This window comes from Schistocerca gregaria, chromosome X, assembly GCF_023897955.1.
Source record: "Schistocerca gregaria isolate iqSchGreg1 chromosome X, iqSchGreg1.2, whole genome shotgun sequence".
Taxonomy (NCBI): domain Eukaryota; kingdom Metazoa; phylum Arthropoda; class Insecta; order Orthoptera; family Acrididae; genus Schistocerca; species Schistocerca gregaria.
The window spans coordinates 249,374,579-249,446,667 of NC_064931.1; the positions used below are offsets into that span (position 1 = coordinate 249,374,579).

At 42.2% G+C, this 72,089-nt stretch overlaps 1 protein-coding gene across 1 annotated transcript; it reads right to left on the minus strand.

The window, feature by feature from the left end:
• Positions 1-26,495: 26,495 nt before the first annotated feature.
• On the minus strand, positions 26,496-53,858 carry LOC126299426 (dynein light chain Tctex-type 5-B-like). Its single transcript, XM_049991325.1, has 3 exons — positions 53,779-53,858; positions 43,822-44,004; positions 26,496-26,832 (listed from the first exon to the last, which is right to left on the minus strand). Exons 2-3 carry the CDS (start codon positions 44,001-44,003, stop codon positions 26,667-26,669), a joined length of 348 nt encoding a protein of 115 aa, XP_049847282.1. The 5' UTR covers position 44,004; positions 53,779-53,858; the 3' UTR covers positions 26,496-26,666.
• Between the last annotated feature and the right edge of the window lie 18,231 nt (positions 53,859-72,089).

A 72,089-nucleotide genomic window follows, 5' to 3' on the forward strand; every position in this document is an offset into this window, starting at 1 on the left:
CATAAGTGTCGCACTAGTAGCGCCACTGTGAGGATGCAAATCAGATATGCTTTAAATACAAGCTCTAACGGTTGTGAGCGTTAGTTATCTTTTAGATTTGATGTGATGAGCTGATGTTAATCAAGAATGTCTTTGAGGTGACATAGAATGACCCCAGACAACCGCCATTTGCGACATCAGTGGTGTCAAGCAAGAGCTCTTTGGACGGCAGGGTGGAGGTCTGTTGAGTTTTCCAATGAAAGCTGGTTCTGCCTCAGTGCCAGTGATGGCGGTGTGTTGGTTACAAGGAGGCCATTCGATGTCCAGCAACCAACCTCTCTGCACGCTACACATACATTCAAACAGATCTGCTGTTCGTAATGCATTGAGTTCTTGGCACAGCCGACTCAGAAACATGGTGTTGCACTTGATGTGGCCTCGATACGCATGGCTGCAGGGGCATGGAGACTACGGAGAGTCTAGGCTTGCACACATGTGGTGTCATTGGGACTCAAACGCAGGTCCTAGAACTGTGATAGATAAGCCCGGTACTTTGGGAGGCAGTGTTCAGAGCTTAAAAGGGACACGCCATGGAGAAACACACCATGGAGATTGGCACAGGAGTCGATCTGGCCTCAACGCGGGACATGTTGGAGGCACAGAGATATGACAGCAGGTTCAGGAGCTGTGACAAACAAACATCTCACCTGCAGATGACATTACAACTGGTGAGGCTGCTCGCTGGAGATAGTGCCTGAGCAGGAGGCAGCAAATGGGACTAGGGCTGGCTACATCACGAGATGTGATGTCATGTTGTAGGATGGGCGTTTGAAATGGTCTCGGTAGTCAGTTTATGTGACGTAATCTGCTCGCTGCTGTGGTAGGGGTGGCCGGTGGTACTGTGTGGAGGGTGTACTGGTGAATGCCTGGGCAGGGTGGGAGTAGGCTGAGGTGCACGTGTATGTATGTACGTATTAAACCGAGGACTTAGAAACGACAGAGAGGCTACATTCCACCATAGCCCTCAGTGGTTCACAACCCCACAACAGGCCACAGCGCTCCACCCATCCCACTGCTGCCCCACACCGAACCCAGGGTTATTGTGCAGTTTGCCCCCCCCCCCCCCTGTTGACCCCTCTGCCCGCCCCATCCCCCCCCCCCCCCCCGTCCAGGAACATCTCATACCAGACAAGTGTAACCCCAAATGTTTGGGTAGTGGTAGAATAATTATCAGCACACGCATACGTGGAAATTGTGTTTGTGCAGCAACTGCTGACACAGTGTAACTGAACTGAGGGAGAATAGGGGAAACCAGCCTGCATTTGCCAAGGTAGATGGAAAATGGCCTTAAAATCGGCGCACAGGACCTCGACACTAATCTGCTGGGTAAATCCGTGCCAGGGACTGGCACGCCTTCCAACTCAGGAAGTAGCGTGTGGCTAGTTGGGCGAGCTGAGGTGCACATGGTTGCATGATGACAGCTGGTGGCATCCATGCATCACTGCTAGCTATGGGTGTGGACTCTGCCTGACAGCTTGTGTGGGAAGTGTCGTCCATTGAGAGGACACACCTGTAGAAACATCGCACCAAATCGTGCAGGAGGACCCTGGAAATGAGCACTAGTTCCAGTCATAGGCCACTGGAGGTCTTGTGATGGAAACTATCCAGCTGGTCCTCTGGGTTGAAGAAGGGAATGGCTGCTGGAGCAGTCAAGAGATAAACTGACTTGACTTAGTCAATTGAGATTTTAGTCAGCTTGCCGTAACATTCGATCTACAAAGTCTTCTCATCACGGGCAATAATGCAGTGTGGTCCCAAGTAGGACAGCCTAAGTACATCTATGCACAACATAATATTTGTGCAGTGCTATAAATCAGAATGAACAAATACTATGATGGCACTGTGCCACATCAGTGTGTGCAGTCGGAGGCTGACCAAGCTATTGTGGAGACATTCTGCCAGTGATGGGGTCGAAGCGTCGTGTCGTGGTGGTATCTTCTCCATGAATTCACTGGGGGTCACGAGAGATTGACCATAGATGAGGTCTGCAGGTGAAACACCAATCTCATACTTTGGTGTTACTCACAGGCTGACGAGTACATGCAGAAGTGTCTCCATCCAGGTGACGTTATGACACATAATGGATAATTTCAGTTTCTAATGGAACTGCTTGAACATGTCATTAGATGCTGGGTGGTGGCTGGTCATTCGATGTAGCTCCACACCACACAGTCTGTCAATGAGTGTAAACAGCACACTGTCGAAGGGGCAGCCACAGTCTGTTGTTATGTGACTGGGACAGCTGAAGCATATCAACAAGGTGTCGAAGGCAGTGGCGATAGTATCGGCGGTGATGTCCGCTATTGGCTCAGATAAGTGCATGAAATGGTCTACCACTGTCAGATACTGCTTGCCTTGGGACAGAGGAAGGATCCCCACAATGTCCATGTGTACATGTGCAAAGTAGCATATCATGTCAGGGAAGGCGTCGATGGGTGCATGGGTATGACTCCAAACTTTGGCACACTGCCATGCAGTGCAGGTGGATGCCCATTCCTGGCAATCTTTCCAGAGTCCTGGTCAGACAAAGCACACAGCCACGAGAATCACAGTGGTGTTTACACCAAGGTGTATTAGCCTGCAGATGCAGTCGAATGTGCAGCACCAGAATTTCTCTGGCAGAAATGAGGGATACACACCTGTAGAAACATTGCACCAAATCTTGCAGGAGGACCCTGGAAATGAGCACTAGTTCCAGTCATAGGCCACTGGAAGTGTTGTTATGGAAACTGTCCAGCTGGTCCTCACTCTCCTGTTCTTGGTCAAAGTCCTCAAAGTTCACAGGGGAGGAGAAAACAGCACAATCACAGGATAAGCATTTGATGATGATGATGTTGTCCACCCCAAAAATGTGGCGAATGTCTTGGTGCACTGTGACACATACTCGAGCCATTATAGATGACGCAGTGAACGTTCGATCTTGTTGCTCTGAAATGCGTGAGTTATCAGCTTGTGGTCAGTGAAAATATTGAAATGGTGGGCTTCTACCAGTGAATGGAAGTATTTCACCACCAGGTATACTGCAAGCAACTTGTGATCGCATGCACTGCATGAGTGCTGCCGCACTGATAACTTACAGGCAAAGAAACCAATTGGCTGCCGGCTGTCGCCAACTCATTGTTGCAACATAGCAGTCTAGCTGCTGTCGACAACTATGACTATTTATAAGGATGCCAGCCTCGCTGAGGCACTGAAAGATGGTCATCAGGTGGCTGCAATGGAGTTCGGGCGACTTCAAGAACATGAGGATGTTATTAAGGTATGTGAAACAGCCTGGAAAGCCTCGTAAAACGCTGTCCAGAAAATGCTGCCAGGTCTGGGCAGCATTTCGAAGGCCGAACGTCATATAAACGCTCTTGAAGGGGCCGAAGGAGGTGATGATCCCTGTTTTTTGGTTTTTGTATGTCTTCCAGTGCCATGGGGATCTGTATGCACACCTTCATGCAATCGAGCTTGCTGGATATAGTCAAGCCCCCCAATGGCGTAGCTAAAATCCAGCAGGTGCAGTACTGAGTAGCTGTCTCACACCATCCTTTAATTCAGTGCATGGTAGTCCCTACATTGGCACCACGAAATATCCTTTTTTGGTACTAACGTAAGGTGGAAGACCACAGACGGTCACATGACGCCTTATCTCAGCATGGCCTCCTACTCAGCCTATGCTACTGAAAGACTATCAAGTGTGAAGCAACATGGGCAGCAGGAGGTAGGAGGGCCGGGCATGGTAATAATATGGTGGAGTGCCATATGCTTGACTTCCCTCAATGCCCTTAAAGGGCGAATAAGCTCCAGGAATTCCTTGAGGATGTCTGTGTAGTTCAGGAGCACGCCATGGGTTGTATGCTAAAGAACACTGCCTTCTGTCACTGTCCCACTATCCTCAAACTCGTTGTGGAGTCGTTCACTTGGACGTTTGCAATATCAGCAAGCAGCCTATAGTGGCTGCAAAACTCTGCACCCAGGATCGGCTCATTGATGCTGGACACAGTGAGCCTCCATGTAGATGTGGAGTGCAGTCTGAGGTTCACATTCGGGTGATGAGTACTGTATGTTTTTATGACTGAATTGTTGATGCCATGAGACATGGAGTTTTGGCCTTCCTATGGTCTCTGAACATCATGTGCAGGGAAATGGATAAATTCGAACCACTGTCAAAAGCTACCTCACACCCCTGCCCTGTTCTACTACAAACAGACACTTTTATCCTGCACTGCAGCTCAGTGTGTTGAGGCCCAGTCGCAATTAGCATCTGGGTGTGAGCATAAAGAACAACACTTGGTTGCTTCTTTGCCAAAATGAGCATAGTACCAACAGTAACTGCTTAGAAGGGATTCCACTGTCAGCAGGGTACCATTAGAATGGCTGTTGCTGCATTTCCAATTGCACAGCCAGATCATCTGTTGCCAGATCTGCTGTTGCTGAGATGCGTCTTGCCTTCTGGCTGTGAGTGCATCAAGAGATCAACCTGCATGGTAAGACTTGCCATCTGGACAGCCAATTCCCACACTAGGTAATGTAGGTTGAAGTCTGAGGCAGTGGCACCATTGCCAGTGCATTGTATTCCTAATTGGCTAAGTTTGCAACAGTGTCCACATGCATATCTGTCTGCATGGCTATTACTGCTTGCACCTGTGAGTATTGGAACAATGTATGTAAGGGGACAAAGTGCCGTCATCCAAGATGGCGTCACAGACATACCCCCTGTGACGTCATCAAAGAGGGCGGATTTTGGCGGGAAGTTGGAATTTTGGTGGAAAGGTGGTCAACTGGGCTGCCTCCACTAACATAACCCCCCTCCCCCCAGAAAATGGCCCTAAGTTCAAATTCCAACATCATAATGCGTCACACATAGGAAAAATGGACTTATCTTTATTATTTAACCAATCTCAAGTATGTGTGTTCGCTACTGGGTCTGGACTCCAACTGACTTATTTCATATTGTCGCCACCAGAGAGCGCCAGTGTGACATCAGATCATGATGCGAGTACTGTTATTCAAGATGGCTGCACCCAGTGGGTTCACCTCAAGCTCCAGAGCCCAACTGACTTAGTTCATATTATGCCCACCAGAGAGCGCTACCATAAAGTCATGGGATTACACAAGATTGTCTGCTCTCTCTCACACGTGCGCATTATAACTGGACACGCACCATGCCACTCGCCCATGGGTGTTCGACTGCTTACGTCACACACCCTCAGCTGTCACCTCCATAGACACGTCAGACATAGTCTTCTGTGAATATGCTAACTAAAGTAGCATTCACATCATGCATCTAACCTATCAATTACCTCAGTAACTAAGTACTTAATTCCATTTCAATTTTAATCATATTCAATAATTCAATTTACAATTTCAATATTCAGTGATCAAATGAGAAGTTCCACATTTTCCCACTATCAGCGTGGTGTTCATCATGACCTAGCAACCCCCCCCCCCCCCCACTAGAATGACGCACTCCTATTGGCTACTGCATTAGTCACGTCATTTGAATTGGTATGGGTAAGAAAAGGTGTTCACTATACTTTCAACTACTTTTCAATGTCCAGATCGCCACTTCTTCCTAGGAACCGGCGCCGAGTTTGAATTCTGGCAGTAAAGAAAGGTCACTTGCGCTTTCGCCACCAACCTAAGAAAATTGTTGCAAACGAAACTCACCACCACTAACCTAAGAATCCAGGGCGCAACCTCTTCATAGGGGTTGCTGGTAAAAGGACTCAGCCCACACTAGGTTGATGGTGAGAGGAAGGAATGTATTTATTTGGGCGCAATTTATTTAGGGATGGAGTATATGCATCACAGAACACATGCTCCGACATTCCCTCAGCATACAGACCTGCAAACTGTTCCTACATAACTTATGCATAAAGCTCTACACACACGCTTGCTAATTGTAAACCATTAAAAATAACACATTGCACAAGCTACAAACATGCAAACCACTCATAAATAATGCAATACATTTACGTTTAGATAGCCAAACAACTCCTAAATTGTCAAAATAATAATCCATCTAAAACAGTATGCTTGCTAATCGTCAACTGTCTAAATGATACACCACTTTTTATTTAAACAATTAGAGGTAGCACCATCACCAAGTGTGTTCACCACTGAGTCCATAGCCCAACTGACTTAGTTCATATCGATGCCACTAGAGGACGCTGTAGTGACGTCAGGTGATGACACAAGTACTGTAATCTAAGATGGCGCCACTTAGTGGCTTCACCACGAGCTCCAGAGCTCAACTGGCTTAGTACATTTCGTCGCTGCCAGAGGACGCCTCCGTGACATCAGCTGAGGAAGCAAGTAGAGTTATCCATGATGGTGGCAAACTGTCTGTTCTCTGCCCGCATCTCGTGGTCGTGTGGTAGCGTTCTCGCTTCCCACGCCTGGGTTCCCAGGTTCGATTCCCGGTGGGGTCAGGGATTTTCTCTGCCTCATGATGGCTGGGTGTTGTGTGCTGTCCTTAGGTTAGTTTGGTTTAAGTAGTTCTAGGTTCTAGGGGACTGATGACCATAGATGTTAAGTCCCATAGTGCTCAGAGCCATTTATTTTTGTGTGTTCTCCATGAGGTCTAGAACTCATTACCACCAGCAGAGGACGCTGTCGTTCTTTTCGTGACGTAAACCAAAATGGTGAGGAAAAATGGTAGGAAACCTACTCAGCCTGCTCTGGGCTACTGGGGGAGAGTAAGGATTGAGTGCACTCTATTTTCAAACAACTTATTTAAGGATGGAGTATATCTATCACACTGATACAAAATATCCACCCGATATGCCTGGGGTCATGATGCACAGCTCGCGAAATAATGCTAGCAATGCGTGCAAGCACAGTCCACCGCCCCCTGTCCAGTAGAGTACACAGGAGGTAGCGATAAGTGACACATTCATCAGATGTCACTGTGCCAACATCGACACCTAGATGACTTGTAAATAGGAAGATGACCTTTTATAGCTCGTAATTTTTCTATGTTGGGGTGGTTATAGAATAACGAAGATAGCATGTTCGGGGTCTGTAGTACTTGTATTTAGTTTGGGATTGTACCACATTGCACGCATTTCCACTGAATGCTCAAAACACGGTACTGTTGCAGTAACTCACCTACATCTGTTTCTACACGGTTTGCAGAAGGTGATGATTATGTCTTTCTCTGACTTAAATTGGAACTAGCACTTGTGGAAAGCAATAGAAATGGGTGCGACTGCAACTTTCACCGGTGTTCGAGGATGCCGGCTTGGGGACTGTGACAGAGCGCACGGGACCTGCTGCGGCTGCCTCACTTCACGGAGGTTGTGGTGCGCGCGGCCCTAAATGGATGTCTGTGAATCCTTCGACAGCTGATGGCTGCGTTGACCATACGTGCAATCGCGTCATCGGTGTCTAGCGGATAGTAATTTCTCGTGTGTTATGTATGAATTGGAGTGCCACCACCTCATGCTTGTGGAAGACGAGCAGGGGCTGTACGCAGTTTGACATCTCATGAATGCGTCACTTATCACTCCCTCCTGTGTACTCTACTGGACAGGGGGCAGTGGACTGTGCTTGCGCACATTGATTGCATTATTCTTCGAGTGGCTCTGTGGGCCCTGCTATGCGCTATTTCGACAGTTTAAGAGTACTGAGTGTGTCTACACATCAGTGTGAAGAATTATTTAGGGGCAGTTTTCTATTGTGTTCTGAAATTACGAGTTGGTTGTGTGTCTGAGTTGTGCATCATGACCCCAGGCACATCAGGGCAGATCTTTTGTATCACTGTGATAGATATACTCTATCCTTAAATAAGCTGTTTGAAAATAAATAGAGTGCACTCAATCCTTACTCTCTCCAGCAGCCCAGAGCAGGCTGAGTCGGTTTCCCACCATTTTCCCTCAACATTTTGGTTTAAATCACGAAAAGGAGGACAGCGTCCTCTTCTTGTGGTACTGAGTACTAGACCGCATGGAGAACACACAGTTTGCCGCCATCATGGATAACTGTACTTGCCTCATCAGCTGGTGTGATGGAGGCGTCCTCTTGCGGCGACAAAATGTTATAAGACAGTTGGGGTCTGGAGCTGGTGGTGAAGCCACTAAGTGGTGCCATCTTACACTACAGTACTTGCATCATCACCTGATGTCATTACAGTGTCCTCTAGTGGCATCAGTATGAACTAAGTCAGTTGGGCTATGGACTCAGTGGCGAATACACTTGGTGGTGGTGCTACCTCTAATAGTTTAAACAAAAAGTGGTCCATGATTTAGACAATTGACGATTGGCAAGCACACTGTTTTAGATGGATTATTATTTTGACAATTTAGGAGTTGTTTGGCTATCTGGACGTAAATGTATTGCATTATTACGAGTGGTTTGCATGTCTGTAGGTTGTGCAATGCGTTATTTTTGATGGTTTACAATTAGCAAGTGTGTGTGTAGAGCTTTATACATGAGTTACGTAGCAACAGTTTGCAGGTCTGTATGTTGTGGGGCATGTCATAGCATGTGTTCTGTGATGCATATACTCCATCCCTAAATAAACTGCGCCAAAATAAATATGTTCCTTCCTCTCTCCATCAGCTTATTGTGGGCTGAGTCCTTTTACCAGCAACCCCTTTGAAGAGGTTGCGCCCTGGAGTCTTAGGTTAGTGGTGATGAGTTTCGTTTCCAACAATTTTCTTAGGTTGGAGGCGAAAGCGCAAGCGACCTTTCTTTACTGCCAGAATTCAAACTCGCCACCTCTTGCTAGGAAGAGGTGGCGGTCGGGACCTTGAAAAGTAGTTGAAAGTATAGTGAACACCTTTTCTTACCCATATCAATTCGAATGACGTGACTAATGATCACTGAATATTAAAATTGTAAATTGAATTATTGAATATGATTAAAATTGAAATGGAATTAAGTACTTAGGTTCTGAGGTAATTGATAGGTTAGATGCTACTTTAGTAAGCATATTTACAGAAGACTATGTCTGGCGCCTGCATGGAGGTGGCGCCCAAGGTTGTGTGACGTAATTGGTCAGTCACCCAAGGGCCAGTGGTGTGGTGCGTGTCCAGTTACACCGCGCATGCGCGATAGAGAGCAGACGGTCTTGTGTCATCACGCGACTTCACAGTAGCGCCCTGTGGTGGGCAAGACATGAACTAAGTCAGTTGGGCTCTGGAGCTTGAGGTGAACCCACTGGGTACAGCCACCTTGAGTAACGGTACTTTCATCATGAACTGACGTCACAGTGGCGCTCTCTGGTGGCGACAATATGAACTGTCAGTTGGAGTCCAGACCCAGTGGGGAACACACGTGCTTGAAATTGGTTATATGATAAAGACAAGACTATTTCTCATAGGTGTGACATATTATGATGTTGGACTTTGAACTTCCGGCCATTTTCGGGGGTGGGGGATGGGGGGTATGTTAGTGGAGGCAGCCCAACTGACCTCCTTGCCACCAAAATTCAAACTTCCCACCAAAATCCGCCGTCTTCATTGACGTCACTGGGGTATGTCCATGATGTCACGGCCACCATCTTGGATGACGGCACGGCCGCCATCTTGGATGTTGTCACTGCGGGGGTGTCTGATGTCATAGCCGCCATCTTCGATAACAGCACTTTGCATCATTATGTTCTGCATTCTGGCCTCATAGTTTTGATCGAGCTGGCTGATAACGCCCAAATGTGGCAAGCTCACAAAGTGATGTTGTTACATAGAAAAACTGCCTCCACTTACTAAACCAAATGAATGCGTTTCAGGGCCAAAAGGGGGCATCATAACCACCACACATCCTGTGCTACTCATTGCCTCAGAGATGGTGGGTGTCATTGGTGTGGCGCTGTTTTGCTCATACAAGTTTTTATGAACTGGCTCCAGGTGAGGTGGATCCATTATTGTGGTCCATGTCTGTAGCTCATTCCCTAGGAGCTGTCTGCGTGCCAACAGCTCTTCTATTGCCTTTTCTAGTTCCCATGACTACATGTTTTGCTTACAAAGCCCTCACACACACAAGGGGAAAGCACACACTAAGGGTAATGTGACACACCTGTATAAAACATACACACAAAAAGAATAAATTTTCAATGTTCAAGTCCATGACCACATGTTTTGCTTACAAATCATGTTGAGGTCACCAGTGAAGCGAGAAATGAGTGGTTTTTATTACTTTCAAGTCCAGCGCGTGGTGAACTACACTATGTGATCAAAAAACACACAATCTTCATATTAGGTGCATTGTGCTGCCACCTACTGCCAAGTACTCCATATCAGCGACCTCAGTAGTCAGACATTGTGAGAGAGCATACAGGGGCGCTCCACAGAACTTATGGACTTCGAACATGGTCAGATGACTGGGTGTAATTTGTGTCATACATCTGTACATGAGATTTCCACACTCCTGAACATCCCTAGGTCCACTGTTTCCGATGTGATAGTCAAGTGGAAACGTGAAGGGACACCTACAGCACTAAAGCGTACAGGCCAACCTTGTCTGTTCACTGACAGAGACTGCCGACAGTTGAAGAGAGTCGTAATGTGTAATAGGCAGAAATCTATCCAGACCATCACAAAGAAATTGCAAACTGCATCAGGATCCACTGCAAGTACTATGACAGTTAGGCAGCAGGTGATAAAACTTGGATTTCATGGTCGAGCGGCTGCTCATAAGCAACACATCACGCTGGTTTATGCCAAGTGACGCCTAGCTTGTTGTAAGGAAGTGAGAAAACGTTGTGTGGAGTGACAAATCACGGTACACAATATGGCGACCTGATGGCAGGGTGTGGGTGTGGCGAATGCCTGGTGAACGTCATCTGCCAGCCTGTGTAGTGCCAACAGTAAAATTCGGAGGCGGTGGTGTTATGTTGTGCTCGTGTTTTTTATGGAGTGGGCATGCACCCCTTATTGTTTTGCGTGGAACTATTACAGCACAGGCCTACACTGATGTTTTATGCTCCTCTTTACTTACCACTGCTGAAGAGTGATTAGGGGATGGCGGCTACACCTTTGAACATGATCCAGCACCTGTTCATAATGCACAGTCTGTGGCAGAGTGGTTACATGACAATAACATTCCTGTAATGGAGTGGCCTGCACAGTCCTGACCTGAAGCCTATAGAACCCGTGGGAAGGTTTGGAACGCCTACTTCATGCCAGGCCTTACCAACCTACATCCACACCTCTCCTCAGTACAGCACTCCATGAAGAATGGGCTGCCATTCCCCAAGAGACCTTTCAGCACCTGACTGAACATATGCCTGCGATAATGGAAGCTATCATCAAGGCTAAGGGTGGACCAACACCATATTGAATTCCAGCATTACCAAGAGAGAGTGCCACGAACTTTTCAATAATTTTAAGTCAGCTGTCCAGAGACTTCTGATAACATAGTGTAGCTTTTACTCCTACACCTACGCACTAAGTTCAGGGTGTAGGCTCAGCTGACTGTAATTGATCAAACATGTGATTATATAATAATACATTTATTGACAACAGTTGGTACACTAAGAACGTTGCAGAGGTACTGTCTGAAATGTTCACACACCATGGTCGAATGACTGTGGTAAGTAGCTCAACCAGTGATGAGAGAGGGTGCACACTTCTCAGTGATTGAGTGCGTAGTATGGTCTCAGGGCTGTGGAGTGACAGAGGACGTTTGCCCGGCTGAATCCACATATTACCTCTCATCTCAGGGCCTGTTTAATTTATGGACATGATGGGATGGAGCAAATGATCAACACCTGTTCAAATTCACAAATGTGTTGGTGGGGAGCATGCATTGTACTTGACCCATGTGGTTCACATGTGACAGAATCTGCGATTGGAGTAAACGTCCACAATGCAAGGAGATCTAGCTCACATTGACTTTCACTTTTGTCTCTTTCGTGCCCTTGGGTACTGCACTGTTGCCAAAGGTTGCCCCAATGGTAAAAACTGTGCTCGCAGGTGAATACTGGTGTGCCACCATCCACGGGATTCTATGGAATGGCTGCCACACGTGTTTTCGAACAGGATAACAATCACCCACATACTGCTGTTGTAACCCAACATGCTCTACAGAGTGTCAACATGTTGCTTTGGCCTCCAATCAAGCACTTGTGGAGCATCAGCTGATGAAAAATCCAGCATCATCCACAAACAGCATAAACTGTCCCTGCATCCACCAAACAAGTGCAACACCTATGGAAATCCATACCTCAAACTCACATCTCCAACCTGTACAGCACAATGCATGCATGTTTGCATACTTGCATTCAACATTTTTGTGATTACAGCACAGTTATTAATGTACTAGCATTTCACATCTGCAATGGCTTGTGTTGCGCTTCCATTACCTTGTTATCTTGCAGTGTTTATCACCTAAATGTGATACCTAAAAAAATATATTTCTGAAATTTCATTACTCTATATTAGCTATTCTTTGCTGATGCGATTTTTTCTGTCACTATATAATCATCCTCAGTAAAACAGGTTCAAATGGCTCTGAGCACTATGCGACTTAACTTCTGAACTAATTAAACCTAACTAACCTAAGGACATCACACACATCCATGCCCGAGGCAGGATTCGAACCTGCGACCATAGTGGTCGCTCAGTTCCAGACTGTAGCGCCTAGAACTGCACGGCCACTCCAGCCAGCAGGAAAACAGGGCTCTTTCCATATAACAGACATATTTTTAGAGACAGTGACTTGGAAAAACACAAGGAGCTGGACATAAAACATGCAGACAATGAAGTAAATGTGAGTAACTTGTACCTGCCCCACTTCAGAAATCAGCAAGCCACATGAAGAGCCACTTGATGTAGTAAAATCAGCACATTTTGAATCTTCTAAGTAGCTAACATAGTCTCCATACAGGGAATGTTTAAAACAATTCAAAGAGATGAAATTTGTAGAAGAATCAAAGGAGACAGAAACAAAAGTTGTGTTGTGGAAAAAGAAAAACACAGGATAAAATCTTGCAGTCATAGTCTGATACAAATTTAAATGAGACCAATGCTCCAATTGTGCAATTTGAATGCATATTCTGCAGTGGTTGTTTCTCTGAAGACTGAGATAGGGAATGGGCACAATGGATGGAATACTATCCTTAGGGTTCTGAAAAATGTTTACTTGAAAAATAGCTTTTTTATGTCCAGATTGCACTTCTTTTGCATAATAAACACAGAAATTGTTGACAAGGCACTACGAAAGGGAATATTATTAGTTTTGGGTTTACCCATTTTTATACTGACTGATATTCGCCAGTTTAGGATCCGACAGATGTAACTACATTTTTGCCACTTTTGAGCTGTTAGTACCATAAGATACACGAAATCAAGACCTTTGTTATGATCAAACAAGAGTAACTCTATCTTATGTGGTCTCCATTTTAGTTGTCAACGTATCTACATTTTACAAAAAATAGTAAGAATCAGACAGACAGAAGAGCTGATCCGTTTTTTATTTACCACTGTAAAAAGTGTAGATTTGTGAAACGGAACAGCTCTTATGTTTCTCTGATCCTAACAGAACTGTTGGAAGTTGCTTTTCCTGCAACTTCTCTTTAGAAGCATTGTCACCATCACTCTGTGACAACAATGAACTGCTACTTCCTGGCAAGGAAGATAAATATTGTTTCTCATGTGATTGGGTTTACAAGCAAGTAGGAGCACTATTGAGTCCAGAGGAAGAAGGATGGTTCAAATGTGCCTGTCAGAAGGAACATAATTTCATGGAATCTTGTAAGTATTAGAACCTGTTTTAGTGTATATATTTTGGTAGTAAACACTATAATAATTATTATTATTTTTGTTATCACAGCTGTTGCCATTATTATTATTATTATTATTGTTTAAATTCATAGCTGAGAAAGAACGAGATGTGGAGAGGGTCAGGACAGTCATTGGTTCAGATACAGATGATGACCCTTCCTATGAACACTACAGATTCTGGTGAGTAGTCAACAATTACTAGACACTATAGCAGTTTCAGTTAATTTTCTGTTTTCTTCCTCTGAATACCTGTAATGTTATTGTTACAGACAGCAGTATTGAACATGGAACGTCGCTTGTAAAGAATGTCACAAAAAATGCTGAGGATGCAACTAGTGCACAAGTAAATCATCACCATCAGGAAGGAGAATTTTCAGGTGACAGTGCTGGTACTGAGAATAGTAATAAAAGAAAATGAAAGAGGGTAGCGGTTAAAGAGGAATGGAAAAGAAATCAAAGAAAAATCAATCGACAGCATGGTAGAGCATATATTTCTACTAAGTATTCGGAAGTTCCTGCAAGAAATGTGAAGCGAAAAGGTCGCTTTAAATGTCCACGGCAGTGCACCAGTAAATTTATTGAGCAAGACAGAAAAAATATCCATAGAGCCTACTGGGATCTTGGGTCAGTTGAGCTACAACGGCAGTACGTAAATAAGTTGTGAAAGAAGAAGAGAAACAAAGTATGAGGACACAATCGGATAACTCACAAAGGAAGAGGACCAAGAAATTCTATGTAATAAAGGGATGTGATGAGATTCAAGTGTGTATGCAGGTTTTTCTCAAGACATTTGACATTTCTGAAACCTTTGTGAGAAATACTATTAGAAAAAGAGATGAAGATCATGTAATTGAGAAAGAGCGAAGAGGATGCCATGAGCCAGGTATAAAGAGATCCGAAAAAAGTAAAGAGGCTATAAGGAAACACATTAAGAGTTTTCCTTCCCTTCCTTCTCATTACAAGAGGAAAGAGTGTATAGCAGATTATTTACTTGCTGATATGACTATTACGATAATGTACGAGTTATATCGGGAACAATGCAATGTGGAAGGAAAGACAATCGAGAAATTATGGCTGTATAGTGAGATATTCACAAAGGAATTTAATCCGAAATCCTACAGAAAGATATATGTGATAAATGTTTAATGTTTTGCACCTTTCAGTTGAGGAAAGACTTACAAGCTGTGCATTACATCCCTAAAATGAATGCAAAGGCAGTATTCTATAAAAGAAGGCTCTCCATGTACAACACAGTTCTTAGTGTAGGAGGAAACAAAACTGATTGCTAAATTTGGGAAAAGACAACAGCAAAAAGAGGGCCCATAAAGGTAGCTTCATGTCTGTGGGATTTTTTGAAAAAACATGCACAAGGAAAAGCAATAACCTTGTTTTCTGATACGTGTGAGGGTCAGAACAGCAATGCCAACATGAGCACTGTATGTTTGCATGCATTGAATGCACTGGACATTCCAACTATTGACCAGTGCTTTTTTGAGCCTGGACATGCACAAATGGAAGTAGACTCAGTGTATGTGAGCATCAAACAAAAAGGTAAACATGTGGATGTTTTTGAGCTTTTTTCCAAATTCACATATATTAAGTGTTAGATAGCATGAATTCAATAAATAAAATGTAATGTACAATGATTCCACATAGACTTCCAATTAACAGTCATATCAAATGTTGTAATTAAAGTGTAGTTTCGCATCAGGGATGAAGCTAGTATGAGATCCACCGACCACTGCATCAATTACCTGCCCCATCTAATTTGGTATGGGGGTGGTCAGCCTCTGAAAATATGTCTCATCATGCACAAGACTCTCCCATGTATCCAAAGCTATGTACGGAGATTGGTGTTGGCCAGTGTAAGTTAATATGAAGCTTCATTTTGGTCAACAAATTTTCAATGGAATTCAAGTCCAGTGATCAAACAGGCCAGTCAGTCAAGTTGATGTCAGATTATTGTGAAAACCACTGCTGAACAATTCGACTTGTGTGAACTGTAAGTGGTCCAGCTGGAACTGGATCACTTCATTGGGACAGCATATTCAAACCATCACACTGGCTGAGTGCCAGGACACTATCTCTCATGGCCTCTGTATGTTGAGATATCCTGACAATAAATGACTGTCATATACTCATCTGTGGTGCAGTGGTTATCATGTTTGGCATACCTTAGCTATATTCACGTTGTGCTTGCAACACATCAACAGTTAGCCTTCTGCTGCTGAGCAGTGTGTCAGCACTGCGCAAGTAGCAGCAAGTGGCTTACTTAGCGTTCATATAAGTGTAGTAGTAAAGTTGAAAATTTGTTTGAGTGTCCTTAGCGAACTTGTTTAGCTAAATCCATCAAATAATTGTGTAGTTTCGTAATCAGGAGGGGCAGATTTGCATTTTGATATATGTGATATGTAAAGTCACAGAGTCGTCTATCATTTGTTTATTTCTTTCAAATAGTCTTTGTACATTACTAACAGTACAATTAGCCTTCTGCTGCTGAGCAGTGTGTCAGCAGTGTGCAAGTAGCAGCATTACCGCATTTACTAGTCAGTCTTGTATTTTAATAACCATTTAAATTTTGTGACAAATTGTTTGTGCTCTCTGTAGATTAGTTCAGATGTTCTTTGCACAACAGTATTTAGCATGGATAGGGACTGCGACTGCTGTGTTTGGATGCGGGCTGAATTGGCATCCCTTCACTCCCAGCTTCAGGCAGTGTTGGCTTCGGTCACACAGCTTAAGGCTGTTGCCAGTAGGCATCACTGTGGGGGTCCGATCGGACTACAGCTGTGGCTGCCTGGGATACTGCCCACATTGAGGCTGACCATTTACCCGTGGTAGAGTGGGACGTTGTCTTGAGGTGTGGCAGGGGGTGAAAGACATTCCAGAGGGCTGAACGGAAGGCCTCTCCAGTTTGTCTGACAAACCTGTTTCAGGCTCTGTCTCCGACTGAAACTGATCTTCGGCCAGACATGGCTGCTTGTCCTGCTCCAGAGGTTGGCTCTCAGTCTGCAAGATCCGGACGGTCGCAGAGGGTGGGCTTACTGGTAGTTGGGAGCTCCATCGTCAGGCGCGTAATGGGGCCACTTAGGGATATGGCTGCAAGGGAAGGGAAGAAAACCAATGTTGTCAGCACCAATGATATGTGACGCTATGGATTGGAGGAAATCCTCTCTGGCTTCTGGCGGCTATCTGATATGGTGAAGACTGCCTGTCTCGCTAGTGGGATGAAAGCAGAACTCACCATCTGCAGCATCGTTGACAGGACTGAATGCGGACCTTTGGTACAGAGCCGAGTGGAGGATCTGAATCAGAGACTGAGCCGGTTCTGTGACTGTGTGGGCTGCAGATTCCTTGACTTGCGACATAGGGTGGTAAGGTTTCAGGTTCTGCTGGATAGGTCAGGAGTCCACTACACACAGCAGGCAGCTACATAGGTAGCAGGGGTTGTGTGGCGTGGACTGGGCGTTTTTTTTTTTTAGGTTAGATGGCCTCGTGCAAGTACAGAAAAGGCAACAGCCTCAAAGGGTTTGGGGCAATGTCAGAACATGCGGGGACCAAGCAGCAATCGTTATTGTAATTGTAAACTGTCAAATCTGCGTTGGTAAAGTACCGGAACTTCAAACGCTGATAGAAAGCACTGAAGCTGAAATCGTTATAGGTATGGAAAGCTGGCTGAAGTCAGAGATAAATTCTGCTGAATTTTTTACAAAGGCACAGACGGTGCTTAGAAAGGATAGATTGCATGCAACTGGTGGTGGCGTGTTTGTCGCTGTTAGTAGTAGTTTATCCTGTAGTGAAATAGCAGTGAAATGTTCCTGTTAATTACACTCCTGGAAATGGAAAAAAGAACACATTGACACCGGTGTGTCAGACCCACCATACTTGCTCCGGACACTGCGAGAGGGCTGTACAAGCAATGATCACACGCACGGCACAGCGGACACCCCAGGAACCGCGGTGTTGGCCGTCGAATGGCGCTAGCTGCGCAGCATTTGTGCACCGTTGCCGTCAGTGTCAGCCAGTTTGCCGTGGCATACGGAGCTCCATCGCAGTCTTTAACACTGGTAGCATGCCGCGACAGCGTGGACGTGAACCGTATGTGCAGTTGACGGACTTTGAGCGAGGGCGTATACTGGGCATGCGGGAGGCCGGGTGGACGTACCGCCAAATTGCTCAACACGTGGGGCGTGAGGTCTCCACAGTACATCGATGTTGTCGCCAGTGGTCTGCGGAAGGTGCACGTGCCCGTCGACCTGGGACCGGACCGCAGCGACGCACGGATGCACGCCAAGACCGTAGGATCCTACGCAGTGCCGTAGGGGACCGCACTGCCACTTCCCAGCAAATTAGGGACACTGTTGCTCCTGGGGTATCGGCGAGGACCATTCGCAACCGTCTCCATGAAGCTGGGGTACGGTCCCGCACACCGTTAGGCCGTCTTCCACTCACGCCCCAACATCGTGCAGCCTGCCTCCAGTGGTGTCGCGACAGGCGTGAATGGAGGGACGAATGGAGACGTGTCGTCTTCAGCGATGAGAGTCGCTTCTGCCTTGGTGCCAATGATGGTCGTATGCGTGTTTGGCGCCGTGCAGGTGAGCGCCACAATCAGGACTGCATATGACCGAGGCACACAGGGCCAACACCCGGCATCATGGTGTGGGGAGCGATCTCCTACACTGGCCGTACACTCTGGTGATCATCGAGGGGACACTGAATAGTGCATGGTACATCCAAACCGTCATCGAACCCATCGTTCTACCATTCCTAGACCGGCAAGGGAACTTGCTGTTCCAACAGGACAATGCACGTCCGCATGTATCCCGTGCCACCCAACGTGCTCTAGAAGGTGTAAGTCAACTACCCTGGCCAGCAAGATCTCCGGATCTGTCCCCCATTGAGCATGTTTGGGACTGGATGAAGCGTCGTCTCACGCGGTCTGCACGTCCAGCACGAACGCTGGTCCAACTGAGGCGCCAGGTGGAAATGGCATGGCAAGCCGTTCCACAGGACTACATCCAGCATCTCTACGATCGTCTCCATGGGAGAATAGCAGCCTGCATTGCTGCGAAAGGTGGATATACACTGTACTAGTGCCGACATTGTGCATGGTCTGTTGCCTGTGTCTATGTGCCTGTGGTTCTGTCAGTGTGATCATGTGATGTATCTGACCTCAGAAATGTGTCAATAAAGTTTCCCCTTCCTGGGACAATGAATTCACGGTGTTCTTATTTCAATTTCCAGGAGTGTATTATGGGTGGAGGTTATAATCAACAACCAACCTAGTTTAATAATTATCTCCTTTTACCGACCTCACGTCTCAGCAGCATTAGTGGCAGAACTGAGAGAAAATCTGGAATACTATCCAAAAATTACCTTGAGCAATTAAACAGAGAACCGACTCATGGAAATAAAGCTAAATGATGTCAAAGTTAACATAAGGAGGGGCATGCATGAAGCGTTCAGTGAATTCGAAAGTAAAATTCTATGTACCGACTTGACAGAAAATCCTAGGAAGTTTTGGTCTTATGTTAAATCGGTAAGTGGATCGAAACAGCATATCCAGACACTCTGGGATGATAATGTCATTGAAACAGAGGATGTAAAGCTGAAATACTCAACATCTTTTTTCCAAAGCTGTTTCACAGAGGAAGACCGCACTGCAGTTACTTCTCTAAATCCTAGCACAAACAAAAAAAATGGCTGACATTGAAATAAGTGTCCAAGGAATAGGAAAGCAACTGAAATCACTCAGCAGAGGAAAGTCCACTGGACCTGACGGGATACAAATTCGATTCTACACAGAGTACGCGAAAGAGCTTACCCCCCTTCTAAAAGCCATGTACCGCAAGTCTCTAGAGGAACGGAAGGTTCCAAATGATTGTAAAATAGCCCAGGTAGTTCCAGATGTGCAAAACTATAGGCCTATATCTCTGACATCAATCTGTTGTAGAATTTTAGAACATGTTTTTTGCTCGCATATCATGTCATTTCTGGAAACCCAGAATCTACTCTGTAGGAATCAACATGGATTCAGAAACAGCAATCGTGTGAGACCCAACTCGCTTTATTTGTTCATGAGACCCAGAAAATATTAGATACAGGCTCACAGGTAGATGCCATTTTCCTTTACTTCCGGAAGGCGTTCGATAGAGTTCCACACTGTTGACTGATAAACAAAGTAAGAGCTTATGGAATATCAGACCAATTGTGTGGCTGGATTGAAGAGTTTTTAGCAAACAGAACACAGCATGTTGTTCTCAATGGAGAGATGTCCACAGACGTTAAAGTAACCTCTGTCGTGCCACAGGGGAGTTTATGGGACCATTGCTTTTCACACTATATATAAATGACCTAGTAGATAGTGTCGGAAGTTCCATGCGGCTTTTCGCGGATGATGCTGTAGTATACAGAGAAGTTTTAGCATTAGAAAATTGCAGCGAAATTCAGGAAGATCTGCAGCAGATAGACACTTGGTGCAGGGAGTGGCAACTGACCCTTAACAAAGACAAATGCAATGTATAGCAAATACATAGAAAGAAGGATTCTTTATTTTATGATATGATAGCGGAACAAACATTGGTAGCAGTTACTTCTGTAAAATATCTGGCAGTATGCGTACAGAACGATTTGAAGTGGAATGATCATATAAAATTAATTGTTGGTAAGGTGAGTGGCAGGATGAGATTCATTGGGAGAGTCCTTAGAAAATGTAGTCCATCAACAAAGGAGGTGGCTTACAAAACACTCGTTCAACCTATACTTGAGTATTGCTCATCAGTGTGGGATCCGTACCAGGTCAGGTTGACAGAAGAGATTAGAGAAGATCCAAAGAAGAGCGGCACATTTCATCACAGGGTTATTTGGTAAGCATGATAGTGTTATGGAGATGTTCAGCAAACTCAAGTGGCAGACTCTGCAAGAGAGGCTCTCTGCAGAGCAGTGTAGCTTGCTCACCAAGTTTTGAGAGGGTGTGTTTCTGGATGAGGTATCATATATATTGCTTCCCCCTACTTACACCTCCCAAGGAGATCACGAATGTAAAATTAGAGAGATTCGAGCACGCACAGAGGCTTTCCGGCAGTCATTCTTCCCACGAACCATACATGACTGGAACAGGAAAGGGAGGTAGTGACAGTGGCACATAAAGTGCCCTCCGCCACACACCATTGGGTGGCTTGCAGAGTATAAATGTACATGTAGATGTAGAGGTAGAATACAATGTAAAAAAAAACAGTTGGTATAGGAGTCGTGAAACTTAATTACTTCCATGGAAATCCTGATCTCAAATTTTGCTATGTGGCTGCTACATAATCATACATCTCTGCACTTATTTGTATATTCAAGACAAAGACATCTCTACATTTCAAACAGGTACAAGTAAGTTTATAGTGTATATACAGGGTGAACGTTAATAAAAATGACAAACCGCAGGGATGGATTCCTAACTGGAAATGGAGGAAGAAAGGTCCAATGAACATGTGTTTGGAATGGACAGTGTGCATACAATGAAAACAAATTGTCTGGGAACACAGTATACGAGGTGGAATCCAAAATTTTTGGGACTGGTGCTGCCATCTCGAAAGTAGGAGTAGAGTAGTAGATCTTTGCACCACTATTTGGCAAGAACTGCATATCTAATAAGTCAGTGTGCGGAGTGGCATTCAGCTGGGAGGCCGTGTTGCATGTTGTGGGGTTGGGTGGGGGGGGGGGGGGGGGGTTGTTTTGGGGGAAGAGACCAAACTGCGAGGTCATAGGTCTCATCGGATTAGGGTAGGACGGGGTGGGAAGTCAGCTGTGCCCTTCCAAAGGAACCATCCCGGTATTTGCTTGGAGCGATTTAGGGAAATCACGGAAAACCTAAATCAGGACGGCCGGACGCAGGATTGAACCGTCGTCCTCCCGAATGTGAGTCCACTGTGCTAACCACTGCGCCACCTCGCTGGGTCAACGTGTTGCATGTCCACAGTGATATCCGTAATACTCCACGTTTGGTGTGTGGCGATTTTACAAATGGATGTGCGAACAGAACAGCACTTGTATCAAATTCTGTGTGAATCTCAGTGCGATTTATGGTTATGACCCAGAGACAAAGCAACAATCATCCCAGTGTAAGAGCCTGGGCTCTCCAAGACCCTAAAAAGTAAGACAGATAAAGAGCAAAGTGCAGAGCATGATCATCGTTTTCTTTGGTACCAAGGGAATTGTGCAGAAAGAATTTGTCCCACCCAACCAAACAGTGAATTCCGCGTACTACCGTGACATTTTGTGACAGCCCTGTGACAGCCCGAACTTTAGCATCAAGGGAACTGGCTGCTGCATCATGACAATGTGCCTTGTCACACATCCTTGCTCACCAGGACCTTTTTGGCAAGAAATAACATGATGGTTGTACCCCACCCACTGTACTCATCAGTTTGATGCCCTAGAGAGGATTCAAGAATCATCACTGGCAGTGATAAACACCCTCAAAGAACAGGACTTCCAGAAAATGTTTGACCAGTGGCAGAAGCACTGGGACTGGTGCACCATCAGTCCAAAGGTAAGATTTTCAACAGATGGCAGCACCAGTCCCAAAAATTTTGGATAGCACCTCGTAGAGCCGCATCACATCCCTGTCACAACAGATGTTCAAAGTGCCCTCCATGATATGCAATGGACACATTCACATATTACAACATGGATTGCCACTCTGTTTCACATGTTCTGGCCTCTCTTCAAATAGCGTCACTTGCCTTCAGCTTGTACTACAGTTCGTCTCAATATCCTGTAGAGTCCAGTCCTCCAAATCTGGTGTATGCACCAGCCACTGCCTCCCTCCTCATTTGTCTGTCTGAAAGGAACCATGATCACACAAACACCCAAAAAGGGCTCAAAATGTTGTGTGACATGGTTGGTGTCTGTGAGGCTACTTTATGGTAGAGCTGTGTTGCCTCTCAACTATTTCCATGTGCTTGGCCATATACAGACCCCATCTAAACTTGTTCCACATATGAATACTGGACCATTCTGCTGCTGACAGCACACTGCATCAACCACACAGCCTGAAACGCACAAGCAACACAAGGCACATGGTAAGGGGAACTTTCATTCATCAGTGCCATCTACCATGACAGTGATGCATTTCCAGATACATGTTCTTAGGATCTTTTTTTCCTCCAACTCCAGTCAGGAACCTGTCCCTGCAGTTTGTCAGTTTTACTAAAGTTCACCTTTTATAAAACAATATGTAGCAATTATCGGGAATTACAGGTCTATAAGTAAAATTGTTGAAATAAGAAGGGAACAAAAACAGTGCTAAAAGAGTATTACATGTCATAATGCTGCTGTTACTATTGCGTGTTACATTTTGTGCGTACATGAACAATCCAAGATTATAAAGGCATGCAAATAGTTTTGTTTTCTTGACTATGTAGCTGTGCTGAAGTCGCCAGATTTCAAGAGTATTTAAAGGACTCTAAGTCGTGAATATAAAGATAGCGGTATGTACAAAATTACTATTGTATTTGCCAATTTTTTGTTTTTTAACTGTAACATGTAGGTTAAACATTTAACACATTTGACTAAGTTAACTCATCCTACATTAGCAGTAAATGCTCTGTACATAATGTAGTCCAGTATGACCAAATAAAAATCAATCAATTATCAAAGATATATCCAAAAAAGATTCATAAGAAATTATAGCTCTCACTAAGTGATTTATACTAAGACAGACAGAAAAGCAATGCCATGCACTTAATCCCATTTTGTCAAAACTTTCATCAGAATTTGTAGATTATTTCACTGGACATTTGTGAACGATGTATGGATAACCACAAAAAACCTGTGCATGAATGCAAGTAGCATTAAGGTGAAATATAGGGAGGAATAGTCCAGAGAAGTCACAGTTAAGGACAAAGATGACATATTTAAGTCTGTGCTAATTTTGTTGTGTTAGAGAATTCATGTGATATGAACAGGAATTGTAAAGGAGCAAACTGGCATGATGCAGCAGAGTGACTACAGTATGCTGATGGTCACAGAGTCCTGATGAATTTAGAGATTCAGAAGGGGAATTGATGAAGGCTGGCAGATGCAACCTGAAACATCTAAAACTACATTTGGGATTTTCATCAAGAAGACTACACAGAGGTGATACTAATAACATGTTGTGGAACATTTATATTGGCAAGAAGGAGATGACTTGTGTACATTTGAAACAACCATGGCACAGAACAGAAACCTGTGCTACACCATGTCTAATTGAATAATTCTTATTACTTTTACTTCTACCTCCTTATTTCTGTAATTATTGCATGAACTGGAATGAATAACAACAAGAATAACTATGAAGGGACACGATGGTTTACTTCACACAAACAGTGTGTGACAGAACTTTTCTGCAGAGTCCTTAAAAGTAAGTATATAATTTGTAACAAATGACTCATCAGCCTTAGACAACCATTACCTCCATGCTTTAAAGTGGTGCTTATGTCATTAACATCAGTTACTAAAAAGAGAGAGAAAAAATAAGTGACTATAATCAGTAGAAATCATTAATCCACAAGAAGAGATTATCATTTCTGGAAATGTGACACAATCCATTTAAAATAATGGATACACTGGACTAAAAATAAGCTAACATGGCATCATAATGGATTAGCATTATTTCCAATAAGTGTTGTTGTGGATCATATAATATTCTAAGTAAAAAGCTGAGGCAATTAGAATAAATGTAATTTTAGTGAGGTAGTAGAAAAATAATAAGCTGGTTTAATGTTTGGAGTTGTTATAATAATGCATATGCCATAGAGACAGAAAAACACATTGCAGAAAATCAGTAGAGTAAGACATGTAAACTGGGGTAAAGAGACTGAAATGATTAAAATGCAGAAATATGAAGAAAAGTATCAACCAGTTTGTTCTACCTGCTGTTTGTAATGTTATAGCAAGATCAACTATAAAGCAAATGCAGTAGGTCTGATCTATGTTATGATTCAAGTAAGTGTTTTAGTTGTTAGGCATTTACAGATAAACTCAAAAATAATGTGCTAATGCAACATATCACAATAGTTGCCGAGTGCTTTTATTTATTTCAAGTGTTAATTACATTATACTGATTGACAATGCCAAATGTAGGCCTAGTCAAGCCAGGAACTATTCCTGATCACAGGACAAGGTACAGGAACTCTCAAGTGCTACATACAACATGCCACATTTTTTAGTGTAGTGATAGAGCATATTCAAAGATGCCTTCACATACAGGAGAGGCGTTTTCTGTTAAATTTACATTCAATGATAAGCACAAGAGATAAGTTGTAGTTCTGAAGGAACAGGGAACAAAATGAGCTTTCAAGGCATTAAAGTATTTTAAGACAGCAGTACACATGTCATAGAAGAAAGCAAATGAGATGATGGTGAGGGGAATTTTAATATTCTACTCCAGAGAGGAACGTAATGAGGACACTTCATGTAGGACACTTTATTTAAATAACATAAGAATTGACACATAATGGATGGGGAAATCATTTCTGATAAAGTGTTACTGTACAGTGGTACAGCCCAGCAGACTATTCCACATTTAATGGTTGTGCATCCAGCCACTGGCATGGGTTTTATAGTGAAAGTACAGCTTAGGATAATCCAGAAATGGGTTATACTAAATCAAGGTTAAATATATCTTTGGAAGGTTACATAGAAGTCCCTAATGCTTCATGTCTCAAACTGAAAAAACTACCTCCAAACTCTACATCACTACTTCCCTCGAAACTGATTAAAGAAAACCAGAAATTCATATATCAATCAAAGAAGACAAGTTTTTTTCTTTTTCAGTGTACAGATTTTGCAACAGTAAATGTTTTAAATCCCTAGGGCTATTGACTTATGACCCATAATTAAATCCTAGTGAATTTAGTCTGAATTTTACAAACAGTTAAATTTGTGGCCACAATGTGTAGCATTTCAGGGCTACAAAATTAGTAGTAATATTTTTTGTTTTGTTACAATAGATGTCTGGAAAAAGTGGTGAAACATGCTACAAAAAAGCCTATGAGGACCAGTAACTAACACCAGGCCTGATGGACACTGTATCTGTAGATATTAGAATGTCGGATGGCAAACACAGAAGTGAAGAATATTCATTATCATATGTGGTTAAATCAAGAAAATACAGTTCCAGAGACCAAGCAAGGTGGTGCAGTGGTTAGCACACTGGACTCGCATTCCGGAGGACGACGGTTGAATCCCGCATCCAGCCATCCTGATTTAGGTTTTCCATGATTTCCCTAAATCACTCCAGGCAAATGCTGGGATGGTTCCTTGAAACAGCATGGCCGACTTCCTTCCCCATCCTTCCATAATCCAATGAGACAGATGACCTCACTGTCTGGCCTCCTCCAAACCAACCCAATCCAACAGTTCCAGACTCACAGCTCCATAGAACATAACTGCAAATATACTGTTGGCTGCATGTTATGAGCAGCATAGATAAATGGGAAGATCTCTCTGTATTCTTGAAGCAACTCAAGAGTTAGTTAAGTGAACATTTCCTCATGTGGCCCATGATAAGTGTTCAACTTCTAGCAACACCAGAATTTAAGTGGTCTATTCTCACCACCTCTCTCTGATGTAGAGATGGTGGTGCTGGGATGACAGTTAGCTTTGTCAGGAAGTAAACTGCAAGAAAAAAGTTCTTAAAAATTATTTTAATTCTGAAGGTTAAAAAACTACAAGTCTTTTTGGCAGCCTTTTTATACAAGTCCCTTGCAAAATTTAATTTCCAATCGCTATATTAACATAACTGTTACAGCCTTTTATTCTCGTTATGGAGAGTACTGAATATCACATCCAGTAAACTTTTGCACATTTATTTGATGTTCTAGTTTGCTTCCATTAATGGTATCTTACTGCTCATCACTTCCACAGCTATGGAAAGCATTAATCATGGTAGATGCCATACACACATGTCAAAGCAATGAACTGTGTTGTTTCATATGATTCAGAAACATAGTTGTCATGCTGTGGATCCCATAAGCATCGAAGTCCAACATGCAGGCCTTGATTTTCCTTTTGGAAGATGCTGCATGTTACAACTATTTTACACCTGTGAACAAATTACTTCAAAGTGAGTAGAACACAAATTCATTACCATATTTATAAGTAAGTGGAAATGAAATATACATTATTCATTACCATATTTATAAGCAATTGGAAAAGAAGCATACATTATCATTTGAAACATACAATAGATTCCTTAGAACATATACTGACTAACAGGTCTGGTTCCAGAACATTTTTCCACATGAGTGACTTATCATTTAGTGCCTCCCCCCCCCCCCTCCCATTTTCCCCTCATACACTTTCACCCCTGCCAGTTTTTGGTACTAATTTTGACACGTGCTACATACAAATTTTGAACTTTAATGCCTCTGGTACCCCACTCAGACTGGCACTCAAAAAATATGGCTTTTGTCACTTTGGCCTTTAGCCAGCCCTGCTAATTAATGCATTTAAATGTTACCAACAAAAAGGTCATTAAAGCACAGAAGCAACACATTATAAAAATATTGGCAATTAGAAATTCTTTGTAATAAAACAGTATGAGTTTAAAGTAAAACAATATGCTGCAGTATTTGTAATCAGACTCTTCAGTAAATGAACTCGCGTAAGTACAGTATTAAAATGTTATAAATACACTCCTGGAAATTGAAATAAGGACACCGTGAATTCATTGTCCCAGGAAGGGGAAACTTTATTGACACATTCCTGGGGTCAGATACATCACATGATCACACTGACAGAACCACAGGCGCATAGACACAGGGCAACAGAGCATGCACAATGTCGGCACTAGTACAGTGTATATCCACCTTTCGCAGCAATGCAGGCTGCTATTCTCCCATGGAGACGATCGTAGAGATGCTGGATGTAGTCCTGTGGAATGGCTTGCCATGCCATTTCCACCTGGCGCCTCAGTTGGACCAGCGTTCGTGCTGGACGTGCAGACCGCGTGAGACGACGCTTCATCCAGTCCCAAACATGCTCAATGGGGGACAGATCCGGAGATCTTGCTGGCCAGGGTAATTGACTTACACCTTCTTGAGCACGTTGGGTGGCACGGGATACATGCGGACGTGCATTGTCCTGTTGGAACAGCAAGTTCCCTTGCTGGTCTAGGAATGGTAGAACGATGGGTTCGATGACGGTTTGGATGTACCATGCACTATTCAGTGTCCCCTCGACGATCACCAGAGGTGTACGGCCAGTGTAGGAGATCGCTCTCCACATCATGATGCCGGGAGTTGGCCCTGTCTCGACATGTCTCCATTCGTCCCTCCATTCACGCCTGTCGCGACACCACTGGAGGCGGGCTGCACGATGTTGGGGCGTTAGCGGAAGACGGCCTAACGGTGTGCGGGACCGTAGCCCAGCTTCATGGAGACGGTTGCGAATGGTCCTCGCCGATACCCCAGGAGCAACAGTGTCCCTAATTTGCTGGGAAGTGGCGGTGCGGTCCCCTACGGCACTGCATAGGATCCTACGGTCTTGGCGTGCATCCGAGCATCGCTGCGGTCCGGTCCCAGGTCGACGGACACGTGCACCTTCCACCAACCACTGGCGACGACATCGATGTACTGTGGAGACCTCACGCCCCACGTATTGAGCAATTCGGCGGTACGTCCACCCGGCCTCCCGCATGCCCACTATACGCCCTCGCTCAAAGTCCGTCAACTGCACATACGGTTCACGTCCACGCTGTCGCGGCATGCTACCAGTGTTAAAGACTACGATGGAGCTCCGTATGCCACGGCAAACTGGCTGACACTGACGGCGGCGGTGCACAAATGCTGCACAGCTAGCGCCATTCGACGGCCAACACCGCGGTTCCTGGTGTGTCCGCTGTGCCGTGCGTGTGATCATTGCTTGTACAGCCCTCTCGCAGTGTCCGGAGCAAGTATGGTGGGTCTGACACACCGATGTCAATGTGTTCTTTTTTCCATTTCCAGGAGTGTACAACGGTAACGAGGCAAATAGTTCAGATCTTTGTTATGGATGAATCTTAATGCACTTAAACATTTTTTTTTCTAGACAGGTATTTTAATGTAGCTGCATAATTTGCAGTTAAACTCTCTTTTCATTTAGTAAAATTCTAGGAAGTAGGGAAAATGATTGTTTTCCCACTTTCACTAATAGTGTCTGCTGGAAATAGTGTTTTAAAGAGTTTCTTGTGACCACAAGTATGTGATGATACGTCAGGCTATAAAAAAGACAATGTTTAATACATTACCCTTTGCCTTAAGTTAAAATTATCCAATATGGACTGGAGCATTGGAGAAGGTTGACACCAGGGGAAAAGAAATGGTTTTCCTTTGTAAAACTGGAGTATTTATTTTCAAAAAACACCTGGAGTTTTTATCTTCAAAAACACAGTGAATGCATAAATGGATATTTGTTAATATTGAACATGTATTGTTATTGTAAGTTTGCTTCTTTGACAACAAATATTTTATTGAGCACACCTAATTCACATTTAAAGCACAGAAAGTAATAGTTCCCTACTCTTCTGGGAATACACAAAACAAAAGACTTATTGCGGTGGATACCACACAGTCAGTACAGTAATCTGAATGTTCGTTGAATAACTCAAATGTCAGTGGTGGAGAAGATTGTTTGTAGGTTTTACTGGGAAACACACTGATATAATTCACACTCTTGGTGCTTCCATATACCATCAGTTTGTACACTGAAAGCACCACAGTCAGTTGAATAATGAGTGAAGACAGTCCTGCATTATGCAGTCAGGCAAATCTATGCATTTGCCAAATGCTATTGGTAGATAACAACAAAGTCCACATCATAGTGAAGGAGGAAACCATGTAGCACAGGGTTATCATCAATACATATGCTGGAAATTCTGTTGTAAATATCCACTGGTTGACAAAAGAGGCCATGGCAGTCTGCAGCAGCCCGTAAGTCATATGTGGGTATTTTGTCAGGTGACCTGGCACTGCCAGATGCAGACTTCCACACTGCCTCACCAGACATACAAATAATTATATTGCATGATCCATTAACACATATAGTGGGATTAAAAGAATTGTGTATAATATTTTGTCAGTTAGGCCAAGAAATTTAATTCCATTTTGTATTTGTATATGGACAGTTTCAAATTTAACTAATCTCATAAAGCTTAAAAAAAGTAATTTAAATGATGAGAAACTTAGCTGTTAATGGTTTCTACTCTGCAAATAATTATGTATCACAATTTTATTAGAAATATTCTAAAATTATTAATGTTGTTGTTGTTGTCTTCAGTCCTGAGACTGGTTTGATGCAGCTCTCCATGCTACTCTATCCTGTGCAAGCTGCTTCATCTCCCAGTACCTACTGCAACCTACATCCTTCTGAATCTGCTTAGTGTACTCATCTCTCGGTCTCCCTCTACGATTTTTACCCTCCACGCTGCCCTCCAATGCTAAATTTGTGATCCCTTGATGCCTCAAAACGTGTCCTACCAACCGATCCCTTCTTCTAGTCAAGTTGTCCCACAAACTTCTCTTCTCCCCAATCCTATTCAATACCTCCTCATTAGTTACATGATCTATCCACCTTATCTTCAGTATTCTTCTGTAGCACCACATTTCGAAAGCTCCTATTCTCTTCTTGTCCAAACTAGTTATCGTCCATGTTTCACTTCCATACATGGCTACACTCCAGACAAATACTTTCAGAAACGACTTCCTGATACATAAATCTATATTCGATGTTAACAAATTTCTCTTCTTCAGAAACGCTTTCCTTGCCATTGCCAGTCTACATTTTATATCCTCTCTACTTCGACCATCATCAGTTATTTTACTTCCTAAATAGCAAAACTCCTTTACTACTTTAAGTGTCTCATTTCCTAATCTAATTCCCTCAGCATCACCCGATTTAATTTGACTACATTCCATTATCCTCGTTTTGCTTTTGTTAATGTTCATCTTATATCCTCCTTTCAAGACACTGTCCATTCCGTTCAACTGCTCTTCCAAGTCCTTTGCCGTCTCTGACAGAATTACAATGTCATCGGCGAACCTCAAAGTTTTTACTTCGTCTCCATGAATTTTAATACCTACTCCGAATTTTTCTTTTGTTTCCTTTACTGCTTGCTCAATATACAGATTGAATAACATCGGGGAGAGGCTACAACCCTGTCTCACTCCTTTCCCAACCACTGCTTCCCTTTCATGCCCCTCGACTCTTATTACTGCCATCTGGTTTCTGTACAAATTATAAATAGCCTTTCGCTCCCTGTATTTTACTCCTGCCACCTTTAGAATTTGAAAAAGAGTATTCCAGTCAACATTGTCAAGAGCTTTCTCTAAGTCTACAAATGCTAGAAACGTAGGTTTGCCTTTTCTTAATCTTTCTTCTAAGATAAGTCGTAAGGTCAGTATTGCCTCACGTGTTCCAACATTTCGACGGAATCCAAACTGATCTTCCCCGAGGTCTGCATCTACCAGTTTTTCCATTCGTCTGTAAAGAATTCGCGTTAGTATTTTGCAGCCGTGGCTTATTAAACTGATAGTTCGGTAATTTTCACATCTGTCAGCACCTGCTTTCTTTGGGATTGGAATTATTATATTCTTCTTGAAGTCTGAGGGTATTTCACCTGTCTCATACATCTTGCTCACCAGCTGGTAGAGTTTTGTCATGACTGGCTCTCCCAAGGCCGTCAGTAGTTCTAATGGAATGTTGTCTACTCCGGGGGCCTTGTTTCGACTCAGGTCTTTCAGTGCTCTGTCAAACTCTTCACGCAGTATCGTATCTCCCATTTCGTCTTCATCTACATCCTCTTCTATTTCCATAATATTGTCCTCAAGTACATCGCCCTTGTATAAACCTTCTATATACTCCTTCCACCTTTCTGCCTTCCCTTCTTTGCTTAGAACTGGGCTGCCATCCGAGCTCTTGATATTCATACACGTGGATCTCTTCTCTCCAAAGGTCTCTTTAATTTTCCTGTAGGCAGTATCTATCTTACCCCTAGTGAGATAAGCTTCTACATCCTTACATTTGTCCTCTAGCCATCCCTGTTTAGCCATTTTGCACTTCCTGTCGATCTCATTTTTGAGACGTTTGTATTCCTTTTTGCCTGCTTCATTTACTGCATTTTTATATTTTCTCCTTTCATCAATTAAATTCAATATTTCTTCTGTTACCCAAGGATTTCTAGCAGCCCTCGTCTTTGTACCTACTTTATCCTCTGCTGCCTTCACTACTACATCCCTCAGAGCTACCCATTCTTCTTCTACTGTATTTCTTTCCCCTATTCCTGTCAATTGTTCCCTTACGCTCTCTCTGAAACTCTGTACAACCTCTGGTTCTTTCAGTTTATCCAGGTCCCATCTCCTTAATTTCCCACATTTTTGCAGTTTCTTCAGTTTTAATCTACAGGTCATAACCAATAGATTGTGGTCAGAGTCCACATCTGCCCCTGGAAATGTCTTACAACTTAAAACCTGGTTCCTAAATCTCTGTCTTACCATTATATAATCTATCTGATACCTTTTAGTATCTCCAGGGTTCTTCCACGTATACAACCTTCTTTCATGATTCTTAAACCAAGTGTTAGCTATGATTAAGTTGTGCTCTGTGCAAAATTCCACTAGGCGGCTTCCTCTTTCATTTCTTAGCCCCAATCCATATTCACCTACTATGTTTCCTTCTCTCCCTTTTCCTACACTCGAATTCCAGTCACCCATTACTATTAAATTTTCGTCTCCCTTCACTATCTGAGTAATTTCTTTTATTTCATCGTACATTTCTTCAATTTCTTCATCATCTGCAGAGCTAGTTGGCATATAAACTTGTACTACTGTAGTAGGTGTGGGCTTCGTATCTATCTTGGCCACAATAATGCGTTCACTATGCTGTTTGTAGTAGCTTACCCGCATTCCTATTTTCCTATTCATTATTAAACCTACTCCTGCATTACCCCTATTTGATTTTGTGTTTATAACCCTGTAGTCACCTGACCAGAAGTCTTGTTCCTCCTGCCACCGAACTTCACTAATTCCCACTATATCTAACTTTAACCTATCCATTTCCTTTTTTAAATTTTCTAACCTACCTGCCCGATTAAGGGATCTGACATTCCACGCTCCGATCCGTAGAACACCAGTTTTCTTTCTCCTGATAATGACATCCTCCTGAGTAGTCCCCGTCCGGAGATCCGAATGGGGGACTATTTTACCTCCGGAATATTTTACCCAAGAGGATGCCATCATCATTTAATCATACAGTAAAGCTGCATGTCCTCGGGAAAAATTACGGCTGTAGTTTCCCCTTGCTTTCAGCCGTTCGCAGTACCAGCACAGCAAGGCCGTTTTGGTTAATGTTGCAAGGCCAGATCAGTCAATCATCCAGACTGTTGCCCCTGCAACTACTGAAAAGGCTGCTGCCCCTCTTCAGGAACCACACGTTTGTCTGGCCTCTCAACAGATACCCCTCCGTTGTGGTTGCACCTACGGTACGGCCATCTGTATCGCTGAGGCACGCAAGCCTCCCCACCAACGGCAAGGTCCATGGTTCATGGGGGGGGGGCATTATTAATGGTAAAAACATTTTAAACTGCTAAAAATAATGACAGATGAAAGGCTTTCATCAAAATTGTATACAGAAACTGAATGCTCTGGTCTTCACTTGAATAATAATCTCCATTATCACTGACACTGAAACATAAATGCTTATTTGCTTTGTGTAATTTCAAGGTATTGTCTTTATGACATCATATTTTGGAGGAATTCAGTCCAAGTATTAAAATTATCCTTCACCCATAAGTTATCTACACCATCAGTTCGAGATCTTTGTGCAGTCTGATGTTCATTTATCACAGAATTCTAGCTCTATCGCCCAGTGCGTCCTCAAGATACTTGTTTTTAACACCATGTACAGATTCAACACTAAGGTGAACACTAGATCCACTTCTCCCCTGCCCTGTAATAAAAGTTTAATATATGTTCTTATTCCATTCCCCCCATGAACCATGGACCTTGCCGTTGGTAGGGAGGCTTGCGTGCCTCAGCGATACAGATAGCCGTACCGTAGGTGCAACCACAACGGAGGGGTATCTGTTGAGAGGCCAGACAAACGTGTGGTTCCTGAAGAGGGGCAGCAGCCTTTTCAGTAGTTGCAGGGGCAACAGTCTGGATGATTGACTGATCTGGCCTTGTAACACTAACCAAAACGGCCTTGCTGTGCTGGTACTGCGAACGGCTGAAAGCAAAGGGAAACTACGGCCATAATCTTTCCCGAGGGCATGCAGCTTTACTGTATGCATGGAGAGCTGCATCAAACCAGTCTCAGGACTGAAAACAACAACAACAACTTATTCCATTTTAAAATTACAGCATTCACTTTATGTGTGGTGCACTCTTTTTTTTCTGAAATTACAAATATAACTCTGGAAATGTAAGATTTTTCCAAATGTGGAAACCTCTTTCAAGGCACAAAATAATCATATACCTAGGGGCAAATATTCTATTCAAGTTGAAAAGTGTTGCAGTTGAGATATCTAGTCAGTATTATATTTAATAGTCTGAGTTTCATTATTAATTTACTACATACCAATAATCAGTAACTGAAATCAAATTAAGAAGAAGTATTATCAAAAACGAGTTACAAGTTAAAACATTTTGAAATGGAAGCTACTAACAGCTAACACAAAATTCCATTTTGGAGACAGAACTCAGCTAATTTGGAAATGTCTTGTGCGCTAAGGTAGAGAGATCTTCTGTTTCAAGGTAAAAGATGGTACACGGATAATGAAGTATGGCTTAATTGTTCATACATTATTAACTAGTTTAAAAAACAGAGAATTTTACACACCATAAAACTCTATAACTTAATAATTAGCAACATCCTCAAAATAGCTGTAATAAATTATGCAGCACTTAAATATGTAGAGCTCGTAATATTTACAAATGCTTTACAAGGCACAACCTCATTTCTCACAGCAAAAGCAGTAGAAAATGCTGGAAACTGATTACGGCACTCTCTTGTGTATGTTCCTTCATATGATTCTAAAACTGGTCACTAGATTGAAAGACCAACCAAGAAACATCTGTTTCTATGTACATCATCTGCCAGGTACTGAAATCTTCCCTACATTCACTCATAAAATGTTACAAGCCTTAAGTAATAAAATATCACCAGTTGGCATTTTTTGTGATATTTTCAAGATATTTGATTACGTGCATCATATTACTCTCTTGGAAAAATTTAAGTTTTCTGGAACTGGTGGCTTTACACACAACTGGTTTGAGTCATACTTAAACAGAATGCAAAAAGCTGTGTTGAATAATTCAAACAATGTAGAAAAGAGAGAATTTTAGTGGGATAAATCACAAAAGGAGTCCCACAAGATTCAATTTTGGGTTAAGTCCTATCACTTTCACAGGGTGTTTCAAAAGTCATGCGTAATAGCCAGTGTGCAATTTGTGCTTTTACCAGAGGAGGGGATGTCCTAGGGTGTTAGTATAATTATATATGTTGCTAGCTTGGACCCTGGCATTACCCATGGTTAAACAGTTATTTATAAATAGATGTTAACGCCAAAAGTCCCTATTCACACGTATGCAGTATGAGAAAAGCCATTCCTTGTTATATCTTCAAAAGTACATTATAGGTAAAGCTTATTTACAAAATCATCTACAACAGGTAGATGAGGAGAGTTCAAATAGCAAAGGTACATTTGTGAAAAGCTGTACTTATGATGATAGAGAACTAAAACATGCGTTATTTCTCTACACAATATCCCTCGACTTCAATGCAGTTTTCCAAACGTTTTACGAGTTTTGTTTTTATTTCATCAGAAAAACACATTTATCAGTTGCATCTGTAACCAATATTGCACCGCAGCAATGGCATCTTCATCACTTTCAAATCTTCTTTCCTGTAGTGCTTCCGTTAAGGGTCCAAACACGTGAAAATCGCTTGGAGTCAGGTCTGGACTGTATGGTGGATGTTCCAGCACCTCGAATCTCAACTCCTTTGTTGCGTCAGCTGTCTGTTTGGCAGAATGTGGGCGAGTGTTATTTTGTGGCAGGATGACACCTCTTCACAGTTTTCCATGCCGTTTGGATCTGATTGCAGGTTTAAGATTTGTACGCAACACATCACATCCACCATACAATACAGACCCGGCTCTAAAGCCTCGTTTAAGCTGGGGTGACATCTTGCAACATTGTGGCATGCTATGGAAATGTGGCGTGCGTCGTCTTGTCATTTAGTTCTAAATGTTTTGAGATGCTTACCTACTACATAACATTTTTTTTCAAAATTAATAAGCAAACATATTAATAGTATTAATATTAAGACTGTATTAAAAACTTTCAGTGTTCGGCTCCACAAATTTAAATTATATGTAAAGTTTTACTCCAGTGCATGGGAAATAAACATCCCAGGTTGGGATGGATAAACTAAAAGCAGAGGAGGGGATGGTCTGGTGCAGATGGGGGGAAATCCCCCCCATCCCCCCCCCCCCCCCCCCCCTGCAAATCTCACACTGAACAGCACAAGTTTGGTATTAATGGAGGAATGGCCCACCACCACTACATCGCTGAAATGATTAGTTGCATGCAATGTGCAGTATCAAATGGTCAGTTGTCTGTAAGGCCACTGATGAACATAGTTTGACAGAAGAATATTAAATAGACACCAGTTACCATAGCTACATCATGTGGTGCTGTTCTGCAGTGTAGTGAATCATACAACAAGGTACACACATCAGGAGAAGGCAGAAATGGTTCTCATCCACGCGGCAGGCATGACACAAAGGGAGGCAGCAGCAAGATACCACAGGTGACATCAAAACTGACATAAGTCTAATCACACAATCATTGAACTTTTAATGGAATGGTTCAAGTCTATGGGCAATGTTCACAATGAAGGACCTCCTGGAGGACCATACACAGCAACAAGGGTACACAATTAGCAGTTGCACTAGTTAATTTAATAGCGAATCCAACTCAGTCATCAAAGAGAGAGGTACGGGAATGCAGGGTCAGCCAAGCCTCCATGTCCAGGATACTGTCCTCTAATCATTTCCATCACTATTGAATCCACTTTTTTGAAGAACTCCATGATAAAGATACTGACAGGTAATTCTGTAAAAGGTTGAAGAAACATGCACACATTAATGGACCTCTTCACTGGCAATGCTAGTTTCCATTTGAATGAGAGGGCGAATAGACATACCATTATCTATTGGACAAACAACAATCCACATCTTGCTGTCACTCATAGGCTACCCCTTGGTTTGCTATGCTGGAGCCTGTGTTGAAACCTTGGTTACATGTGTGGTGTAACATACATGAGGATATTCTCATTCGCCCATATTTTCTAACGGAACACTCAATGCTGCATGCTTTACATGCTACATCATCTTGAGCAAACATTATTACCCTATTTGGATAACCTGCCTCTTGAATCATACAAATATGTATGTTTTTCTCCCAGTAGGATGGCCATCTCCGCATTTCAGGTTAAACATCTACTGATTCCTGGATGAAGTTTTTCCCGGGCACTGGATTGGTACATGGTGTCCAGTGAAATGCCGCCTAGGTCACCAGACTTGGTGTCAGGAGACTTTTTCCTTTGGGGGCACCTCAAGACCACAACATACACTAACATACCACAAACATTAATTGATCTGCAGGAGAATATCACCAGAGCCTGTACAGAAATACCAACAGCAACATTACAGTCAGTGCCGGCAGTGTCTGCCAGATGTGTCATTTGCAGAATGGCTGTTCAATTTTAACAGCTTGTGCATCAGAGGTATGTGTGAGCAGCTGACCAGGGATGGAAGCTGCATTGTACTTTTAAATTTCAGATCATCATGTATAAATAAAGCATATCTGTAGCACACATTTGTCTCTTTGTATTTTTGTTACCTCCACTAATTATGTCTTTGTCCTATGGGCCAATTTAGACTTTATCAGATGGGACATGACCTTTAAATCACCCTGTATATGTGAATGAATCTCCACTTAACATTTCTCAACCAGAATTGGTGCTTTTTCCAGACAATACTAGTGTTATTATAAATCTCATTAGAGAGAAAGTAACAGAAGAAATTGTTAATGATGCTTTTCAAATAATTATTAAGTGGTTACATGATAATGGCATTTCTCTTCATTTTGACAAAAGACACTACATTCAGTTCTGTACAACTGGTGTAACACACAAACAAAAGTCATTACACAGGGTAGAATGCTCCAAAGTTTTGGTTGCCTCATACCCACCATCACTTGCACTTCACTCATTATACACTAGAACTCTATTGTTACCAATGTCTCTCTTCCTCTGTTCTATCACACCCTCCCAGTCCACTTATACACATCACTGTGTGTGACACACAACTCCCTCTACCTGCACAACAATGAGCTCTCTAGTGCCACATTCCTATCCTGCAGTGTTGCTGCATCTCACTCCCAGCTCTCTCTCAGAATTCTCTCCCCCACCTAAATTTTCTTCTGGCCTTACCCAAGCCACCTGATCTAGTCCCTCAACCCAGTTGAGCTGCAGTGCCTGTACAAAGTAGCCAAGCCACACAGGTGTGTGTGTGTGTGTGTGTGTGTGTGTGTGTGTGTGTGTGTGTGTGTGTGTGTGTGTGTGACTACAAAGAAGAACACTAGCCAAAAACTTAGCAATGTTCGCGTCTTTATGCACCTGCTGATGACTCAATAGCTCAACGACATGGTGAGTTGTTATCTCTGCTCCTTTCATTATTTACATGAAGTCTTAAATACTAAATTTTTCACGGGTTTCTCCTCAGCTTTACATTTTAACAGCATATGGTTGCCACAGCTTTAAACTTAATTCAAAATCTCAACCAGCTTTAACTGTATCATATGCTCAAAATCAAGTTTATATGGAATGAAGGCTACACTATGAGTTTTGTAACAATTTTAGCAGACCCTAAAACATGGGTCAAATGACAAAACTAATTTTCAATCTATATATTTAGAACAGACTAGCTTCTCTGTCAATGTGGTAATGGAAAGTTATTGTATAATGTAAATAATTTAGGAGTATGGGAACAGTATTGGGTGGAAAAAAGAACTTCCTGTGCCATTTACATTGCACTTTAAGTAAAGACCAGCTGATGACATGTTGTGAAGTAATAACAACAAGCATAGAAACAAGCCGACCAGTCAAAATTCAGTTTTCACAAGGGGGCAATGGAAACAAAATGAATAAATGCATGTTTAATTGTGTTTAGGTCTAAAATAGAAAAACAAACATTAATGTTGTATGATTTTTACAGTAATAAACTGACAGACACAGAAGGTATCGAAACATGTGTAGGTAAACAGAAAGAAAAGCACATTGCATTTTGCAGAGGTGGAGTTTAAAAATCAAAACCAGTTGAGAAATATGATACACAGTTTGAGAGTTAGTGAAAAAGGTCCTTGATACTCTAGTGTTAACCTAATAAAATTTCTATGGACATGTCTATTGGGCAGTACAAATGTGCAGACCTCGTATAAAATTCCCAGTGATTATTAATGTCACAAGAATTTTGCATTGTAGACGATTATATAAAGAAGTTGTATGTTCTATGATATGTATATACCAGTTGTAGGCATCATTGTCAAAGGATATCTGTAAATAACATTAAGACCTAGTGTAAAACTGCAGATAATTATGAAGCGAAGTATTGTACATGTGTCCTATATAAGGCATTTGTATTGTACATATGCCCTATAGTCACCTATGGAGATTTTTTTTTTTTTTTTTTTGGTCATCAGTCTACTGACTGGTTTGATGCGGCCCGCCATGAATTCCTTTCCTGTGCTAACCTCTTCATCTCAGAGTAGCACTTGCAACCTACGTCCTCAATTATTTGCTTGACGTATTCCAATCTCTGTCTTCCTCTACAGTTTTTGCCCTCTACAGCTCCCTCTAGTGCCATGGAAGTCATTCCCTCGTGTCTTGGCAGATGTCCTATCATCCTGTCCCTTCTCCTTATAAGTGTTTTCCTCATATTCCTTTCCTCTCCGATTCTGCGTAGAACCTCCTCATTCCTTACCTTATCAGTCCACCTAATTTTCAACATTCATCTATAGCACCACATCTCAAATGGTTCGATTCTCTTCTGTTCCAGTTTTCCCACAGTCCATGTTTCACTACCATACAATGCTGTACTCCAGACGTACATCCTCAGAAATTTCTTCCTCAAATTAAGGCCGGTATTTGATATTAGTACACTTCTCTTGGCCAGAAATGCCTTTTTTGCCATAGCGAGTCTGCTTTTGATGTCCTCCTTGCTCCGTCCATCATTGGTTATTTTACTGCCTAGGTAGCAGAATTCCTTAACTTCATTGACTTCGTGACCATCAATCCTGATGTTAAGTTTCTCGCTGTTCTCATTTCTACTACTTCTCATTACCTTCGTCTTTTTCCGATTTACTCTCAAACCATACTGTGTACTCATTAGACTGTTCATTCCGTTCAGCCGATCATTTAATTCTTCTTCACTTTCGCTCAGGATAGCAATGTCATCTGCGAATCTTATCATTGATATCCTACCACCTTGTATTTTAATTCCACTCCTGAACCTTTCTTTTATTTCCATCATTGCTTCCTCGATGTACAGATTGAAGGGTAGGGGCGAAAGGCTCTCTTATTATTCCCTCTTGGTTGTTGTACATATTGTATATGACCCGTCTCTCCCTATAGCTTACCCCTACTTTTTTCAGAATCTTTAACAGCTTGCACCATTTTATACTGTCAAACACTTTTTCCAGGTCGACAAATCCTATGAACGTGTCTTGATTTTTCTTTAGCCTGGCTTCCATTATTAGCCGTAACGTCAGAATTGCCTCTCTTGTGCCTTTACTTTTCCTAAAGCCAAACTGATCGTCACCTAGCGCATTCTCAATTTTTTTTTCTATTCTTCTGTATATTATTCTTGTAAACAGCTTCGATGCATGAGCTGTTAAGCTGATTGTGCGACAATTCTCGCACTTGTCAGCTCTTGTGGTCTTTGGAATTGTGTGGATGATGCTTTTCCGAAAGTCAGATGGTATGTCACCAGACTCTTATTCTACACACCAACGTGAATAGTCGTTTTGTTGCCACTTCCCCTAATGATTTTAGAAATTCTGATGGAATGTTATCTATCCCTTCTGCATTATTTAACCGTAAGTCCTCCAAAGCTCTTTTAAATTCCGATTCTAATACTGGATCCCCTATCTCTTCTAAATCGACTCCTGTTTCTTCTTCTATCACATCAGACAAATCTTCACCCTCATAGAGGCTTTTAATGTATTCTTTCCACCTATCTGCTCTCTCCTCTGCATTTAACAGTGGAATTCCCATTGCACTCTTAATGTTACCACCGTTGCTTTTAATGTCACCAAAGGTTGTCTTGACTTTCCTGTATGCTGAATCTGTCCTTCCGACAATCATATCTTTTCGATGTCTTCACATTTTTCCTGCAGCCATTTCATCTTAGCTTCCCTGCACTTACTATTTATTTCATTCCTCAGCGACTTGTATTTCTGTATTCCTGATTTTCCCGGAACATGTTTGTACTTCCTCCTTTCATCGATCAACTGAAGTATTTCTTCCGTTACCCATGGTTTCTTCGCATCTACCTTCTTTGTACCTATGTTTTCCTTCCCAACTTCTGTGATGGCCCTTTTTAGAGACGTCCATTCCTTTTCAACTGTGTTGCCTACTGCGTAATTCCTTATTGCTGACTCTATAGCGTTAGAGAACTTCAAACGTATCTCTTCATTCCTTAGAACTTCCGTATCCCACTTCTTAGTGTATTGATTCTTCCTGACTAATGTCTTGAACTTCAGCCTACTCTTCTACACTACTACACTCCTGGAAATGGAAAAAAGAACACATTGACACCGGTGTGTCAGACCCACCATACTTCCTCCGGACACTGTGAGAGGGCTGTACAAGCAACGATCACACGCACGGCACAGCGGACACACCAGGAACCGCGGTGTTGGCCGTCGAATGGCGCTAGCTGCGCAGCATTTGTGCACCGCCACTGTCAGTGTCAGCCAGTTTGCCGTGGCATACGGAGCTCCATCGCAGTCTTTAACACTGGTAGCATGCCGCGACAGCGTGGACGAGAACCGTATGTGCAGTTGACGGACTTTGAGCGAGGGCATATAGTGGGCATGCGGGAGGCCGGGTGGACGTACCGCCGAATTGCTCAACACGTGGGGCGTGAGGTCTCCACAGTACATCGATGTTGTCGCCAGTGGTCGGCGGAAGGTGCACGTGCCCGTCGACCTGGGACCGGACCGCAGCGACACACGGATGCACGCCAAGACCGTAGGATCCTACGCAGTGCCGTAGGGGACCGCACCGCCACTTCCCAGCAAATTAGGGACACTGTTGCTCCTGGGGTATCGGCGAGGACCATTCGCAACCGTCTCCATGAAGCTGGGCTACGGTCCCGCACACCGTTAGGCCGTCTTCCGCTCACGCCCCAACATCGTGCAGCCCTCCTCCAGTGGTGTCGCGACAGGCGTGAATGGAGGAACGAATGGAGACGTGTCATCTTCAGCGATGAGAGTCGCTTCTGGCTTGGTGCCAATGATGGTCATATGTGTGTTTGGCGCCGTGCAGGTGAGCGCCACAATCAGGACTGCATACGACCGAGGCACACAGGGCCAACACCCGGCATCATGGTGTGGGGAATGATTTCCTACACTGGCCGTACACCTCTGTTGATCGTCGAGGGGACACTGAATAGTGCACAGTACATCCAAACCGTCATCGATCCCATCGTTCTACCATTCCTAGTCCGGCAAGGGAACTTGCTGTTCCAACAGGACAATGCACGTCCGCATGTATCCCGTGACACCCAACGTGCTCTAGAAGGTGTAAGTCCACTACCCTGGCCAGCAAGATCTCTGGATCTGTCCCCCATTGAGCATGTTTGCGACTGGATGAATCGTCGTCTCACGTGGTCTGCACGTCCAGCATGAACGCTTGTCCAACTGAGGCGCCAGGTGGAAATGGCATGGCAAGCCATTCCACAGGACTACATCCAGCATCTCTACGATCGTCTCCATGGGAGAATAGCAGCCTGCATTGCTGCAAAAGGTGGATATACACTGTACTAGTGCCGACATTGTGCATGCTCTGTTGCCTGTGTCTATGTGGCTGTGGTTCTGTCAGTGTGATCATATGATGTATCTGACCCCAGGAATGTGCCAATAAAGTTTCCCCTGCCTGGGACAATGAATTCATGGTGTTCTTATTTCAATTTCCAGGAGTGTATATTGTGATCTGAGTCTATATCTGCTCCTGGGTACGCCTTACAATGGAGATAATGTCTAAAAAACTTTAAGACCTGAATGTGTAACAACGAATAAAAGTACATAACTTTGCTAGTTATCATATTTTCCAATTTTTTGTTTTTAATTTGTAGGTTAAATATCAAGACACTGGAGTAAGCTGGCTTGTAGTATACAGTATTACAAGTACGCAAATTCTACATAATGTAATCAAACAGGACCAAATAAAATGAACCACTTTAGTCAATCAAGGTGATAGGAGAAGAAACATCTCAGTACCATAGGAAAGTCTGCTCCTCTTATACAGCCACAAAAGGACACTAGTTGAAAACTGGACCACCAGCAAGTGCCCTCTGCACACATTCCAAGAGCCTCTGCAGAGAGCTTAAGAAATTTATTTGGTGTACTGCAATGCAATGCCTCCACCTCTTATTCTTTTGCCACTCAAAATCAACTAACGAAAATTTCTTCACCCTCAGGATGTACCTCTCTGTTGAGCATGGTCATGCCACTTAACATTTGCAGATTTCAAATGTTACACAGTAAACAGTGTGTGAAATAATATGAAAAATTAAAATTATTGAATCTTCGCACTTGTGCAATACAAATCCTACTGAAGTGCTCTTTCTTTAAAGATTTGCCTGTTATATTACTTATCATCCACCCACTCAATCAATGCAAAGCTGTGATTTCTCTACTTGATCTGTTAACACCTAAGATGCTCAGTTAAGCTTAAGATAAGGTGTAATAGCTTTCAAGAATATAATTACCTGTCAAAATTCATGGCCTTCACTTTCTCCCTGACATTCCTTGTGATGTGGGCACAGAGCTGTGGACAGGCAGCAGGCTCATACTTTACTGTGGATAGGTGGGTCTCCATGACTTCATGGAGAGTTTTTATCACCTGTTCAATGCTGAAAGGGCGTCGTGGAGCCAACTGATATGTAGACATGCTGTAAAATTTTCAGTTAGTTGGCCCCTATCATCACGTTACAAATTACATATAGTACATTCAGCAGACATTAATAATGTAAAGTCTGCAGACTTCGAACGAGTAACATTATGGAAAGGAGACAGATACATGGTGGTTACACACTTGTTCAGCAACCTGTCAGAACATTAAATGTCATGCTGATAATGTGGTGGAGTTAAAGACTGAATTAAAGAACTTTCTGATGGGCAATTCTTTCTATGCTTTTGAAGGGCATCTTCACAGGAACTCTTGAAATTAATATTTTTGATTAGCACTGTAATATGGTAGTCCCGAGTAATTTTAAGTCAGTTCTTTGGATTAAACTTAAATTCAGTTAAATGTATGTCTTTGACCTCTACATCACAGATAACTACTAGTGTATTTGGCCCCTAATTACCAATGTAATGTTATGAGAGAAGCACATACCTGAAATCAGTGAACAAATTTGTCTATTTCTGACATTTGAGATACATGGTTAAATTGTGTCTTACTCTTAAGTATTATTTACAGTTACTTCCATTTTAATATATCTTTCTTCCTGCTCAAATATATTAGATTCTATTAGAGGTCTCATAATTATATGCAGTCACCTAGACATGAAGGCTCAGAATTTATTAGAGTGTAAAACACGAGGTGTAGTGAATGGTGTAGTTTAGTATGACTTTGATAATTGCAGGTATCTTATATGGGACTGAGAAGCAACTGGTATCTGACTTTCAAAAAGATATATAGATGAGACACAGAAGAGTGATTTCACTGGAAATAAAATTGTAACACAGCAGAAGGAGAACAAATTTCGATCCTTACATAAAGAACATGGAAAATGGTACAACCAGATCAGAAATTATAGCCAGAATTATCTTTCAGTCTTCACCTTAATAAAAAGGATAAGACAGTGTGTCTTAGAATTAACATTTCATGTTATTCTGACCACATTTTCTTGTAATTTCTGAATGTACCTGAAGTACAGAGAATATGTCTACAACATTATACCATTATAAATATGTGACTGGAAGATCAAAGTGAAGATATGTCACACTTAGGTAGTCACTAGTTGCTGCATTTACCGGTTTCTACATTTAACAGCGCATCCATGCTATTCCCTTGCAGTACAATTAGCATGTTCATCTCAGTGTACTTTTGAATCTCTGTGAATCTCTAAAAGATTTTCTGATTTGTTGCAATCCAGTTTGTTACTGAGTCTAGTTTTTTTCACGGGATGAATGGGGGGAGAGTGAAACATAGGGTGAATAATATTGGCCACATGATCCCATGCATCCTGGGTACAAACCCACAACACAGTTCCAACCTCTAACAACTCTGTTAATCAAGAGCTATAGCAGGCCTGGGAGAAAGGAAATGATGGATCAATGTTTAGGCACAGCCTATGGGCTGTTTTTGTGATGAATCTTACACTTGTGGAAGAATGTTGTGAAACATTCTGAAAATTTAAAAATGTGTGATGGAGCAGGATTTGAACCTGGACCCTAGCTTTCAGTGGGCAATGCTTTTACCAACTGAGATATCCAGTCAAAACTCACAGTATATATTCATCCTCTCAAATCTCTCAAACTGTGGGTGTGACTCCTGATGAGGTACACAGTTTTAATCAGTCAGGAAATTTCAAAAACTGTAAAAGCACTCCAGAGTGAAAGGTTCATTCTGTAAATAACACTGAATCATGACTAAACTTTTTCTCCGCCTTATTCTTCTGTCTTACCAGTCCAGCGTGTAAGGGAAGAGAGAGGTAATGGCAGATTTGTAGCTGCGATGTGGATATGATAGACGTCTGTAGATCATTGCTCTTAAGAAGCTATGATGTGGGTTTGAGTCCTTGTTTGGCACACAGCTACAATAGTAAGGATGTTTTAAAAATTATTCATATTTTTCCAGGGAGTGAAAAATCCATTCTGTTAATTACACTATGAGTATGTATTAAGCAGTATTACGCCATGTGCATAACAGATACCACACTGATTCATACAGAGTCAGGTAAATCATCATGGTAATTACAAATATGAAAAAGGAAAGGTCCAGAGAGAGTCTGCATACCAGCACTACTACCTTTGAAGAAGTAAATCTATTTTTAACTCAGATGAACTGCATCCTTAAGATTTAGTTATAGCTCAAGATCTTTTGAATAGACAAATAAAATTCATGGTTTGTAGGAAGAATATGATAAACATGTGCCTACTTACTGAGAGACCAGAGTACAAAAGACAACTGTATCATTATTCTGGACTGTGACAATGCAAAAGACAGTAGCAGTAGTATTATTTTTACAGCCATATAGGAAACTAAATTGACTGCTGAAGAATATATTACACTCATTAAAATAGCTATTATGTGAGCTAACATAAGTGACTCAGTTACTTTAGCAAGGTAGTTTTGGGGCATATGTTCACATACTCTAAAAATTGGTTCTAGTTGAGAAGTAACGATGAGATGATTTTGTTCTCAGCTATTTAGTAAGGGACAAAACTCCATGTCATTTATAAAGGAATAAATTTATGATTTGTATCAATGTTCAAATTTTTGTGTGAGAATTTAAGTCAACATGGCCACAAAAGAGGTCAATAACTAGTCTCACTTTTTTTTACTAATGAGTTATTTTGCCAATCTCATTCTAACCACTTCAAGAATATTACTATCATCTTAATCTTCTGGCACTTGACTTATTGTCATTTGGCTGCTTGCTTCCTAATACCATGTTGTTTTAAGTCTGTATTAATTGTACACTCTTTTACATGCTCTTTGCTCATGATGGAACCAATCTTGTGACACAGAACACATTCTGGAGATCTTATTTAGATGGGTGGCCAAATATTCACCAGCAATAGTGAAGCAGAATATGGTTACTGCTTCTCTTCTTGGTCCATGAGGCACTACCAAATCATCTGAGTTATTCCAGATCTTTCCTTCACATTACTGCACATATATTTCCCTCACATTACTGCACATATATGAAAATGCAGAACAATTAATGAAACCCATTCTGAACAATGGCATTTGTAGCAAATATAACACTCAAAACAAGGTTAATAAAAATGGTAATTAGTTAAATTTTCTCTTAGAATAGACAATCTCCTGCATCATTCAAGTTTCCAGGCACAGAAAATGTTACTTTCTTCTGTTTTATTAAGCACGTTCAGAATGTGTTGCTTGGAGCACACATCACAATTCCAATGACTTCACATGTCTGAAAAGTTGCTTTTGAACAGAGAAGGAAATACTGAATCAATTTCCACTTGGGGAAACCACAAGTTTCACATGGCTAAACAATGAACCAAAGTTGAAAGCAGTCCTTACGACACACTTTTTTTACTATGTAGGCCCTACAGTTACTCCTCTAAGTAGTTCAGAGAATTTCACACTATTTTGTCATTTATATGTAAATACTACTGCAAATTACTGGTTTCCAGGCTTATCTACTTAACTCTGTTAGCAGCTCACATGTTTTATACACATAAAATTTCAGTTTCCATGGAACTATGAGAGTCAATGTTACTTGCACATGAAATATTGAATGCTGATTTATGCCAGTAATGTTTTGCAATAATAAGATTTCACTGCCGTGTGATTTATCATGGCATTCTTCCCCTATTAACGTAGCTTGAAGAAGTGTGAACTGCTGTCTGTGTTACATATGAACAAGTTAGAGCATAACAGCATTTTCAGTTTTAGGCTGTTATCATATGGCACAGATATCAATGATAAAGGTAGATATAAAGCATTTTCTGCGAGCATGGTGGCACCATGGCTAAGTATTCAGAAGACTGAGGTTCAAATCTCCATTAAGACATTGTAGGTTTTCTGTGGATCTAATTGTACAGAATTATAAATTTGTGAGCTTCATGAAAAGTAAAAATACAGTGATATCTGACTATATGATAAATTAATAGTATATGGAGTAGCGTTGCCTCAATATCGAGGAGTAACAACATGCAAGCATATTTAACTCAATAACCACAACATTCAGTTGTGGCAACAGAAAGCAACCTTTGGCTCATTTGCAGGATAATGGGAAAAACTAGTTAATTCACCCAAGAACTGGCATATACTAATACAGTAATAATGCTTGAGGGCATGGAAACCATATTAGGTCAGACCAACTGCACTCACTGTAAGCCGACACTTGAGTGTGGCTTGGCTCTGACCACTATGGGACTTAACATCTGAGGTCATCAGTCCCCTAGAACTTAGAACTACTTAAACCTAACTAACCTAAGGACAACACACACATCCATACCTGAGGCAGAATTCAAACCTGCAACCATAGCGGTCGCGCATTTCCAGACTGAAGCGCCTAGAACCGCTCGGCCACTCAAGCCGGCTACACTTGAGTTTCACTTGGCCAGTTATTTCTGGCAAAAAATTAAGAACTCTGGTAGCATCATAGTTAACTGGAGGTGCTGTCCGTGCAGCACTGTGTACACGTATTTGAAACTTACTGGCAGATGAAAACTGTGTGTGCTGGACTGGGAATGGAACTTGGGCCCTGTCCTTGCGCAAGCAAGTGCTTTACTGACTTGGCTGTCCAAGCACAACTCACTAACCCCTCACAGCTTCATTCCCTTCAACATGCCTCACCTAGCTTTCAAGCTGCACAGAAGTTACGCATACTGTGCAGGACTAGCAGTCTTTGAAGAAATCTGCATGCATTTTAGTCCAGCTGTATCAAATTTTGCTACCTTTCTGAGTACAAGAGACATATGTAGAGATAATATTTTGTATAAAATTACAATGAAATGAATTTCCTTAGCTGCATACAGGCATTGATATAAGTCAACAGGGACAGTTGAAAATGTGTGCCCAGACCGGGACTTGAGCCCTGGATCTCCTGCTTACATGGCAGACACACTATCCATCTGAGCCACTAAGGACTGCAGGGACTCATCTCTGGCATGCCTCATAGTGGAAAATTGTACTGAAATGCAGGAGGATCTGCAGCGAATTGATGCATGTTGCAGGGAATGGCAATTCAATCTCAATGTAGACAAGTTGTGCTGCGAATACATAGAAAGATAGATCCCTTATCATTTAGCTACAAAATAGCAGGTCAGCAACTGGAAGCAGTTAATTCCATAAATTATCTGGGAGTAGGCATTAGGAGTGATTTAAAATGGAATGATCATATAAAGTTGATCGTCGGTAAAGCAGATGCCAGAAAGATTAATTGGAAGAATCCTAAGGAAATGCTATCTGAAAACAAAGGAAGTAGGTTACAGTATGCTTGTTCGCCCACTGCTTATATACTGCTCAGCAGTGTGGGATCCGTACCATATAGGGTTGATAGAAGAGATAGAGAAAATCCAACGGAGAGCAGCGCGCTTTGTTACAGGATAATTTAGTAATCGCAAAAGTGTTACGGAGATGACAGATAAACTCCAGTGGAAGACTCTGCAGGAGAGACACTCAGTAGCTTGGTACGGGCTTTTGTTGAAGTTTCGAGAACATACCTTCACTGAGGAGTCAAGCAGTATATTGCTCCCTCCTACGTATATCTCGCGAAGAGACCATGAGGATAAAATCAGAGAGATTAGAGCCCACACAGAAGCATACCAACAATCATCCTTTCCACGAACAATACGAGACTGGAATAGAAGGGAGAACTGATAGAGGTACTCAGGGTACCCTCCGCCACACACCGTCAGGTGGCTTATGGTGTATGAATGTAGATGTAGACCTTGCCCATCATACTCATTAGTCGCGGCTTTACTGAAAATTCCCGTAAGAGTTTGGGCACTGTTTTTGCATCTGCACAGAAGAAGATGGTCAAATGGCTGGTGAGCCTTAACAGATACCATCTTCATATATATAATATTTTGTGACTTATCTTGGAAAGTTTGCTCTCTGAATGCTGTAAATAAGCTTTTCACGATGAAACACCACACCATTCTTGTAGTATCTCACACTGAAGGCTGTTGAGTATTTGTTACATTTTGGTTTAAAAAAATTCACTTGGAATAACGTTTTGGGGAGACATACTCTGTAGATGCATTATGCCTCAGTTGGATTTTCTAACAAATCTATGGGACATTATTCTGTACTAGATTTATGTATTCATTGCAATCTGATTGAATATCAATATATTTTTGACAGTTTTAGTTGATTCAAAAATTTCATTGTCAATTACATGGTCAATCAATGTTACGACTTGCTGCTGATTTCCATGCATTACACACATTAGCATGTGTTGTCAGCTGCCAGGTTTCTCACTGAGTGATAATCATTGGTATTTGACTATTCTATCTGTTGGACAACATGTGCCATCAACATCAGTCAGGCATTGTCCATCAGCTCATAATTATATATTGTAAGCAGTTATGAATTGTACGTGGATCAATAATCTGCAGATGCATGCTGATCACGAGGTGTATGGGAAAGTACTGTTGTTGAGTGACTGTAATAGGATACAAGATGACTTAGACAAAATTTGTAGCTATGTGATGAGAGGGAGCTTGCTCTAAATGCAAAAAAAATGTAAGTTAATGCAGGTGAGTAAGAAAAACAATCCCGTAAAGTTCAAATTCAGCATTAGAAGTGTGCCGCTTGATAGCTGCATCGATTAAATGTCTAGGCATAATGGTGCAAAGTGATATGAAAAGGGACAAGCACGTAATGATTGTAGTGGGGAATGCAAATGGTCGACTTTGGTTTATTGCTCAGAGAATCTAGGGAATGTGCTGTTCATCTGTAAATGAGACTATGTATACAACAGTAGTTATGAACCATGCTTGAGTATTGCTTGAGTGTTTGCGATACCCACCAGGTCGGATTAAAGGAAGACACTGACACTTCATGGGCGGGTTGCTAGCTTTGTAATTACAAAGACGCTTCATAAACTTAAGACGTTGTTTCGTGGAACACTATCGAGAAAATTTAGAGAACCGGCATTTCAAGCTGGCTGCAGACGATTAAACTGCCGCTAACGTACATTTCGTGTGAAGACCATGTAGATAAGGCAAATTAGGGCTCGTACATAGGCATGTAGATAGCTGTTTCTCCCTCGCTCTGTTTGCAACTGGAACATGAAAGAAAATGATTAGTAGCAGTAGAAGGTGAAAGTCTTCTACGCGAGAAATGTACTTAATGGAACTCTAATACCACGGAATACAGTTATACTGCTTTATTAATATCACGAGTACAATAGAAACACATTTGGCACGCACTTGGGTGGGTAACCATCCTGTCTAACGTGGGCGATTTCTTTAAGAACTTTCTTTAGCAGTGAATCGTGACAGCACTTACCAACACGGTTAAGACCAGCTCTTATTGTAATTATGCCGTTCCCCATAATAGTAGTGAGTGTTTTTTATTAAATTTAGTTAGCTAAAGGCCCTTTCCACCTCTGCATTGGACCATGGTAAAATCGAAGGCATAATAGCCAGATCTGCGAGTTCTTGGAAACGATTTAAGCCGCTGGTATCTCAATATGACCTAGTTTCATTCCAGAACGCCGCAATGTTGTTGTTGTGTTTCAATTGGACAGTGGTGAGCTTGGACCACTGAAAATCAATTTTTGTTACTGTGCTGTCTGACAAGTCCTTAGCCAGCGATACTATTGGTTCTTTTATCACTCTCGAGCATTCTCTTGCAGCAATTAAGGATACTTTTCACAACACTATTACGTTTTGGGGCAAGCGGCGTTGGAGCTCAGAAACAAGGGAAACAAGAAAATGTTCACATCTTTTCCTTATGGCAGTCTCAATCTCAGATGAAATTTTGTTGGAAGTATTCATATCCTGCAATAAGACTTCGACTTCATGACCTAAGTATATTCTTGGCGACTTATATTTGCGAACATATGCACTTAAAAGATCGCCTCTACACCCTAGTACAATTCTCCTTACGAGCCCACTGTTTAGAAACACAACATCGTTTAGGAGCTGTGATCGGTCTGCAGAATTTGACTGAAATTCCCTATTTACAAGCTGACATTCTTCCAAATAAGGTTTCAGAAAAGTAAGATAAAGTATGTTTACGTCATCACTGTACATATTATGGAGGACTCAGGCAGTATAACACTTCTCATGAAGCGCTGTTGTCTCAAAGTGGGTTTCTAGTTCAAATCATTGAGACAAAGCACAAGAAACAGCCTCTAAAATAGACGTCCAAAGTGTATTGCACTTCTGAACTGTTTTCAATGGATTAGCTCCTTCATTTATTGCACTGAATAACTTTCTAGAAGCAATTTGACGAGATGAAGACTTGGCGAATCAAGAATACGTTTCTGACAACAAAAATTCCAAATTCTGGGGCAAAGTTTCAGCTGCGGCCTGCCGCACGGAATGGCAGACATGAGGAATTAAGACAAGACGAGGAACTTCTCTTTTTAAATCCTGATACACACCATTATTGACGGCCACCATAACTGCTCCATTGTCAGTACCCACACTGTGCATTAAATGAATGTTCAAGCAGCACTCGTTGAGCAAAGATTTCAAACCATTCGCTACTGCCACTGCATTGCCTTCCTCTAACTCAACCATTCCCAATAATGTGGGAACAGTGCGACCTTGGGCCTCAGAAGAGTATATCACACATACAGCTAACAATTTACTGACACTAATGTCTGTAGATTCATCCAAAAGTACACTGAAATATCCGTCTCCTATGTCCTTTGTCAGACTGGTCTTGAAATGTGGGTAAAGAATGTTTTTAATCACACCACTACACTTGCTTCTATGCAAACGCTTCAGAAAGACATGGTCAGCACCTATAAAACACCTTTTTGAAAGGCTACAGAGGTGATCCACAGGACTTATTGCGCAAAGCTTAGCCACAAATAAACATAATGAGCTTCTGCAGCAGAAACTTCATTGGACCGCCTAACTACATATGCATCTAGTTTCAACTGCCCCTGTGAAGAAAAGAGTGCCACAGCTTTTACATGCTTTTTGAAAGATTCAATACATCCGACAGACGCGAATTTAAACTGCACTGGCAAAATCGACATCGCACACTCGAAGGCTCGGCGGGGATCTCAAGAAGGCAGTCTTTCAACTGTCTGTTGCTAAGCCACTCTTTTCTAAACTTATGGGTGTGTTTTTTGTCATTTTGCTTCGACATTTTGATGAGACAAATAATAAAAAAGGAAATAAAATCACTGATTACAACGCGATTAACTGCACCATAAACATTAACAATTAAACTCAATGCACTGTGCCGACTTCGGTCCACGGTAAATTGTAATTGCAATGCTAAAAGCAAAGAACTAAAAGTGGAAAGGACTGTTCTGTTGTGTTGAGGCAGGAGAAACACTACATCGAATTTGATTATTAAGAGTTAGCTGGAGCCATATTGTTGCCAGTTTACGATTTTTCACGCTAAATATACTTTCAAATTCTGTAATGGAAAGACTGAATTAAACGGAAAAATATTGTTGCAGAAATCAGTCTACAAATCCGTTTAAATATATTAGTTTTCTAGGAGTAGTGTTAACGTGTCATTGTAACACAGTTATCGGTACGTGTGCTGGTGACGATAATACGCAAAAACCATATTCATGAAAGGAAACCAAATTAATGCACTTCGTACTACAATTGTTTTGTAGCAGTTAACGTGGCTGCCACATATGGTAACGCTTCGCGTAGCCTATGTTTAAAAAAATCGAATTTAACAAGCTTTATTGCCTTCTAACCAATCTGTGTGTTTATGACTGTTTCATAACAATATAATCTGATGTTTACTACTGAAGTTGACAGGAAAAAAAAATATTTACCTACGAACGACACAACACTATTTGCCTTACCTTTATTTAAATGACGGTTACCACTAGCAAAACTGAAATTACGTTACGCGAATGCACCGCGCAAATGCGGTGTTTAGCCAGCGACAGCTCGCACGGACTGTGCCGTGTATAGTCCAATCGACTGGATCGTACCTTGCAGCGCAAGGCACGGTTCGGTTCGATATCGATTCGGACGCACTGCCTGTAGCTCGTGCCGGTTTCGCCAGAAGCAGCAACCGCAGGTAGCAGAGGTACAACAACAACGACCTGTTGTTGTTGTGGTCTTCAGTCCTGAGACTGGCTTGATGCAGCTCTCCATACTAACCTATCCTGTGCAAGTTTCTTCATCTCCCAGAACCCACTGCAACCCACATCCTTCTGAATCTGCTTAGTGTAGTCATCTCTTGGTCTCCCTCTACGATTTTTACCCTCTACGCTGCCCTCCAATACTAAATTGGTGATCCCTTGATGCCTCAGAACATGTCCTACCAACCGATCCCTTCTTCTGGTCAAGCTGTGCCACAAACTTCTCTTCTCCCCAATCCTATTCAATACTTCCTCATTAGTTATGTGATCTATCCATCTAATCATCAGCATTCTTCTGTAGCACCACATTTCGAAAGCTTCTATTCTCTTCTTGTCCAAACTATTTATCGTCCATGTTTCACTTCCATTCATGGCTACACTCCATACAAATACTTTCAGAAATGACTTCCTGACACTTACATCTATACTCGATGTTAAGAAATTTCTCTTCTTCAGAAACGCTTTCCTTGCCATTGCCAGTCTACATTTTATATCCTCTCTACTTCGACCATCATCAGTTATTTTGCTCCCCAAATAGCAAAACTCATTTACTACTTTAAGAGTCTCATTTCCTAATCTAATTCCCTCAGCATCACCCGACTTAATTCGACTACATTCCATTATTATCGTTTTGCTTTTGTTGATGTTCATCTTGTATCCTCCTTTCAAGAGACTATCCATTCCGTTCAACTGCTCTTCCAAGTCCTTTGCTGTCTCTGACAGAATTATGATGTCATCGGCGAACCGCAAAGTTTTTATTTCTTCTCCATGGATTTTAATACCTACTCCAAATTTTTCTTTTGTTTCCTTTACTGCTTGCTCAATATACAGATTGAATAACATTGGGGATAGACTACAACCCTGTTTCACTCCCTTCCGAACCACTGCTTCCCTTTCATGTCCCTCGACTCTTATAACTGCCATCTGGTTTCTGTACAAGTTGCATATAGCCTTTCGCTCCCTGTATTTTACCCCTGCCACCTTTAGAATTTGAAAAAGAGTATTCCAGTCAACATTGTCAAAAGCTTTCTCTAAGTCTACAAATGCTAGAAATGTAGGTTTGCCCTTCCTTCATCTAGCTTCTAAGATAAGTCGTAGTGTCAGTATTGCCTCACGTGTTCCAACATTTCTACGGAATCCAAACTGATCTTCCCCGAGGTCGGCTTCTCCTAGTTTTTCCATTCGTCTGTAAAAAATTCGCGTTAGTATTTTGCAGCTGTGACTTATTAAACTGATAGTTCGGTAATTCTCACATCTGTCAACACCTGCTTTCTTTGGGATTGGAATTATTATATTCTTCTTGAAGTATGAGGGTATTTCGCCTGTCTCATACATCTTGCTCACCAGATGGTACAGTTTTGTCAGGACTGGCTCTCCCAAGGCTGTCAGTAGTTCCAATGGAATGTTGTCTACTCCAGGGGCCTTGTTTCGACTCAGGTCTTTCAGTGCTCTGTCAAACTCTTCACGCAGTATCGTATCTCCCATTTCAACTTCATCTACATCCTCTTCCATTTCCATAATATTGTCCTCAAGTTCATCGCCCTTGTATAGACCCTCTATATACTCCTTCCACCTTTTTGCTTTCCCTTCTTGGCTTAGAACTGGGTTTCCATCTGAGCTCTTGATGTTCATACAAGTGGTTCTCTTATCTCCAAAGGTCTCTTTAATTTTCCTGTACGCAGTATCTATTTTACCCCTAGTGAGAAAGCCTCTGCATGCTTACATTTGTCCTCTAGCCATCCCTGCTTAGCCATTTTGCACTTCCTGTCGATCTCATTTGAGTCGTCTGTATTCCTTTTTGCCTGCTTCATTTACTGCATTTTTATATTTTCTCCTTTCATCAATTAAATTCAATATTTCTTCAGTTACCCAAGGATTTCTGCTAGCCCTCGTCTTTTTACCTACTTGATCCTCTGCTGCCTTCACTACTTCATCCCTAAAAGCTACCCATTCTTTTTCTACTGTATTTCTTTCCCCCATTCCTCTCAATTGCTCCCTTATGCTCTCTCTGAAACTCTGTACAACCTCTGGTTCTTTTAGTTTATCCATGTCCCATCTCCTTAAATTCCCACCTTTTTGCAGTTTCTTCAGTTTTGATCTACAGGTCATAACCAATAGATTGTGGTCAGAGTCCACATCTGCCCCTGGAAATGTCTTACAATTTAAAACCTGGTTCCTAAATCTCTGTCTTACAATCATATAATCTATCTGAAACCTGTCAGTATCTCCAGGCTTCTTCCATGTATACAGCCTTCTTTTATGATTCTTGAACCAAGTGTTAGCTATGATTAAGTTGTGCTCTGTGCAAAATTCTACCAGGCAGCTTCCTCTTTCATTTCTTTGCCCCAGTCCATATTCACCTACAACGTTTCCTTCTCTCTCTTTTCCTACTACCGAATTCCAGGCACCCATGACTATTAAATTTTCGTCACCCTTCACTATCTGAATAATTTCTTTTATTTCATCATACATTTCTTCAATTTCTTCGTCATCTGCAGAGCTAGTTGGCATATAAACTTGTACTACTTTAGTAGGTGTGGGGTTCGTATCTATCTTGGCCACAATAATGCGTTCACTATGCTGTTTGTAGTACCTTACCCGCATTCCTATTTTCCTATTGATTATTAAACCAACTCCTGCATTACCCCTATTTGATTTTGTGTTTACAACCCTGTAGTCACCTCCTGCCACCGAAAACAACGACCTATAGATTCAATATTATTTTATATAACTCTTTCGAGAATAGCGAAAAAGTGAGATCGCTGTGGTACGAAGTGGCTCTTACGCAGCTGGCAATGCTCTCTTTCTGAGATTTGTTAATGAATTAGCAACAAAGTTGAAATTGCTTTCAGACTCTGAGTTTCGCGGTAGTTCTTAGAACAAATGTCTGAGCTGCGTTTTCGCCAAACGTAGATCAGAAATTTCTCTGGAGTAAGCGTTCAGATGCTTTCCAAACAAACAGTGCCAAAGTGTTTGAAGCGCAGATTATGACTCTCGGGATTAATCTTTTACGAAATTGTCGCTTCCATCCCTACTTTCTGCAAATAAGCATTTTATTACTTCTAGAGAAATTCTCCTCTGGCCATGACCGTGGTAGGGTCGGAATTCTGTCAAACTGCAGGTGTTTCTGCTGGGACTTGTAGTAATATACTTGGACAGAAGTGACGGCCACGGACAAAAAAACCTGAGAATTTTAATGTAGTAGTTGTTACACTCGGAAAACTATTTGAAACGGAAAAGCATTAAAGAGATGGACAAGTTCGCTTGGTATGTTAAAGCAGAACGGTAAGATGGGAGCAAGCGAAGTACAAAGACAGTAATTGTAATTTCAAATGCACTTGGGGTAAACTACACAGAGAGAGAACGGGAGTTTTTAATTAGCCACGCCTGGGCGCCAACTTTCCAAAATTGTAGATCAGTGGCGGGGCGTGATACATGTTTTCAGGGGACTCCCGATATTTTCTTATAGTGATGGAAATTCCAGTGCATCTGCTGGCAATGGTGTACGTAGTGCCAGTTCCAAATGCGTCTCTGTGCCAAAGCACACTGTCTGTGCCACGATGCGTACTTATTCACTGCGCTCGTATAAAAACGTTTATGCATCGAGCATCGAAAAAAAGGAACTGCACGTAGATATACCGTAATTTATATTAATGTTTACATGCAAAATACTTCAGAATAACCCTCAAATAAGTTTTCCATTAACATTCAAGAACATAATTTTTTTTTCACTGTGTTCACTGACAGTGTTTCATACATTAGTAAAAATTTGACCAGCTTTCGAAAACACACGTTCAACATGGACAGATGTTACTCGAACACAACTTCCGGGAAGTTAAATAGCTTCTTCCCAACCACCAATTTAACGAATCTGCCTGCCTAGCTATTAAGGGGTCTTTATAAAAAGATAATATAAACATTATTTCTCTGATCTGAATGTCCAGTAACCGAGTTCCTCTTTTAGTAGAATATCATTCTGAATATTTGAAAGTGATTGAAATAATAGCAGCAATAAAAACATACGTAGTTTACTTCTTCAGTAGCTTGAGATACAGATGTTGAAATGTCTGGTTGCTGGCATCTAACTACGTTCTTGATGTAGGTAGCCCATGGTGAATATTCACCTAGTTCATCTTCATCAGCAACTGTATCTGTAGCAACTGTATCTGTAGCAACTGTATCTGTAGCAACTGTATCTGTAGCAACAGAATTTCCAGTTCCCTGCAAACTCTCTTCTGGATGGGATCTTAAAATTAGGTCTGCTACATCTATGATGACATCTTCTTTGATCTTTCTGGCATCAAGAAGGTCGTTAAAATGCTTTCTTTCTTGAACTTATGATCCAAGAATGTGCAGGCTGCAAATGTCTTGCTCTTCTCAATGTCTTCGAGGTACCTGGTTAAACTGACCACTAGAGAGGTTACAACTTGCATCACGAGGCTATGAAACTTCATTGAATCTATCATTTTCTGGCAGGAAGAAAGTAATCCCTTCCTTAAAACAACCACTTTCGACGCCGATATATATTGGTCTGCACTCATTTCCCGTGTCACTATTCCTAATGGCTTCAGAACTGCCGCGCGGGATAAGCCGAGCGGTCTTAGGCGCTGCAGTCATGGACTGTGCGGCTGGTCCCGGTGGAGGTTCGAGTCCTCCCTCGGGCATGGGTGTGTGTGTGTGTGTGTGTGTGTGTGTGTGTGTGTGTGTGTGTTTGTGTGTGTGTTTGACCTTAGGGTAATTTAGGTTAAGTAGTGTGTAAGCTTAGGGACTGATGACCTTAGCAGTTGAGTCCCATAAGATTTCACACACATTTGAACATTTTGCTTCAGAACTGCACACGTGTCACGAATAATAGCCGTTCTTCCACTGCAATGGTGGGAACCTTAGCGTTTAGTGCAGCAGCCGTACTTTTCACAGCACTTATGGGAGGTCGTTTTGGTGTAAATAGTTTCTTAGGGCTGCCGTTGCTATCGTGCTTCTTTTGAAGTACTCCACGGTTTCCCTCACTTTCTTCAGAACAACTTGTAACTCACTCTGCTTTAACACAAATTGCGCTTTTAAATACAACGTATGAGCGAAAAAAAAAAACAAATTTAGTACATTTACCTCGTTCGATTGCGCGAACAATATTTGCAGCATTGTCTGACACAACTGTTACAACTTTCTCGTCGATGTTCCGTTCGTTTGTGATGCGCTGAGGCTGAACACATCGATTTTCCGCAATATGTATCTCTGAATACGACAAACAATCTGACAAGACACTCTGAGTGATCATAGTGTCTGGCGAAATAAAATGGGCGGTGACAGCCATGAAACTTCCCGTATTAAGTTATGTCCAACAGTAAGGAAAAATGTGTGTGAAATCTTATGGGACTTAACTGCTAAGGTCATCAGTCCCTAAGCTCACACATTACTTAACCTAAATCATCCTAAGGACAAACACACCCACCCATGCCCGAGTGAGGACTCGAACCTCCGCCGGGACCAGCCGCACCCAACAGTAAGTATTTTAGACAGACAGAAGGCGCAAGAGCAAAGTTATACTGGTACTTTAAGCTGAGAAGACTCATACAGAGAATTCATCAGCGAATGATTTAAAACATATTTTGACGGGAATTCATTGTCAGGATTCAGAGCTTGCGTGTACTCCACAAATCCAGTGTCCTCAACCAAACTGTACGGCTCTAAACCCATGTAGATCATTTTCGCCGAACCGAGGCAGTCGGGTAGCGACGAAACATATGCCGTTTAAAACATGTCATTGTCGATTTGAACTATGTACAAGATTGACAAGTATCACACACTGCTATGAACTAGTTTTTATAATCTGTAGTGAAATAGCTCCACAAAGGGCTAGATTTCGTCTATCTGTCATTGACACGGAATTCAAGACAATCGACAAAATAACGAAAGATAATAAATCACAGAGGGGCACGGTCCGGCAGCACTTTGTAAGACGGAGAAGCTTGCAGAAACAATTTGTCCCGGCTCTACCACTGACACGGGCACGCATCTGAAAGCACTGTCCTGTATGTGCCATGCCGTTGGCACCAGACAACGGCCATGCAGCCGAGGCAGTCACGTGGCCACATACAGTACTGCTTCGTTCGGCAAGTGCTCGTGCCCGCCATACTGTTCGTTGTATTTATGGAGAAGCAAGCGTCATTGACTGGTGTTCTCCTAGTTCAAATGGTTCAAATGGCTCTGAGCACTATGCAACTCAACTTCTGAGGTCATCAGTCGCCTATAACTTGGAACTAATTAAACCTAACTAACCTAAAGTTATCACACACATCCATGCCCGAGGCAGGATTCGAACCTGCGGTCGCTCGGCTCCATACTGTAGCGCCTAGAACCGCACGGCCACTCCGGCCGGCGACTGGTGTTCTTGCCCTTACTAAAGGAGGAGCGCTTTAAGTTCAATGTTCACGTCACAGACCTTTTTATTCTTGCAAATATTTCACACATTCATTTTTACAGCGGTGCTGGTTCATTTGAAATCATGGTACCATGCCTACCGGGCCGTCTCTGGCACCGGTGTCAAAGCACGGTGCCAGTGCTTTCCTTACATCACAATTTTTTGTTGAATGATTACCGTCTATTCATAATCTTTCGTGAACACTACCTGTATTATAAAGGGATGTGCTGTGACAAAGTAAAATATACCGATATTGGTAGGATAATTTGAAGCTGTCAAGCTCAGTCGGTAACACATCTGGCTTGAACGCAAGTGGCACGGGTTAAAACCCAGGTCCAAATGTAATTGGATGGATCCAGACGGCATACCTTTCCGAGGTTGACCCAGTCTGAAATGAGTACCAGGGGAACCCTGGGATCAAAGTGATGCGACGACCACGAGTCTGCCTACACAATGTCTTTTGTGTCAGGCCCTATCCCGAAGGCTGCCGCGGCTGCTGTGACCGAGCGGTTCTAGGCGCTTCAGTCCGGAACTGCGCTGCTGCCACGGTCGCAGGTTCGAATCCCGCCTAGGGCATGGAAGAGTGTGATGTCCTTAGGGATGTGTGTGATGTCCTTAGGTTAGTTAGGTTTAAGTAGCTCTAAGTCTAGGGAACTGATGACCTCAGATGGTAAGTCCCATAGTGCTTCGAGCCATTTGAACAATTCGTAGGCTGCTGCGCTAGTGGATTTGGGCTATAAGGATAAGTTGCTGTAATGAATATTCTCAACATATGTAATCGTAACATTAAATGATTCTTTCTGTGAAACTTCCTGGCAGATTAAAACTGTGCGCTGTACCGACACTCGAGATCAGGCCCTAAGCTTTTCGCCGGCATGTGCTCTAGCAACTGCGATACTTAAGCACGACTGACGAACCGTCCTCACAGATTTGCACTTGCCCGCTAAAGACAAATGTTACGAGTTCGGATCTCTGTGTGGCACACAGTTTTAATCTGACAGGAAGTTTCATATCGACGAACACTCCGCTGCAGAGCGAAAAAACTCGTTCTGGATTTTTTCTGTATTAAACAATTAGTTTTATTTCGGCTTTTAACTCACTAATAAACTGCCAGTTTCATCGTAATTATCAAGTGTTGTATGCTTCAAACAACTTACAAGCACAATGATGGCAAGAGGCAATGATATTATCAACACATTACTAAGAGAAAATACCACATTCATAAAAATTACAATGACAAATATCTTCATAAATGCAAATAATTTTAATAATACTACAAAAAGAAAAATGCAAAGATTTTATAGTGACCAGAAACTACAAAATGACTAATTCTGTGTACCAAATAATAATAATAATAATAATAATAATAATAATAATAATCATCATCATCATCATGACATGTTAACTTTCAGTGTAAAATACATTCCTTCTTACATCATTTAACTTATGCATTTGTTTGCAATTCTGTTAATGTCAGTATTTTATTCATTTTCTCATTAACACGAAGATTTCCAAATCATTCGGTCTGTTTCGGGTCATTGTTCGCGCGAAAACATTTTCAGTTGTCTAAATGCTGAAAATGACCGCTCAGAGGTACAAGAAATACCAGGTATAATTAAAATTATCCGTACAAACTTCACAAATTCTGTGAAGCTTTTACACATGCGACCCCTGTTTCCTGTGCATAAAATACTTGTGACGTCTAACAAGTTGGCCACTTCTTTCTTCCTTCTGCACCCATGTAGAAATATGTCCCTACGTAATGTCAGTTATTCTTTATCAGACACTGTCCAATAGAACTACAGAATTCGATCAGCACTAATTTGGTCGATAGCGTAAGCTTCAGTTTGTGAAATTAATTCCAAAACGTTTGTTTGAAATCTACGATTTAACGATTCTACAGCCACATCAGTCAGTTATTTCAAAAAATATTTGTCAATGCATTTCCTTCGGCGTTTGATAGATATGACGTATAAAGATCACTACCTTCGTCGTAGCGTTTTGGCATCTTATTTCCAGACAAAACTGGTTCATCAGTGCTCAGTTCCTCCACTTTCTTCATGGTTCCATTCCACGTCTCAAAATATACATTCCTTTCTGAAGCTTAACTTGTAAAAAAAAGTTTCCACCTAAACAGTGACTTCTCAGTATGACAATGATTTCTTCTGAAAAAAAGAATGAAGTTGTTCAATCCTGCCGAAAACTGAAATTAATACTTTTAGGAAAATAAATCTGAACTGATGTAGGATCGAAAAATATCCACCAGCCTTCCCATCGACTTCACCTTTTTCGCCTGACAGGCCTTCCAAAACTTTCAAGAGAATGTCATAATTACTTTCCAAAGATTTTAGTGATTCTTCTCTCACACACCAGCTTGTGGGACAGAATGGCAACAAAGTGAGTCTGGGAATGTTTTTTACAACACCATATTCATTGTTTTCTTGTATCGATTCAAATAGTCCTGGCCTCTTTGGCGAATATCACACAAATGGTATTAATCCACGAATAATAATCAGACAGTCTTGCACATAACTAATACCTTGCATTGCATCTTGTACTACCAAATTCAAATTATGCACCGAACAATGAACAACAAGAGCTCTATGCTCCAAATGAGTAATTCGCTTTTGGAAACCTGTGAAATATCCACTGACATTATTCGCACCATCATAACGCTGACCATGACAGTATTTTATGTCGAGAGGCAAAGGTCTTACAGCCCAACCAAGGAAGACCAAAAAAAGGTCAAATAGGGGAAAATTCGTGTATTAGCAGATTTTTGTGCAGTGCTAGGAGGGAGTGTCATGAACAACTTACAAAGGGCGTTCAAAAAGTTTTGCGCAGTCGTCTGTCATATTTTTATTTTTTGCAGAAGAGAATGAAATTTTTTGTGAACATGCTTGGAACATTTAGCTTTAAGTTGGTACATAAAAGTATTTTCTTTTATTTACATGTGAACCATAATGGACCGTGAAGTAGATGTCAGGTTGCGACAACGGTCGGTGATGGAGTTCCTCTTCAAGACCGGCGATGACTCTGCCAAATCGATTCATAGGAAGTTGTTCCTTCTTTATGGGAAGGACACAGTAGATCGCAGCAGTATCCAGCGGTTGTTGCAGAGGTTTAAAGAAGGTGATTTCTCTCTACTGGACAATCCACGATGCGGTAGACCATCGACAGCAGTGACTGATGTGAATAAGGAGATCACTGATCAAAAAAATGGTTCAAATGGCTCTGAGCACTATGGGACTCAACATATGAGGTCATCAGTCCCCTAGAACTTAGAACTACTTAAACCTAACTAACCTAAGGACATCACGCACATCCATGCCCGAGGCAGGATTCGAACCTGCGACCGGTCACTGATCAAATCATCCAAAATGACAGATGTGTGACGACAAGACAGCTTGCTGAAATGACTCGTCTGTCATTGGGTAGTGTGGTATCACTGGTACAGTCACAAGGGTACAGAAAAATCTGTACACGTTGGGTGCTTATAGTATTGACAAGAGAAATGAAAACGATGAGGAAGAATGTGTGCGAGGGTCTCATGAAGGCCTTTACTGAAGAGTGGAAACAGTGTTTTGACGGAGTCATTACCCAGGATGAAACATGGTTGTTTTTGTCCGAACCTGAGAGCAAAACCCAATCCATGGAGTGACGTCATCCGTGTTCCCCTCGGAAGAAGAAACCAAGAATTTCACGACCAGCAGGTCGAAATGTGATTGCCTCCTTCTTCTGGAATCAGTGTGGTGTCATTTTCATTGACTTTTCGGAACCTGGCTCTTCAGTTAACCGGGACCGGTACTGTTTGTCATTGGACAAGCTGCGACATACCATCAAGACCCACAGACCACAGCTTCAGGGTCACCTCATCGGTCTACACTATGACAATTCCAAACCCCATACAGCCCTTATGACGCAGGGGAAAATCAGGGAAATGGTTTGGAATTCTGTTCCTCATCCGCCCTACAGTCCGGACTTGGCTCCGTCTGATTTTTACTCCTTTGGTCGTCTGAAGGCCCACCTGGGCGGTAAAACATTTCATAGTGAGAAAGACCTTATTTCCTGTGTCAAGCGATGGTGTAAAAGTCAATCCCTAGCAATTTACCAAAGTGCATTTACACCATGGAAAGAAGTTGGGACAGATGCGTCACAGCTGATGGAGGCTACATTGAGTAGGCTCAATGTATAGCTCAATGTTCGAAGTATGTTCACAAAACAATTCATTCTCCTCCTGCAACAAATAAAAAAATTAGAGGCGACTGAGCAAAACTTTTTGAACGCCCATTATACTAAAAATCCTTACCGATATAGAGTGAGCTTTGGGGTTGGGGACATTTAAAGGTAACTATTTTATGTTTTTCTTAAATAAAACCGCGGCTTCTATAGAAAATGTTTCGCAGTAAAAACTTTAATTAAATTTACTACAGGAAAAAACCTATTATTATTTCACTACGACTTGTTTCCGCATTGCAGGGAATGGAAAAATAGGATATAATTAAAAATGGCGTTTTAATTGAACAAAATTAATGTTTGATATTACATTAAATTTGTATACCACGTCTAACAACAGTATAGCCGTATTAAGGGATAAATTGTGTCCTGGGGTTGTAGGAGGGTGGAAGGTAGAAGCGCGAGGGAAGGTAGGTCGCCAGATTGCGGTCGTGCACTTCCCTCCTTCATAGATCTCCCAACTAGAGACCTAAAAGGTGATTCTCCTCTGTATCTACCCCATAACATCAAAATAAGCAAATGCAGGGTGTTTACAAAATTATACCATTCCCCCACAGCGCGCCTTCTGAATCACTGGCGGCGCAGTGCGCAGACAGGCCCCGAGGTGTTTATTTTCCACTAGTGTGTTAACTCTACATGGAATACAGGTAAAAGTTACTAATAATACTAACGCAAGAAATGCATATGGACCGAATCTACGTACATCTCTGCATACTGCTCTGCGCTGCTAGAGGGTAAATAGATTTTTAGTCATCCTGTACATCTACATCTACGTGATTACTCTGCTATTCAAAATAAAGTGCCTGGCAGAGGGTTCAATGAACCACCTTCTTGCTGTCTGTCTACCGTTCCACTCTGGGGCGGCAAGGGGGGAAAACGAGCACTTAAATTTTTCCGTGCGAGCCCTGATTTCTCTTATTTTATCGTGATGATCATTTCTCCCTATGTAGGTGGGTGCCAACAGAATCTTTTCGCACTCGGAACAGAAAACTGGTGATTGAAATTTCATGAGAAGATCCCGTCGCAACGAAAAACGCCTTTGTTTTAATGATTGCCACTCCAATTCACGTATCATGTCTGTGACAGTATCTACCCTCTTTCGCGATAATACAAAAAGAGCTGCCCTTCTTTGTACTTTTTCGATGTCATCCGTCAGTCCCACCTGACGTGGATCCCACACTGCACAGCAGTACTCCAGAATAGGGCGGACAAGCGCAGAGTAAGCAGTCTCTTTGGTAGACCTGTTGCACCTTCTAAGTGTTCTGCCAATGAATCGCAGTCTTTGGTTTGCTCTAGCCACAATATTATCTATGTGATCGTTCCAATTTAGATTATTTGTAATTGTAATCCCTAAGTATTTAGTTGAATTTACAGCCCTCAGATTTGTGTGACTTATCACGTAATCGAAATTTAGCTTATTTCTTTTAGTACTCATTAGAATAACTTCGCACTTTTCTTTATTCAGGGTCAACTGCCAATTTTCGCACCATACAGATATTTATCTAAATCATTTTGCAAGTCGTTTTGATCATCTGTTGACTTTACAAGACGGTAAATGACAGCATCATCTGCAAACAATCTAAGACGGCTACTCAGATTGTCTCCTATGTCGTCAATATCGATCAGGAACAATAGAGGGCCTATAGCACTTTCTTGGGGAACGCCGGATATTACTTCTCTTTTACTCGATGTCTTTCCGTCTATTACTATGAACTGTGACCTTCTTGACAGGAAATCACGAATCCAGTCGCACAACTGAGGCGATACTCCGTAGGCACACAGTTTGATTAGAAGACGCTTGTGAGGAATGGTGTCTAAAGCCTTCTGGAAATCTAAAAATATGGAATCAATTTGACATCCCCTGTCGATAGCACTTATTACTTCATGAGTATAAAGAGCTACTTGTGTTTCACAAGAACGATATTTTCTGAATCAGTGCTGACTATATGACAATAAACCGTTTTCTTCGAGGTACTTCATAATATTCGCATACAGTATATGTTCTAAAACCCTATGCAAATCGACGTTAGTGATATAGGCCTGTAATTCAGCGGATTACTCCTACTCCCCTTTTTGGGTATTGGTGTGACTTTATCAATTTTCCAGTCTTTAGGTACGTATCTTTCTGTGAGCGGGTGGTTGTATATAATTGCTGCTTTAGCGTTCTAATGGGAAAAGTAACTTCCCCCACCACAAGTGCCACTTGCATTTCATTTAGCAGATTCTTACTCTATCTGTATTTCACGTAGTGTTAACGCTTTTATGGAAACTAAACATACCTGGGCATGTCTGCGCAATATGTCGCCAGTCATTCATAAGTCGCGCTGCGTAGGGTCGAATAATTTTTTTAAACACCCTGTAGTTGCTTTTTGTGATGTTGTAGGGGAGACAGAGCGCAGTATCACCTGCTCCCTCTTCGGTTTGTCAGGGACGGAAATGCATACCTATGAAGAAGGGAAGTGCATAACCATAGCTCGACAAGCTATCTTCTCCCGCGCTTCTACGCTCCACCCGCTCGCGAATTTGTGACACTTGCACGGAGACACAGTTGTACGGAGAGGGAATGTGTTGCCATTTGTACGGAGCCTAGGGCGCTGTTGGTTGTGGAAGTAGGGCACAATGGCCTGTCCGCAGCAACCTGTGAAGTCTTCTGGGAGAGACCAAAGCCCATTTCCTGCGCAAAGTTCCCTGTCCGTAGTGCGCGTAGCTTTCTTCCAGAGTTCAGAACTGCAGCTGATCTCTGACTGGCAAGTAGTGTTCTGTGTTTTGGTGTGGAAGTAATGGGAGTTCACCGACACCAAAAATGGTTCAAATGGCTCTGAGCACTATGGGACTTAACTGCTGAGGTCATCAGTCCCCTAGAACTTAGAACTACTTAAACCTAACTAACCTAAGGACATCACACATATCCATGCCCCAGGCAGGATTCGAACCTCCGACCGTAGCGGTCTCGCAGTTCAAGACTGTAGCGCCTAATCGACACCACCAAAGGATAGCCTTTACTGATTTACAACGGGCATCAATATACCGGGTGATCAAAAAGTCAGTATAAATTTGAAAACTGAATAAATCACGGACTAATGTAGATAGAGAGGTATAAATTGACACACATGCTTGGAATGACATGGGGTTTTATTAGAACCAAAGAAAATACAAAAGTTCAAAAAATGTCCGACAGATGACGCATCATCTGATCAGAATAGCAATAATTAGCATAACAAAGTAAGACAAAGCAAAGATGATGTTCTTTACAGGAAATGCTCAACATGTCCACCATCATTCCTCAACAAAAGCTGTAGTCGAGGAATAATATTGTGAACAGCACTGTAAAGCATGTCCGGAGTTATGGTGAGACATTGGCGTCGGATGTTTTCTTTCAGCATCCCTCCAGATGTCGGTCGATCACGATGCACTTGCGACTTCAGGTAACCCCAAAGCTAATAGTCGCACGGACTGAGGTCCGAGGACCTGGGAGGCGAAGCATGACGAAAGTGGCGGCTGAGCACACGATCATCATGAAACGACGCGCGCAAGAGATCTTTCACGTATCTAGCAATATGGGATGGAGCGCCATCCTGCATAAACATCGCACGTTCCAGCAGGTGTTTATCAGCCAGGCTGGGGATGATGCGATTCTGTAACATATCGATGTATCTCTCACCCGTCACGGCAGCAGTTACAAAACCAGAATCATGCATTTCCTCGAAGAAAAAAAGGCCCGATAACGGTAGATGTGGTAAATCCAACCCATACCGTGACTTTCTCGTCGTGCAATGGAGTTTCCACGACAGTCGTAGGATTTTCGGTAGCCCAAATTCTGCAGCTGTGGGCGTTGACAGACCCTCGGAGCGTGAAATGAGCTTCGTCGGTCCACAAAACGTTATTCAACCAATCATCATCTTCCGCCATCTTTTGAAACGCCCACACCGCAAAAGCCCTCCGCTTCACTAAATCGTCAGGTAACAGTTCATGATGCCGATGGATTTTGTACGGATAGCATCGGAGGGTACGCCTAAGTTCCAACCAAACAGTAGTGTATGGAATGCCGGTGCGACGTGCGACTGCACGAGCGCTGACTTCCCCGTGCATAGACGAACCCGCTATAGTCTCCATTTCTTCCTGAACTGTCTCAGCAGCATTAAGCCTTGTGCTCGGTCGGCCACTACGGAGTCTATCGTCTAAACAACCCGTGGCTTCGAACTTCAAAATCATTCTCGCCACAGCTGCATTTTTCAACGGACCTTTACCCGTTCGAATCCCCTTCCTACGGCGATAGGATCGTAACGCTGAACTAGCACATTCCCCATTCTGATAATACAGCTTCACTAAAAGCGCCTTTTCAGGTAACGTCAACATGCTGCGACTGCTGGCGCATCTGATTCTCTCTCTCTCATTACAGCTCCTTTTATACACGATTGTCATGCGCAGTCACTGACGTTTTGCTGTCCAGCGCCATCTGTCGGACATTTTGTGAACTTTTTTTGTTCTAATAAAACCCCATGTCATTCCAGCATGTTTATCAATTTTTGCCTATTTACATTATTCCGTGGTTTATTAAGTTTTCAAATTTATACTGACTTTTTGATCACCCGGTATATAGCGGACTATACAAGCAAGAAGTGATTTACCGGCGCTGTGTAAACTTTCAAAATGATAAGTGCAAAGGAAGACTATTCACAAAAAGTAACAATGTTTTAGGGGAAGACAGCCATGTTTGTATTCCGGATAAAGCAGCGTGTGGAGTGCGAAAACATTTTGTCATCGCAAAGAAGAGGGCAACAGAAACACATGCTACAGTTTCATCAGTTTACGTTGAAGAAGTAGGGCAACTCTTCAGCCGAAGGTACGACTTAGTAACATCGTTATCATCACACAGAAGTGCGAAACAAACGTTACATCGTATTAGGAGAAAATGCACAGAAGAGCCAAAGAAACTGGTACACCTGCCTAATATCGTGTAGATCCCCAACGAGCACGCGGAAGTGTTGCAACACGACGTGGCATGGACTCGGCTAATGTCTGAAGTAGTGCTGGAGGGAATTGACACCATGAATCCCACTGGCCTGTCCATAGATTCATAAGAGAATGAGTGGGTGGAGATCTCTTCTGTACAGTACGTTGCAAGCCATCCAGATATGCTCAACGATGTTCATGTCTGGAGAGTTTGGTGGTCATCTGAAGTGTTTAAACTTTGAAGAGTGTTCCTGGAGCCACTCTGTAGCAATTATGGACGTGTGGGGTGTCGCATTGTCCTGCTGGAATTTCCCAAGTCCGTCGGCATTCAAAATGGACACTAATAGATGCAGGTGATTAGGCAGGATGCTTACGTATGTGTCACCTGTCAGAGTCTTATCTAGACGTTTCAGGCGTCCCATAGCACTCCAACTGCACACGCCCCACACCATTACAGAGCCTCCACCAGCTTGTACAGTCCCCTGCTGATATGCGGGGTCCACGGATTCGTGAGGTTGTCTCCATACCCATACACGTCCGTTCACTCGATACAATTTTAAACGAGACTCGTCCGACCAGGCAACATGTTTCGAGTCAACAGTACAATGTCGGCGTTGACGGGCCCAGGTGAGGCGTATAGCTTTGTGTCGTGCAGTCATCAAGGGTACACTAGTGGGCTTTCGGCTCCGAAAGCCCATATCGATGATGTTTCATTGAATGGTTCGCACTCTGACACTTGTTGATGGCCGCTTTGAAATCTGCAGCAGTCTGTAGAAGGGTTGCACATCTGTCACGTTGAACGATTCTCTTCAGTCGTCGTTGGTCCCGTTCTTGCAGGATCTTTTTCCGGCGGCAGGGATGTCGGAGATTTGATGTTTTACCGGATTCCTGATATCCTCGGTCCGCTCTTGAAATGGTCGAGCGGGAAAATCTGCACTTCATCGCTATATCGGAGATGCTGTGTCCTATCGCCAGTGCTCCGACTTTAACATTATGTTAAAACTCACTTAAATCTTGACTACCTGCCATTGCAGCAGTAACCGGTCTAAAAACTATGCCAGACACTTATTGTCTTATATAGGCGTTGCCGCCCGCAGCGCCGTATTCTACCGGTTTACATATCTCTTTACGTATCAAGTCTATACATATTTCTTTGGCGTTTCAGTGTATAGGGGCACTACGCAAGGTCCCACTAATTCTGGAGGAATATTCTCCCAAGAAAATAGTTTGCTGATGAAAGAAAGTAGCAATTTTTTGCTTGTAGATGGTAACAGGGGACCGCATGGTATTTGCCAGCGAAAAACATGTTTATCCAGCTACGAAACGTTTCTTGTGGATGGAACGTTCAAGAGTTCGAGCAAGCAGTTTTGACAGTTGTTTATACTCCACGCCGAGCTTAATAATTCCAGTTGTTTACACTTTGTTGCCAAATAAAAATCGAGAAACCATATGAACGTTTTTTTGAATCTATTAAAACTAAGGTGCCTGGATTGAACCCTGCATCTCTGATGACGGACTTCGAAATTGCCGTCGTCCAAGCAGCTAACAGTTTGTTTCCTGAAACAGAAATTATTGGTTGCAGCTGTCATTTTAATCAATGTTTGTGGAATAAAATTTAGTGTTGCGGCCTCGTTCCAGCCTACTAGGAAAGCGAGGAAATACGCTGCCACATAAGAATATGTTCTGCTCTAGCACATTTTCCCTTGGAAATATTGCATGATGGTTGGCTGTGTGTTCAAGAGAGCCCGCCTGAAGACCAAAAACTTCAGTACTTTTATGACTATTTTGTGGCCCAGTGACTCAATAAGGAACATATGCCAAGAGAAGCAGTGGAAGGCGCCATAGCATTAATAGCATCTCGGAAGGATGGAACCGAAGAAGAAACCCATCAATATCAAAAGTTCATCCGACTGTTTACTCTTTAGTGTAAAATCTTCGAGAAGATGCACAGTAACACGGCTACCAGTTGCAACGACTAATTTTAAACATTGATGGGAACAGAAGAAAAAAGTCAGCAATGAAGGCTGACAAAACGATTGCAGAGGCTTTAAAGAAACTCCAAACTAATGGGAACTTAAAATCATTTCTGACTTGTGTGGCCTCACAGAAATTACAATGACGAAGAAATCAGAATCGTTGAAGCATTTGTAAGTATTGAAAAGTAGTTTAGTATAATCAGCGGAAATAATGTAAATATTTAAATAAATTTAATTGGGGGACGAAAAGAGACTACCTCCCATGTTGCCCCCTCGAAACGACACAAAGTCGACTAAATTTCTCTTGAAATTTGTAAAATATTGCCTAATGAAGACTGAGAAGACACTCTCAAAGGCCAAGCTTTTCCTAGGGAGTAATCGCAGCATTCGCTTTGGGAGGTTCTTAGAACCAAAATCTGTGTGACCAGACATCGAATATAAGA

Excerpts from the sequence above, each read along its gene's own strand:
- LOC126299426 (XM_049991325.1), bottom strand. The coding sequence starts at position 44,003 with ATGTCTACATATCAGTTGGCTCCACGACGCCCTTTCAGCATTGAACAG. Across the intron at positions 26,833-43,821 it reads AAGGCCATGAATTTTGACAG|GTGTAAAATAGTTGTAACAT; the intron begins GTAATTATATTC and ends ATTTGTTCACAG.